At 39.6% G+C, this 72,089-nt stretch overlaps 2 protein-coding genes across 3 annotated transcripts; one reads left to right on the forward strand and one right to left on the reverse strand.

The window, feature by feature from the left end:
• The first annotated feature begins 27,279 nt into the window (after positions 1–27,279).
• On the forward strand, positions 27,280–31,773 carry LOC104084577 (peptidyl-prolyl cis-trans isomerase FKBP19, chloroplastic). 2 transcript variants are annotated; one of them, XR_683642.4, is made up of 10 exons: positions 27,280–27,419; positions 27,505–27,571; positions 27,661–27,780; positions 29,054–29,139; positions 29,232–29,282; positions 29,571–29,651; positions 29,736–29,780; positions 30,070–30,125; positions 31,146–31,226; positions 31,311–31,773. XR_683642.4 is itself a non-coding variant. In XM_009588476.4 (10 exons), exons 1-10 carry the CDS (start codon positions 27,339–27,341, stop codon positions 31,404–31,406), a joined length of 759 nt encoding a protein of 252 aa, XP_009586771.1. In that variant the 5' UTR covers positions 27,280–27,338; the 3' UTR covers positions 31,407–31,773. The 2 variants fall into 2 exon arrangements, 1 of the variants encoding a protein (XP_009586771.1); XM_009588476.4 differs by having other exon boundaries at positions 31,151–31,226.
• A 723-nt stretch (positions 31,774–32,496) lies between these two features.
• On the reverse strand, positions 32,497–36,493 carry LOC104084578 (cuscuta receptor 1-like). Its single transcript, XM_009588478.4, has 5 exons — positions 36,108–36,493; positions 35,533–35,688; positions 35,012–35,101; positions 34,828–34,905; positions 32,497–34,656 (listed from the first exon to the last, which is right to left on the reverse strand). The coding sequence occupies exons 1-5, from the start codon at positions 36,454–36,456 to the stop codon at positions 32,561–32,563; spliced, it is 2,769 nt and encodes a 922-aa protein (XP_009586773.1). The 5' UTR covers positions 36,457–36,493; the 3' UTR covers positions 32,497–32,560.
• Between the last annotated feature and the right edge of the window lie 35,596 nt (positions 36,494–72,089).

Genomic DNA, 72,089 nt, shown 5'->3' on the forward strand with positions numbered 1-72,089 from the left:
CTTCTTCCCTATACTGCATATTTACTTTGGGACTATGGAACGGTATTCCGGGAGATCCCCCTGTACTGCATATTTACTTTGGGACTACGGAACGGTATTCCGGGAGATCCCCCTGTCTTGCATATTTACTTTGGGACTGCGGAACAGTATTCCGGGAGATCCCCCTATCTTGCATATTTACTTTGGAACTGCGAAACGGTATTCCGGGAGATCCCCCTGCACATTTACTTTGGGACTACGGAACGGTATTCCGGGAGATCCCCCTGCTCATTTACGTTTGGGACTACGAGACAGTATCTCGGGAGATCCCCTGTTGTGTTTCTGTGTACTGAGCTGTTACCTTCTATGATTTTATTGTTGTTAAATTTCAGCCTTTATTTTATTACGGTATTACGCTCTATATTGTTTTATTATATATTTACCATTAGGGCCCTGACCCGACCTCGTCACTACTCGACTGTGGTTTGGCTTGGAACTTACTGGATACCGATTGTGGTGTACTTATGCTACTCTCTACACATGTTTTTCATGTGCAGATCCAGGTGCACCTTATCAGCCGCACTATCAGTGAGCCGGGACAGTTTTGGAGACTTCAAGGTATATCTGCCGCGTCCGCAGACCTCGAAGTCCCCTTACTCTTTCCCATGTCCATTATCTTCTGTATATTTCCTTGTTAGACTCTGATGTATAGAGAAACTAGATCTTTCCTTCTGTAGTTTGTGATTCACGATGTTTCGGGTTTTGGAATTTGTTGTGTATTTTTGAATAGTTGGTTAAATTTATATTTTTATTTCATATTTCCGCAAAATGTTAGGCTTATGTAGTTGTAGAGACTAGGTGCCGTCACGACGTCACACGGAGGGGAAATTGGGTCGTGACAGGTTCCCAAGAAATTTATTAAATAAAGATTCAACAAATTCTTATGTGAATTAGAGCGATCGTGGAGTACATGATTAGTTTTTGTGTCTAGTGCAATTGGTGCACTAATGTATCTTGCTAGAACTATGAATATAATAATATACTAGCAAGATATAGTTTTATTCCTATATGAAGATATTGGAATACTATTGGGATTATATTGCAAAAAGGAATCCTTGATATAGATTTGTTTATTCTATCAAATATTGCCAAAGTTTTATTGGTTATGCAAATGCATGCATTTTCTAAAGTTCGTTCTTCAAACAATCTATTTGTATGTGAGGGTACTACCATATTATTATTTCACAAGGCAATCAATTGTTGATATGTATTCAAGTCATGTCAATATACTAGCAACTGATAAATCAAGTCACTCAACACACAACCGATGTGTGACTTTTCTTTGAAGAGAAGACTCCAATAATAGTGAAGACGATGATGTTTGCTTATCTCAATTGAAAGAAGGATATATTGAAGGAGACAGAATAAATCATATATTTGAACAAAGTTCTTTATCAGACACAATCTTCACTGAACAGTGAAATAAATGTTCAATAAATTTGTTCGTTTGATAATTTGGTGATTCTATTCAACGAAGCATGATCAACCTCAACATTTGAGAAGTTGGTATACAGGATTAGAACACATCATCTCGGTGAAATAAATTGATATTTTCATAAGGGGAGGCAAATACGCGCTGTACTCTTTTTTCCTTAGCTACGGTTTTATCCCACTGGGTTTTCTTGGCAAGGTTTTTAATGAGGCAGCAAACAATACGTATTACAGGATATGTATACTCTTTTTCCTTCACTAGGATTATTTTCCCATAAGTTTTTTTCCTAACAAGGTTTTAATGAGGCACATTATCTATGGACATCCCAGGGGGAGTCTTATAAAATCTTGAATTATGGTGGATGTCCATAACCACCAAAGGAGTAATGCTCACTACTCTTCTCCATTATCTCCATATGTCATGACCCAAATCTCCCGCCGTAGGATGTCATGATGGTACCTGGTCTTAGGGACTAGGTAAGCCTAACATTTACTGAAATAATAACAATATTAAATAACAACTGACAAATACGAATTATAAATCTCTATAAAATACTTACAATTTCAAAATCGGTAGTACAAGTAATAAGGTCAACTGAGTTACTAGAAAGCCTATAAATACAACTTTTTTGAAATAGAGATAAAACAGTGCAAATACAATATCAGAAGGTGACTCCGAAGCCTGCGAGCGCAGCAACAGGTTTACCTTGAGTCTCCACAGCAAGATCCGTATTGCTAGCGATCGGTCAATTGACTCCACATTACCTGGCTCTACACAAACAATGTGCAGAAGTGTAGTATGAGTATACCACAGTCGGTACCCAGTAAGTATCAAGACTAACCTCAGTGTAGTAGTGAGGAGGTACAGTCAAGACACTCACTAGTCAAATAACCCGTGCCATACTAAAATAATCGAAAATAAATAGTAGTGATAGCAACAATAATCCACTACTGCTATAAACAGTAAGGCAACAAGAACACCACAATTATTACTTAGACGAATAAGAAATACAAGAACAACCAATTAAACAAGTCTTTCACATATAATCTCTTCAAATAAATACCCTCTAAATATATTTTTTCAAATAAGTATCCTTCGAATATAAAACTCTTCCAAATAAATATCTCATATCATAATCATAAAATACAGTTCTCGACCCCCTTTCATATTCTCACGACACCTCGTTCCCATATCTCTAATCACAACCGCACGAACAACACTTGTGCCAAATATTTCAATACATAAGATCCGCACGATTAATTTATTTTCAATAAAGTAAGGTTACAATTTTTAAACCAAGTAAGAATTCAACAAAGAAATGAGTTTATTTTAGAAATAGTTTGAGTAAAGAAAAATGATATTTCAATTTAAATAAAACATCAGATAATATATTGCTTCGGATGTAAAACTTATTAATTCAAAACATTATAGTAACTTCTTTTATTTAAAACAACTCAGTCATCGAAAATCGATAAAACCCAGGAATATAAATTTTCAGAGTCTCGTACTAAAAAGCCCAAGCCAACACAATTAAATAGAGCTTTAAAACTCAGTTGAGTTGACTTTGGTCAACATTTTGAGCAAACGGACTCGGATCAGTATTTTGACAGTTCTGGTAGGTCCATATAGTGATTTGAGACTTGGGCGTATGCCCGAAATCGAATTCCGAGGTCCTTAGCCCGAGATATGGAATTTTTATGAAAAATTAAAAGCTTGAAAGCTTAATGATTTTTAAGAAATTACCGATGTTGGACTTATTGATACCGCATTTCAGATAGGCTACTGGATGATTTCGGACATAGGAAATCTGGTTTTCTGCAGACTTTAGGCTTCTGGTGTGTTCTTCGCGAAGTAGCCCTCGCGTTCGCGAAGAGTAAAATTGGTCATCAGGAATTTCTGCTTCGCGAACGCGAGGCAATGATCGCGTTCGCGAAAGGTAACAGTTCCAGAAACAGAACTTACGTTTTGGAAAATGGGATTTGTCCCATTTTCAACCCTTTACCATTTTTGAGCTCGGGTAAGGCGATTTTCACGGGAAAACATTAGGGTAAGGGTTCCTTATCCTGTATTGATTATACTTCATGATTCTATACTCCTTTACATCATGAATCCGTGAATTTAGGGAAGAAAAATTAGATTTTTATAAAATCTTCCAAACACAAAAATTTAAGATTTGAAGGTCTATTTGATATCGGAATTGGATAATTTTTGTTTGGTTGGACTTGTATTGGAATGAGTGTTCGGATTTCGTAAGTTTTTTTGAGATTTGAGACGTGAGTCCCACTGTCGAATATTTAAATGAATTTTAGAATTTTATCTGTAAAATTAGTAAATTCATATGGAATTAATTCCTATGATTCGTATTGAGTATATTGAATTGTTTGTGAATAGATTTGAAGCTTTTGGAGACAAATTTAAAAGGAAAAGTTGTGGTCGAGTAATTGATTGGAATTTGCAAAGCGAGGTAAGTGTCGTGGTTAACCTTGACTTGAGGGAATAGAACCCTAAGACTATTTGTTATGTGAAATGCATGTGAACGACGTATAGGCGAGGTGACGAGTGTCTATACTTCGTCAAATTAATTGTTTGCATAATTACTTGAAAAATCATAAATCATTTTAAATCATGAATTAATTACTATAATAATTGTTTCTCTCCTATTCTTTGTCAAATATTAATCCTTGAATTCCTGCATTAATTGTTACATGCTATTTGAATTATGTGTCTTAATTGTTATTTGACATTTAGTATATTAAATATTAAACTGCCTATTTTCTCGCTGATTTCCATAATAATTTGCTATTTGTCATTGTTTGTTTCATAATTAAAGCATAATTATTGTATGCTTGTTGTCTTATAATTTTATATTAATTATTGCATTTATTGGGAAAATTTCTTCTATAAGAATTGGTAAATGAATATATTGGAGGAGCGGGTTGCACGCCGCAACATAATTGATTGAAATGGATATATTGGAGGATCGGGTTGCACGCCGCAACAGATTTATTAAAAGTCCATATTGGAGGATCGGGTTGCACGCCGCAACTGACTTATTAAAAGTCCATATTGGAGGATCGGGTTGCACGCCGCAACTGACTTATTAAAAGTCCATATTGGAGGATCGGGTTGCACTCCACAACAGACTTATTTAAAAGTCGATATATATATTGAGGGATCGGGTTGAACGCCATAACAGACTTGATTAAAATGAATATATTGGAGGAGCGGGTTGCACGTCACAATAGAATTGAATATGAAAATATTGTGAGAGCGGGTTGCACGCTGCAATGGAAATTGATGGAAATGATAACTGGTTATGACTGCTGAGTTGGCTTCAATTATTATAAATGAGTTACCTGATTTATTTCTATTATTTGTTGTTGTTACTAATATTGCGTACATGTTAATGTAAGTGACCCGCCTTAGCCTCGTTACTACTTGGTCGAGGTTAGGCTTAACACTTACCAGTACATGGGGTCGGTTGTACTGATACTACACTCTGCACTTTTTGTGCAGATTTCGGAGTTGTTCCGAGCAGCGTACCAAAGACTTGCTCGACCACCAGAGGAGACTTGAGGTATAACTGCACGATGTCCGCAGTTCTGAAGTCCCCGTCTACTTTACTTTAGTTGTGTGTATATTTCCAGACAGCTCTATTTTATTCAGACCCTTATTTGTATTATTCTAGAAGCTCGTGCACTTGTGACACCAATTATGGGATGGTATTTAGACACCGTTATTTTATGGATTATTTACTACATTCTTTTTTGTTTATTCACTACATTTCAGACTTTACTTCCGCATTTATTTCTTTGTTATTAATAAATTTAATTTTTTAAAAAAAATGGCTAATATTATTTTAACGTTGGCTTGCCTAGCAAGTGAAATGTTAGGCGCCATCACGGTCTGAAGGTGGGAATTTTGGGTTGTGACAGTTGGTATCAGAGCTCTAGGTTACATAGGTCTCACGAGTCACAAGCAAGCTTAGTAGAGTCTGAAGGATCGGTACTGAGACGTCTGTACTTATCTCTTAGAGGCTATGAAGTTTAGGAACAACATCACTTCTTTCTTATTCTATCGTGCGAATTTATTCTATCATCGATGATTGAACCATTCTACTCTTATTCTCTTGCAGATGGTGATAACACGTAATACATCTACCGATGGACAGGGACCAGAACCCCCGGTGGCAACTATGTACATGGGTATAGGTCGAGGCTGAGGTTGTGCTAGAGGCCGAGACAGGGGTCTAGGTAGAGCTCAGTCCAGAGATCGAGCAGCTGCACCTGTTGTAGGAACTCAGGTGGAACTTCAGGAGTAGATTCCAGTTCAGGATGTACCAGTTGGACCAGTTCTGGTCCTAGAAGGATTCATAGCTACTCCAGTGCTTCAGGACACTAGTCCGTTTGGTGAGTCTTATGGAGGGCGTGGCCCAGAATGATACATTTCCAATGGCACCAGCCATTTCACAGGCTGGGGGAGGAGCACAAACTCCCACTACTCCCGCTCCAGAGCAGATAGCTCCCCAGAATCAGGCTCCAGTAGCCCCGCCAGTTGGAGTAGTTCAGCCAGTTGTTGTGGCACAGACCAGTGATAGGCACGCCATGTATTTCGAGGCTTTATTGAGACTGGATAAGTTTACTAAACTCTTTCTAGTTCACTTCAGTGGCACACATTCTGAGGACCCACATGTTTATCTTGAACGCTGGCACGAGGTGCTGCAGAACATGGGTATAATTGAGATCAATGGGGTTGATTTTGCTATATTTTAGATGACGGGTTCCGCCAAGAGGTGGTGGAGAGATTATATATTGACCAGACCAGTTGGATTGCCTACACTTACCTGGGAGTAGTTCTCTCAGCTATTTCTGGAGAAGTTCCTCCCTATCACACTAAGAGAGGAATCCCGCAAGCAATTTGAGCGTCTACAGCAGGGCAGTATGCCTGTTACTTAGTATGAGTCCCGTTTTTTGGATTTGGCCCGTTATGCTCTCCTTTTACTACCTACGGAGGGAGAGAGAGTAAGGAGGTTTATTGAGGGACTCACTCACCTTATCAGGCTTCAGATGGCTAAAGAGACCGGAAGTGAGATTTCTTTTTAGGCAGCTGCTAATGTCGCGAGGAGGATCGAGATGGTTCTTGCACAGGAGTGAGGGTAGAGGTCTAATAAGAAGCCTTGTCAGTTTGGTGGTTTCAGTGGTGCCTCGTCTGGAGGAAGGGGTAATTTGTTAGGGGTCATCATCCTAGACCGTTTCATTTAGCACTTCATGCATCTCACGATGCTTCAGGGAGTCACGGTCCTATTATGCCTTACTATGGGTAGCCAACATTTAGTGCACATTCAGATCCAATCAGTGCACCGCCACTCTAGAGTTACTACAGCGGTTATCCGGCCCGTCTGGGTCAGCTTCAGCTTCAGCTTCAACAGCCACGACATCAAGATGGGTGTTATGAGTATGGGAACATTGGTCACATATGGAGGTATTGCCCTAGATTGGTGAGTAACAGATCTCGGCAGGATTCACGTGCCATCATACCGGCACCAGTTGCTTCACCGCTTGCTCAGCCAGCTAGAAGTGGAGGTCGGACTGTTAGAGGTGGAGACCATCCAGTTAGAGGCTGTCCTAGAGGCGCAATTCCGAGTGGTGGGGATCAACCTCAATTTTATGCTTTTCCAGCTAGGCCTGAGGCCGAGTCATCTGATGCTGTGATCACAGGTATTATTCCAGTTTGCCATAGAGATGCTTCAGTTCTATTTGATCTAGGATCTACTTATTCCTATGTGTCCTCCTATTTTGCTTCATATTTGGTTGTGCCTTGTGATTCTTTGTGTGCTTCTATGTGTGTATCTACACCGGTGGGAGATTCTATTATAGTAGATCATGTCTATCGTTCGTGTGTGGTTACTATTGGTAATCTTAAGACTAGCGTGGATCTTCTACTTCTTGATATGGTAGATTTTGATGTCATCTTGGGTATGGATTGGCTGTCCCCTTATCATGCTATATTGGATTGTCATGCCAAGGCAGTGACCCTATCTATGCCGGGGTTACCTCAGTTAGAGTGGAAAAGGACTATTGGCCACTCTGCCAGTAGGGTTATTTCTTATATGAAACCTCGGCGTATGATAGAGAAATGGTGTCTAGCCAATTTGGCTTATATTCGTGATCCCAGTGCGAATGTTCCTTCTATGGGCTCAGTACCAGTTGTTCGTAAATTTCCAGAAGTATTTCGTGCAGATTTGCCGGGGATGCCACCCGAAAGAGATATTGACTTTTGTATTGATTTGGCTCCGGGGACTCAGCCCATTTCTATTCCACCATACCGTATGGCCCCGCCGGAGTTGAAAGAATTGAAAGAGTAGTTACAAGACTTGCTTGATCAGGGATTCATTAGACCTAGTGTCTCGCCCTGGGATGCACCAGTATTATTTGTAAATAAGAAAGATGGTTCAATGCGAATGTGTATATATTATCGGCAGTTGAATAAGGCCACTATCAAAAACAAATATCCATTGCCAAGAATTGATGACTTATTTGATCAGCTCCAAGGTGCCAAGGTATTTTCAAAGATCGATTTGAGGTCTGGTTACCATCAGTTGAATATTAGGGCATCTGATGTCCCTAAAACAGCTTTGCGGACTCGGTATGTGCATTACGAATTCCTAGTGATGTCATTTGGGTTGACAAATGCCCCAGCAACATTTATGGATTTGATGAATCAGGTGTTCAAGCCCTATTTGGATTCTTTTATGGTTGTATTCATTGATGATATCTTGATTTACTCCAGCAGTCGAGAGGAGAATGAACAACATTTTCAGAGTGTGCTTCATACTTTGAAGAATAATAAGTTATATGCCAAATTTGAAAATGTGAGTTTTGGTTAGACTTAGTTGCCTTTTTGGGGCATGTTGTATCGGCAGACGGCATAAAGGTAGATCCTAAGAAGATTGAGGTTGTTCAGAATTGGCCTAGACCTACTTCAGTTACAGAGATCCGAAGTTTTCTGGGTTTGGCAGGTTATTATCATCGGTTCATGGAAGGGTTTTCATCTATATCAAGCTCATTGACCAAAATAACCCATAAAGGTGTCCCATTCAGATGGTCAGATGAGTGTGAGTTGATCTTTTAGAAGCCCAAGACTGCTTTGACTACGACACCAGTGTTGGTACTACCCACAGGTTCAGGATCGTATACGGTAAATTGTGACGCATATCACATTGGGCTTGGTATAGTATTAATGCAAGATGGCAAGGTGATTGCATATGCGTCGCGGTAGTTGAAAGTTCACGAGAAGAATTATCCTGTTCATGACTTAGAATTGGCAGCCATTGTTCATGCGCTGAAGTGGTCCAAGGTAAAGTGGAAGCGAAGAAGGCAACATACCTAAAATTAGTAGGGAGCAAAAGTGAGGAGGATAGGAGAGCGTGCATGGAGTGGTATAAGGTATCTAGGAAGGAAGCTAAGATGGTGGTCATAGAGGCTAAGACTACAGCTATGACCGTATGTATAAGGAACTGGGGGAAAAAGACGGAGAAAAAAAGTTATTTCGGTTGGCGAAGACGAGAGAGAGAGAGGAAGGCCCGGGATTCGGACCAAGTGAGATGAATCAAGGACGACAATGGTAGAGTATTGACGGAAGATGCACAGATTAAGAGAAGATGGCAGACTTACTTTCTTGAACTTCTGAATGAAAAAAGGGATCGGGATATTGTGTTAGGTGAACTGGAGCACCCTGAGAGTCAACGTGACTTTGGGGACTGCAGGCGCATCGAGGTTGAGGAGGTAGTGGGAGTTATGTGTAAGATGAGTAGGGGCTGAGCGACCGGACCAAACAAAATTCCGATTTAATTTTGGAAGTGTGTGGGCCGAGCAGGCTTGGAGTGGCTGACTGGGTTGTTTAATGTTATTTTTAGGACGAAGAGGATGCCAGAAGAATGGAGGTGGAGTACGCTGGTTCCATTGTATAAGAACAAAGGCAATATCTAGAGTTGTAACAATTATAGGGGTATCAAATTACTGAGTCATACCATGAAAGTATGGGAGAGGGTGGTTGAAGCGAGAATGAGGAGGACAATGTCTATATCCGACAACCAGTTTAGGTTCATGCCGGGTCGTTCTACTACGGAAGATATACACCTTATTAGGAGGTTATTGGAACAGTACAGGGAGAGGAAAAAGGACCTGTACATAGTGTTTATTGACTTAGAGAAGGAGTACGACAAGGTTCCTAGAGAAGTTCTCTAGAGATGCTTAGAGGTGAAAGGCGGGTCGGCTGCATGGTGTGCTTAGTGTGGTAAGCAGCATGTCAGGCAGTGCCTTGTAGGGTTGGGTGTTTGTTATACTTGTGGTTATCCAGGCAACATTATGAGAGATTGTCCGGTGAGAGGAGGTGCAGGTATAGTTCAGCCAGCGGGATCTGTAGCTGGTTCATCATCATTAGTACGCCCCCCTGGGCAAGGATCATATGCACCAGCTGGTCATGGTAGAGGCAGAAGTGGAGCATCTAGCTCAAGCGATCCTCAGAACCATATCTATGCCTTAGCGGGTCGACAAGGATCATGAGTCATCACCTGATGTATTTACAGGTATATTATCAGTCTTCTCATATGATGTATATGCATTGATTGATCCAGGTTCCACCTTATCGTATGTCACTCCGTTGGTTGCTAGCAAGATTGGGATAGAACCTGAGTTGAATAAACCTTTTGAGGTGTCTACACTTGTTGGGGATCCAGTGATAGTTAGACGGGTATATAGAGATTGTATAGTAGTAGTTCTTAGTCGTTCTACAGTAGCAGACCTGATTGAGCTAGATATGATAGAATTTGATGTTATAATGGGTATGGATTGGTTGGCTTCTTGTTATGCTAACGTTGATTGTAGATCAAAGATGGTTCAGTTCCAGTTTCCAGGGGAGCCAGTTCTAGAGTGGAAAGGTAATACTGCATCGCTGAGAGGTAGGTTTATTTCCTATCTCAAGGCAAGGAAGATGATCGTAAAGGGCTATATTTATCACTTAGTTCGGGTACATGATGTGAAAGCAGAGTCACCGACCCTTCAATCTATCCTGGTGGTTAATAAGTTTCCCGATGAGCTTCCAGGCCTTCCGCCAGAGCGGGAGATTGAGTTTTCTATTGACACATTACCAGATACTCAGCCGATATCTATTCCTCCTTATAGAATGACACCTGCAGAGCTGAGAGAGTTAAAAGAACAACTGAGGGAGTTGCTTGAAAAAGGCTTTATCAGACCTAGTACATCACCGTAGGGAGCACTTGTGTTATTTATGATAAAGAAAGATGGTTCCTTGCGGATGTGTATTGATTACAAATAATTAAATAATGCGACGATCAAGAATAAGTACCCGCTCTCGAGGATTGATGATTTATTTGATTAGTTGCACGGTGCCAGGTGTTTTTCAAAGATAGACTTGAGGTCGGGGTACCATCAGGTAAGGGTTAGAGAGAAGGATATTCTGAAGACATTATTTAGGACCAGATACGGGCACTTTGAGTTCATGTTATGTCGTACGGTTTGACCAATTCCCAGTGGTATTCATGGACTTGATAAACCGTGTGTTCAGACCCTTTCTAGATCTGTCCATGATTGTATTTATAGATGATATTTTGGTTTATTCTCGTTCAGAGGGTGAGCATGCAGATAATTTGCGTACTGTGCTCAGAGATCTACAAGAAAGGAAGTTGTATGCAAAATTCTCTAAATGTGAATTCTGGTTGAATTCTGTAGCTTTCCTTGGTCATATTATTTCGGGTGAGGGTATCCGGGTCGATACACAAAAGATTGAGGTAGTGAAGACTTGGCCTAGACCCACGACACCGACAGAGGTTCGTAGCTTCCTGGGTTTGGCAGGTTATTACAGGAGATTTGTAGAGGGGTTTTCTTCCCTCTCAGCACCATTGACAAAGTTGACCCATAAGGGAACTAAGTTTCAGTGGACTGATGCTTGTGAGAGAGTTTCCAAGCATTGAAGGACAGATTGACGTCAGCACCGATTCTGACACTTCCAGAAGGGACCGATGGTTATGCTATCTATTGTGACGCTTCGGGCGTTGGATTGGGTTGTGTATTGATGTAACATGGTAATGTTATCATTTATGCTTCTAGACAACTAAGAAACCACGAGAAGAACTACCCGACCCACGATTTAGAGTTAGACGCCGTGATTCATACACTAAAGATATGGAGGCACTATTTGTATGACATTCATGTTGATATATATACCGACCATCAAAGCCTTCAGTATATATTCAAGCAAAAGGAATTGAATTTACGTCAGAGGCGATGGTTGGAGCTACTAAAAGACTATGATGTTGATATTTTATACCATCCAGGAAAGGCGAATGTAGTAGCTGATGCCCTCAATCGTAGATCTATGGGTAGCTTATCATATTTACAGCCAGAGAAGAGTGAGATAGCTCGTGAGATTCATCAGCTAGCTAATCTTGGAGTTCGATTACTAGATTCAGGTGGTACCGGAGTTACTATTCAGGATACGGCAACATCCTCTCTAGTAACTGAAGTGAAAGAACGCCAGTATGAAGATCCTGTGCTAGCTCACTACAGAGATACTACCCCTCAAAAGGAGAAGACACCATTTGAGATTACAGGAGATGGAGTCCTCAGATATCGAGGTCGATTATATGCTCCTAATGTGGTAGGGTTGTGCCAGCAGGTTATGGGAGATGCTAACTATTCTCGTTATTCTATTCATCCAGAAGCGACTATAATGTATCATGATATCAGGGGAATATACTGGTGGGACGGAATGAAGAAGGATATAGTAGAGTTTGTTGCTCAGTGCCCAAATTGTCAGCAGGTTAAGATTGAGCATCAGAAACCCGATGGATTATTGCAGGCTATAGAGATTCCGACTTGGAAATGGGAAGTGATTAACATGGATTTCATCATAGGCTTACCTCATACCCAGTGTAAGTTCGATTCTATATGGGTTATTATTGATAGACTTCATGGTGTCCCTATATCTATTATCTCAGATAGAGGTGCTCAGTTTACAACTAATTTCTGGAGGTCCTTCCAAAATGGATTGGGGACTCAGTGTCACGACCCCAAATCCTAACCTGTCGTGATGGCGCCTATTTCAATACTAGGCAGGCCAAAAATCTCAATGATATACAATTTCTTTTAAGTTTGAAAATGTAATATTTTAAATACAATACATAATCCCACAAATACCGATACGAACACTTCCCAAAATACCTGGTGTCACTGAGTACATGAGCATCTAATATGAATACAAGTCTGGAAAAATATGGTCTATAATAGTCTGAGACCAAATACAGTAAATAAAAAGATAGAGAAGGAGAGACAAGGTCTGCGAAATACGACAGCTACCTCAAAATCTCCTGTAAATCAACCGCGCGAAAGGATCAACACCTGCTATGTCCGGGAACACCTGGATCAGCACACGAAGTGTAGGGTGTAGTATGAGTACAACCAACTCAGCAAGTAACGCTAATAAATAGGGAACTGGAGATAGTAACAATCTACACAGTTATGGTTCATTTTCAGTAATTCTAGCAAAGAATAGACATGCTATCAAATCTGGCAGTTTAATGTCAAATCAATTTTTATACAGTTCCTGTTCATGTAATCCATATATAAAAATCTTTCAGATATTTCACAACAATGATAGATAGCAACTAAGTGCAACAACAAGTGGAAATCAAGAACAACCTCTGAGGACAACAATCACTCACTGGGCTCCCAGCCCTCATCACTCACTCTCAATGGGTACCCGCGCTCACTGGGGGTGTACAGACTCCGGAGGGACTCCTACAGCCCAAGCGCTATAATCTGCACGGATAACTCACGTGTTGCACGGACAACTCACGTGCCATAATATAACTATCTGGATCCGCACGGCCAACTCACATGCTACACAGCCAACTCATGTGCTATAGTATAATATAAGGATCCACATGGCCAACTCATGTGTTGCACGGCCAACTTACATGCTATAGTATAATATAAGAATTTGCACGGCCAACTTACGTGTTGTACGGACAACTCACGTACTATAGTATCAATATCTCACAATCAGACCCTCGGCCTCACTCAGTCATAAATATCTCCAGTCTCTCGGGATCTTAATAATTATGAAATCAGCCCAAACAATAATGATATGATGTATTAATAATAATAACAGAGACTGAGATAAAATGTGTAAGTAAAAGCTGAGACTCAGTACATATAGCATTTAGCAGGCAATTCAACAAGTACGCGACCTCTATGGGTCCCAACAGTACTATCACATAGCCAAAGCATAATTAATAACATGATTTATAGTTAAATTTTATCAACACATAGAGAGCATAGAGCTAACAACAAATTATTCAACTTTACATTTTCTCGGGACGGACCAAGTCACAATCCCCTCGGTGCACGCCCACAAGCCTGTTACCTAGCATGTGCATCACCTCCAAAATAATCACATCGCGTACTTGCTGCACGGACAACTCACGTGCCATAATATAACTATATGGATCCGCACGGCCAACTCACGTGCTACACGGCCAACTCACGTGCTATAATATAATATAAGGATCCACACGGCCAACTCACGTGCTGCACGGCAAACTCACATCGATAGTATAATACAAGAATCCGCACGGCCAACTCACGTGATGCACGGACAACTCACGTACTATAGTATCAATATCTCACAATCAGGCCCTCGGCCTCACTCGGTCGTAAATCTCTCCAGTCTCTCGGGCTCTTAATAATCATGAAATCAGCCCAAACAACAATGATATGATGTATCAATAATAATAACAGAGACTGAGATAAAATGTGTAAGTAAAAGCAAAGACTTAGTACATATAGAATTTAGTAGGCAATTCAACAAGTACGCGACCTCTATGGGTCCCAACAGTACTATCACATAGCCAAAGCATAATTAATAACATGATTTACAGTTAAATTTTATCAACACATAGAGAGCATAGAGCTAACAATAAATTATTCAACTTTACATTTTCCCGGGACGGACCAAGTCACAATCCCCTCGGTGCATGCCCACAAGCGTGTTACCTAGCATGTGTGTCACCTCCAAAATAATCACATCGCGTACTTGCTGTACAGACAACTCACATGCCATAATATAACTATCTGGATCCGCACGGCCAACTCACGTGCTACACGGCCAACTCACGTGCTATAGTATAATATAAGGATCCACACGGCCAACTCATGTGCTGCACGACCAACTCATGTGCTATAGTATAATATAAGGATCCGCACGGCCAACTCACGTGCTATAGTATCAATATCTCACAATCAGGCCCTCGGCCTCACTCAGTCATAAATCTCTCCAGTCTCTCGGGCTCTTAATAATCATGAAATCAGCCCAAACAACAATGATATGATGTATCAATAATAATAACAGAGACTGAGATAAAATGTGTAAGTAAAAGCTGAGACTCAGTACATATAGCATTTAGCAGGCAATTCAACAAGTACGCGACCTTTGTGGGTCCCAATTGTACTATCACATAGCCAAAGCATGATTTCTAACATGATTTACGGTTAAATTTTATCAACACATAGAGAGCATAGAGCTAACAACAAATTATTCAACTTTACATTTTCCCGGGACGGACCAAGTGACAATCCCCTAGGTGCAAGCCCACAAGCGTGTTACTTAGCATGTACGTCACCTCCAAAATAATCACATCGCGTACTTGCTACACGGACAACTCACGTGCTACACGCCCAACTCACGTGCTATAGTATAATATAAGGATCCACACGGCCAACTCACGTGCTGCGCGACCAACGCACATGCTATAGTATAATATAAGGATCCGCACGGCCAACTCACGTACTGGACGGATAACTCATGTGCTATAGTATCAATATCTCACAATTAGGCCCTCGGCCTCACTCAATCGTAAATCTCTCCAGTCTCTCGGGCTCTTAATAATCATGAAATCAGCCCAAACACCAATGATATGATGTATCAATAATAATAACAGAGACTGAGATAAAATATGTAAGTAAAAGCTGAGACTCAGTACGTATAGCATTTAGCAAGCAATTCAACAAGTACGCGACCTTTGTGGGTCCTAACAGTACTATCACATAGCCAAAGCATGATTTCTAACATGATTTACAGTTAAATTGTATCAACACATATAGAGCATAGAGCTAACAACAAATTATTCAACTTTACATTTTTCCGGGACGGACCAAGTCGCAATCCCCTCGGTGCACGCCCACAAGCGTGTTACTTAGCATGTTGCGTCACCTCTAAAATAATCACATCGCGTTCTTGCTGCACGGACAACTCACGTGCCATAATATAACTATCTGGATCCGCACGGCCAACTCACGTGCTACACGGCCAACTCACGTGCTATAGTATAATATAAGGATCCACAAGGCCAACTCACGTTCTGCACGGCCAACTCATGTGCTATAGTATAATATAAGGATCCGCACGGCCAACTCACGTGATGCACGGATAACTCACGTGCTATAGTATCAATATCTCACAATCAGGCCCTCGGCCTCACTCAGTCATAAATCTATCCAGTCTCTCGGGCTCTTAATAATCATGAAATCAGCCCAAACAACAATGATTTGATGTATCAATAATAATAACAGAGACTGAGATAAAATGTATAAGTAAAAGCTGAGACTCAATACATATAGCATTTAGCAGGCAATTCAACAAGTACGCGACCTTTGTGGGTCCCAATTGTACTATCACATAGCCAAAGCATGATTTCTAACATGATTTATGGTTAAATTTTATCAACACATAGAGAGCATAGAGCTAACAACAAATTATTCAACTTTACATTTTCCCGGGACGGACCAAATCACAATCCCCTCGGTGCAAGCCCACAAGCGTGCTATATAGCATGTGCGTCACCTCCAAAATAATCACATCGCATACTTGCTACATGGACAACTCACGTGCCATAATATAACTATCTGAATCCGCACGGCCAACTCACGTGCTACACGGCCAACTCACGTGCTATAGTATAATATAAGGATCCACACGGCCAACTCACGTGCTGCACGACCAAATCATATGCTATCGTATAATAGAAGGATCCGCATGGCCAACTCACGTGCTGCTCGGACAACTCTCGTGCTATAGTATCAATATCTCACAATCAGGCCCTCGGCCTCACTCAGTCATAAATCTCTCCAGTCTCTCGGGCTCTTAATAATCATGAAATCAGCCCAAACAACAATGATATGATGTATCAATAATAATAACAGAGATTAAGATAAAATGTGTAAGTAAAAGCTGAGACTCAATACATATAGCATTTAGCAGGCAATTCAACAAGTACGCGACCTCTGTGGGTCCCAATAGTACTATCACATAGCCAAAGCATGATTTCTAACATGATTTACAGTTAAATTTTATCAACACATAGAGAGCATAGAGCTAACAACAAATTATTCAACTTTACATTTTCCCGGGACGGACCAAGTCACAATCTCGTCGGTGCAAGACCACAAGCCCGTTACCTAGCATGTGCGTCACCTCCAAAATAATCACATCGCGTACTTGCTGCACGGACAACTCACGTGCCATAATATAACTATCTGGATCCGCACGGCCAACTCACGTGCTACACGGCCAACTCACGTGCTATAGTATAATATAAGGATCCACACGGCCAACTCACGTGCTGCACGGCCAACTCACATGCTATCGTATAATATAAGGATCCGCATGGCCAACTCACGTGCTGCTCGGACAACTCACGTGCTATAGTATCAATATCTCACAATCAGGCCCTCAGCCTCACTCAGTCATAAATCTCTCCAGTCTCTCGGGCTCTTGATAATCATTAAATCATCCCAAACAACAATGATATGATGTATCAATAATAATAACAGAGACTGAGATAAAATGTGTAAGTAAAAGCTGAGACTCAGTACGTATAGCATTTAGCAAGCAATTCAACAAGTACGCGACCTTTGTGGGTCCCAACAGTACTATCACATAGCCAAAGCATGATTTCTAACATGATTTACAGTTAAATTTTATCAACACATAGAGAGCATAGAGCTAGCAACAAATTATTCAACTTTACATTTTTCCGGGACGACCAAGTCACAATCCCCTCAGGACCAGATTTAAAACTGTTACTTACCTCAAGCCGTGAAATTCTTATTCTACAATGTCCTTTCCTTGTGAATTGGTCTCCAAACGCCTCGAATCTAGCCATAAATACTTCGTTTCAGTCAAATTAATTTATTGGAATTAATTCCATAAGAAAATGCTAGTTTTTCATAAAAATCCGAATTTTAGCTCAAAAATTGTCCGTGGGGCCCACATCTGGGAATTTGACAAAAGTTATAAAATCCGAAAGCCCATTCAATCACGAGTCTACCCATACCAATTTTACCAAATTCTGACCTCAACTCAACCCTCAAATCTACAAATCTTATTTTCAAATTTCTACGTTCCAATCTCCGATTTACACCTCAAAATCATGTAATCTAGTCGGATTATTCGATGATAATTCAATATTATGGACTACAAATGATCACAAAGGACTTACCTCAAGTTTTCCTTGAAAATATATCAAAAATCGCCTCTCCTCAAGCTCCAATTTGTCAAAAATGGCGAATGAGACGAAGTCCCTATTTTTATAATTCTGCCCAAACAACCTCAGTTCTGCCTCGATCTTGGCCTTCGATCAAGGTACTCGATCCTAGTCCTAGATCCTAGTCCTTGATCCTGGCCCTCGATCCTGGTCCTCGATCCTAAGCCTCGATCCTGGCTTCGATCCCGATCCTCGATCATGGCCCTCGACCCTGGCCTTCGATCATGTCTTCGACCCTGCCTTCGACCGTGACCCTCGACCCAGGGATCGATCATGGATTCGATCGTGGCCCTCGACCCTGGGTTCGATCTAGGCTCATATCTGGGCTCAATTTCTGGCAGAAGAAATTTCCAACAGAAGGAAATTGCAGCAGCTATTGTAGTTTAATTTTTGATCCATTAACCATCCGAAACTCACCCGATGCCCTCGGGACCTCAACCAAATATACCAACAAGTCCTAAAACATCATACGAACTTATTCGTATCCTCAAATCACCTCAAACAATGCTAAAACCATGAATTACGCCGAAACCTATCAAATCACGTCTAATTGACCTCAAAATTTGCACACAAGTCATAAATTACATAACATTCCTATTAAAATTTTCAGAATCGGATTTCGACCCCGATATCAAAAAGTCAATCCCTCGGTCAAACTTCCAAAAAATTCTCGGCATTTCAAGTCTAATTCCTCTACGGACCTCCAAAAATTCTTTCGGACACGCTCCTAAGTCCTAAATCACCATATGTAGCTATTGGAATTATCAAAATTTGAATCCGATGTCTTTTACACATAGGTCCATATCCGGTCTACTTTTCTAACTTAATTTGTTTTTCAATTATGAGACTAAGTGTCTCATTTCACTCCGAATTCCTTCCGGACCCGAACCACCTAACCCGATAAGTCATAAATCAATATCAAGGCATAAATTGATCAGTAAATGGGGGAATGGGGTTATAATATTCAAAACGACCGGTCGGCTCGTTACACTCAGGTGAGTCTTAGTACAACATTTCATCCCCAGACAGACGGTCAGGCTGAGTATACTATTCAGACACTGGAAGATATGCTACGAGCTTGTGTGATGGACTTAAGGGGTAAGTGGGATGATCATCTTCCACTTATTGAGTTCGCTTATAATAATAGTTATCATTCCATCATTCAGATGGCTCCATACGAAGCTCTTTACGGACGGAAGTGCAGGTCTCCTATGGAATGGTTCGAGGTTGGAGAAACTAAGTTAGTAGGACCAGAGTTGGTAGAACAGGAAGTTGGGAAGATTAAACTTATACGGGAAAGGCTATTGGCAACTCAGAGTCGTCAGAAGTCATATGCAGATAATCGACAACGAGACTTGGAGTTTCAGGTAGATGACTGGGTATTCCTAAAGGTATCACTGATGAAAGGCTTTATGAGATTCGGTAAGAAAGGAAAGATTATCCCTTTCTACATTGGACCTTATAAGATCATACGCAGAGTAGGTCAGGTAGCATATGCGTCAGACTTTCCTTACAACTTGGAGTCAGTACATCCAGTTTTTCACGTGTCTATGCTCCGCAAGTGTATTGGAGTTATTTCTAGAGTCGTTCCAATTGACTATGTTCAGGTCACAGAGCATCTATCATATGAGGAAGCTCCTATTGCTATACTAGATAAATAGGTTCGGAGATTGAGAACTAAAGACGTATCTTCGGTTAAAGTACTTTGGAGGAACAATAATGTGGAAGAGATGACTTGGGAAGATGAAGAAGACATGAAGTCTAGGTATCCTTACTTGTTTCTGCTTTCGGAGGAGGATCGTACTGAGACATCACAACCTTAGGTACGTATATGGTATTGATTCTTATATTAGTTATTGTCATTGGTCGTGTGAGACTATTAGTGTTATTGATGATTGTGGCTCTGTGTGGCTTTGTATTGCTGGGTATTCTGTCTGACAGGTTGGTAGTGGTACAATTACAGAGGAGACTCTGCAAAACTTTTTATAAATCTCTGGGAGTTTAACATTCGAGAACGAATGTTTCTGGGGGGAAGATTGTTACACCCTGTGCGTCCCAAGGTGACGTATAATGAATATGAGACTTGTTAATCATGATTTAAATGAGTTTAAAGTCATAATATGACTATATATGATGTTTGGATAAAACATATAAAATTTGGGAAAATCTGATTAAAGTTGCGAAAAAACCAACTAAGGATTTTCCCTGTAACAAAGCTTTTTGAGAAATATATTTCGTGTGCTATATGAGGTATTTTGGGACGTATTATATACCAAATTGAAGGTCTTGGAATGTAGTTTCCAACGCTCTTAACCGTTCGTTCATACAACATCCGGATAAAAAGATATAAGTGTCGGAAGATGGGAAAAGAGAGGGTGCCAAGCTAGCACCTCTTTGACTTTTCAAAAGTTGATATATATGTTTTAACTCGTCTCTCTCTCTCTCTCTCTCTCTCTCTCTCTCTCTCTCTCTCTCTCTCTTAATTTTTACAAAAAATACGACCAGAGGACACCATAAAAATGGTCCTTGAGCTCTCTAATAGTGCTTCAAACAATACTAACATCTCGGGTACGAAATCGAGAAGCGATAACATTAGAACGATCCCTACGACGTAAGTATCGCTATATCGCCTCTCTTTTTCTTTGTAGTTTGAGTTTTGGAACATATTTAATAGATAATAAAATTCCTAATTTATGTATTTAAGCTTTAAAATATCAAGAAAAGTTGATAAATTCGTTTCCTAATAGTTAGACCCCACGGGACGGTGATCAGAAGCCGTGAGTTCGAGTTATTTGACTTGTAGTGGACTGTTTTATGGGTTGTTTCATGTTGCTTTTGGGATGTCTATTGTGCTGCTGATTTATGGAGTTTGGAAGGATAAAAAGGGCGTGGAGAAACGCCTGATCGCTCGTCGTTGTAGTTACAGGCTAATTGATAACTTATTGAAGGTCCCGAATTATAATTAGGTTGGTTTTGAGTTGCTGATTGTATTATGTTTGTATCGCGCCTATAGTAGGCTTGAGGGAGCAGTAAAATCAGGGGAAATGCTGCCCGTTTTATTTTAGAATCGAGGTATCATTTGAGATACGTAATATACTACCACCATCTAAATTGTACATATATTTCTTTGTTATAGGGTTGGCGCGCTAGTTGTCATAAGCTTGTTGTTGAGTTGCATTGGTGACTTGAGGTATGTTAAGGCTATCCCTTCTTTCTTTTTGGCATGATCCAAATGATACAAACGAAACGAGCAAAATATGCAACTTTCATAAATGACTCTATTCATAGAAATACTAGGGGTGTCTATATTTTTAATTCCCCATGTGAATTATTATTATATCTTATGTTCATGGGTCTCAGAAAAATACGTATTTGATAAAGTTTGTCCGAAAGGCATATTGATTTTATGATATTCGAGAAATCTTATTAACGTATTTCTTATGCATTTCATTTATTTATACATGTACATTGACTCATGACCAGATGGCATTATATACGTGTATATTATATGTATATGGGATATGAGAAAAAATTACGGCATTATATACGCACCACCACCTGATCAGTTGGTATATGTTGATGATTTTACTCACAGTGGCCGAGATGATATGGTGGGATGTCCTCAGAGGCTTGATGATGTTATGTACACCTATACCTATGCATGATACGACATTTACACGCATGTGCATGACATTATAAATGTTTTAGGATTCACAAAGTTATTTAGACTCACAGGTGGAATTCTTTACCCCATGTTTCATTTTTGTCTTTTATGTACTGATTTTCATGCCTTACATACTTAGTACATTATTCGTACTAACGTCCCTTTTGCCCGGGGACGCTGCGTTTCATGCCCGTAGGTATAGGTAGACAGGTTGATGGTCCCCCTTCTTAGGATCCTTGATCAGTGAGAGTTGGTGAGCTCCATTTGATCCGAAGCTGCTTTGAGTTTTGGTATGATGTGTTTGCATCCTGTCCTTTATATAGTTGTACACTCTAATAGAGGTCTGTAGACAGTCATATATAGTTATATAGTATGTGGCCTTGTCGGCTCGCCCTACCGTATTCCGTATATATATATATATATATATATATATATATATATATATATATATATATATATATATATATATATATATATATATATATATATATATATATATATATATATATATATATATATATATGTCTTTTGGGCTTCCCACGTAGGTTGTTCATATGAATTAGTAGTTTATTTCCAGACGTTATGCATGACCTGCACTTATTTCATGTTTATATCTTAGACGAATGCTTAGGGGTGTTCGATAGGTAGAACTCGGGCGCTCCTCACGGCCCATCGGTTTGGGTCGTGACAAAATAGCAGTGATAGCAACAATAATCCACTAGTGCTATAAACAGTAAGGTAACAAGAATACCATAATTATAACTCAGACGAATAAGAACACATGAACAACTAATTAAACAAGTCTTTCACATATAATCTCTTCAAATAAATACCCTCCAAATATATTTTTTCAAATAAGTATCCTTCGAATATAAAACACTTCCAAATAAATATCTCATATCATAATCATAAAATACGGTTCTCGACCCCTTTCATATCCTCACGGCACCTCGTGCCTATATCTCTAATCACAACCGCACGAACAACTCTTGTGCCAAATATTTCAATACATAAGATCCACACGATTAATTTATTTTCAATAAAGTAAGGTTATAATTTTTAAACCAAGTAAGAATTCAACAAAGAAATGAGTTTATTTTAGAAATAGTTTGAGTAAAGAAAAATGACATTTCAATTTAAATAAAACATCAGATAATCTATTGCTTCGGATGTAAAACTTATTAATTCAAAACATAATAGTAACTTCTTTTATTTAAAGCAACTCAGTCATCGAAAATCGGTAAAAACCAGGAATATAAATCTTCAGAGTCTCGTACTAAAAAGCCCAAGCCAACACAATACAACAAGGAATACAAACACAGTAAAAATCAAATAATACATCACGACATATCACAAGGATTTACCTATCACGGAAATACAAAATAACCAAAGTCAAGTGCAACCATAGAGAGATGTCAACAAAAGGGCACTCCCGAGATACCGTCTCGTAGTCCCAAAAGTAAATGCTCAACAAGGAATCTCCCGAGGTACCGCCTCGTAGTCCCAAAAGTAAATATGTAAGACAAGGGGATCTCCCGAGGTACCGCCTCGTAATCCCAAAGTAAAAATGCAATAACAACAATTCCCCCAGGCTATCACAAGTCATCGCAATTCAATTCCCGACATAGCCCACCTTGTCTTGCCACGCACAATAATAATGTAAATGCCCGCTTTGCCTCGCCACATGCGCAAACCCATATATATATATATATATATATATATATATAGAGCCCGCCTTGTCACGCCGCATGTGCATAAATCAATAGTAGTAATAGCATGGCAGAAACCTTGTGCAAACACCCGAATAAACCTCCCCACAATATAACGTGCCAATATCACATTTCATAAATTGCACCTCAAGTGCTCAAATATTACAACATATCACAGATTGCATATCAAGTGCTCAAATATTACAACTTATCACAGATTGCACATCAAGTGCTCGAATATTACAACTTGCCACTAAGAAGCCTATGGCTCGACCATAATGTGAACAAAAAATCTTAACAAAATATACGGGAGTGAACAACTCAACAAAATAATATAAATTTTTAAGTCGACGTTTTATTATTCGAAATTATTTTCGATGAATTTTAATGAAGTTATAAAATTAATTTATATAGATTTGAGCAGTCGGAGGTCAATTCAAGTAAGAAGACCATTTTGAAATATCGGCATAACTTCAAAAAGGTAAGTATCTTGCCTAACCTTGAGTGGGGGAAATTCACCTTAGGCATTGAGTCTTATGTGCAATTTGTGTAATTAAAAACCATGTACGCGAGGTGACAAGTATGTACTTGGTTTATATGTTCAAATTACATTGGCTAAAATCCGTAGACGCCCTTATGTATTAAATTAAAAATTATTGACAATTATTAAATCCTCTATTTGTCATGCCTAGATCCTTGTTTGTTGAAATTATTTTTATACGATGATTTGGTGTGATTGTCACCTAAAAAGTCAACAAAAGTCAACGCGAGGCTTGCCTCTCGGAACCCGATATAATTTTCACGAAATCCGAATACCCATTCCGATATGAGTTCAACCATATTTTCATTATCAAATCTGATACCTATCCGTCCCTCAAATCATGATTTTTCCATTTTTCTCAACTCAAAACATAAATTAAATGATAAAAATAAAGATAAAATCATGGAATATAATAAATTCTAAGTGAAGAACACTTACCCAATCGATTTTCTTGAAAAACCTATAAAGAATGGCTCAAAACCGAGCTCTAGAACTCCAAAATAGTGAAAATGGCAAACCCTCGGAATATAGTACTATTTATTCTCCCCAGGTGTTAAAGCATCGTGAACGCGGAAGACTACTCGCGTTCACGAAGAAGGAAAAATGAAGGCTGCCCAGATATGCTTCGCGAACGCGGAGAGGAAATTTGATGGTCAAATGACTGGGCTACGCGAATGCGTGAAGGGGTGCGCGAACGCGAAGGATGGGGTGGCATGCCTTCGCGAAAGCGGGAAGAGAGACGGGATCGCGAAGAGGAAAAAAGCAGACCTTCGCGAACGCGAGAGCATGAATGCACACGAAGAGGAAATATGAGGCGGGTCAGCAAAACACTACGCGAACGCGAAAGGCACTTCGCGATCGCGAAAAAAAACAACAGATGACAAAAAACAGTAGTTCAAAATAGGAGGAAATGACACGTGGCCCATCCGAAACACACTCGAGGCCCCCGGGACACCCGTCTAAACATAACAAGAAGTTTCATAACCTAAAACGGACTCACTCGAGGTCTCAAATTCATTCAAACAATACCGAAATTACGAATCACGCATCGAATCGAATTATGAATTTTTAAATCTTCCAACTTCTATATTTTGCGCCGAAACGTATCAAATCAATCCGGAATGACTTTAAATTTTGCACACAAGTCATATATGATGTAATAGAACTATTCAATTTTTTGGAATCGAAATCCGACCTCTTTATCAAAAATTCAACCTTCGATCGGACTTTCCAAAAATCTTCTATTTTCCAACTTTCGCCAAAATGCGTCGAATTGTCCTATGGACTTTCAAATCCGAATCCGAATATACACCTAAGTCCGAAATCATCATACGAAGTTATTACCATCATTGAAATTCCATTCTGGGATCGTTTGCTTAAAAGTCAGCTCTCCGATCAACTCTTTCCGTTTAAGCTTCTAAATAAGAATTGTCCATTTAATTAAATTCTAAATCGCCCGAAAATCAAACTCGACCATACTCGCGGGTCATAATACATATTGTGAAACTTTTCGAGACCTTTAGTCGCTGAACGAGGCGTAAATTATTAAAACGACAAGCCGGGCCGTTACACCATATCCTCCCCATGATCTTTCTTTCAAATGTTTAATAACAAATTCAATGGCATATTTATGTAGTGACTATTCCACTCAATAGTGGCAATTCCACTAAATAGTGGCCATTCCACTCACTATTGTACAATAGTGATTTTTTACTTTTCATGCCTATATAAATGTCTTGTAATAGATAGGCAGGTCGGCCCGATGGTAAGGCAACTCAAGCAACTGCTTGAGGCCCCATATCTATAGAGCCCCCAAAAATTTCTAATATTAAATAGCTGCATATGATAATTTTTAAAAAACAATATCTAATATATCAAAGAAAAAGTGGATTTTTCATGAAAAAGGAAATAAGAGATAATTTGGTAATAGGAATAGTTACCTTTGGGATTTTTTTTATCCTCCCTCCAAGAGCTCCCCACGTTGTTCTGGGTGACTCGAACTCACAACCTATTGATTGAAAGTGGAGGGTGCTCACCACTTGAGCAACACACTCTTGTATATTTTTGGGATTCACACCTAAACTTTACGTGTGAATATGTTTCTTGCCTCCTTTATACACTATCGTCATTATCACAGGACCATATTACTTTGATTACTTTCTCTTTCCTTACTTACAAGTCCACTATCTCATAAAATATTCCGTCAAGTAAGCTAGCAAAAAGCAATTGCAACCCTTTTTTTGTCAAGATTTTCCGGCATTGCACCAAAAATATTGAAGCAACAAAAGTAATATCAAGTTATCTATGATTGTTTGTTAAACCAGGTTCAATTATTCCGTACTTTTCTTATTACTTTGTATCTAGAATTTGTTATTTTTTGATATATTTTGTTTGTAAATATATGTATCATCTTTTTATTTATTTATTAGAATTTTAATATGTCAACAAGAAAATATGAATCCGCGTATTAAAAATACCAAAAAATAGATGAATTGAAACTTTAATACAATCCCAAAAAGGAGCGCTTGATAATATTTTAGCGAACAATAAAAATGTTAGATAAAAAATTAGGGAAAAATTTATGGTAGATGAACAATCACTAATATAGTTGAGCTAGACGATAATGGAATCCAAGAAGAAGAAGAAGAAGAAATTGGTGAGTCATAGATTTTTTTGGAAAATTAGAAAATCCTAAAAGAATTGAATAATAATCCTAGAAAGTAGAAACATATATAATCCTAGTCAAGAAATAGATTATAAATAATTATTAATAATTTTACATCTCAAAAAACTAGAAAAATAAACTTTAAATAAAATTTTACTAAATGAGTTTTTAAATACCGAAAAACTTAGGGTCCCTCATTAAAGTTTGGTTTTAGGCCCCAAACACCGTTGAGCCGCCCCTGTAGATAGGAAATATAACACAATTAAAGAAAAAATAAAAATATCTCTTCTTTTTCTCTCTATATCTTTGAAATTATTTTTTCTAATTTTATATTGTTACTTTGAATTATATTTCATAACAATTCCGACCAGTACCTATACATTCTTACAAATATCTAATACTTAAAATTTTCATCAAACACTCGGATTTTCTATATATAATATTTTTTTCCTTCGAAAATTATTTCACTCCCCAATCAATTTTTTTTTTTTGTTTCTTACCTTGAAAAGTGACTTCTTCACATTAGAAGGGTAAGATGGTCAAATGAACGGCATAAGAAGAAGAAAATCTGAGGCCGTTAATTCCTTCCCGCGAAGCTTCTCTCTCCTTCAACTATCAATCCATATCCGATAGCATCAGCTGTTAGTTTTGAGCTGATTCTACTAAAATGGCGACGGCGTCTTTTTCATCTCTGGGATCATTCCCAAATTCATTAATCTTTACCAAGATTTCTTCTTCTACTTCTACGGTAACACTTTGACTAACTACTATCTCACTTTTCAATTTCTTCTTCTTTTACTTAAATTGTACTACTAATTTATTGGTTTTATTAGTTTGGGCAACGGCAAATTGTATGTACAACATTTAGGGAACCAATTATTGACTTATCCAGTTGCTCTGGTTGGTAATATTTTCAGTTTCTTCATAGTTTATTTTCTTCCTATTATTGTGAAATTTTAATTAATTCAATTCTTTTTAATTGGCCTCAGATGGTAATGAAAGCTCGGATTGTAGAACTGTAGTCGATCGAAGGGGAGTGTTGTTGTCATCAGTGGGATTTTTAGCACCAACCATTTGTAATGCTGGGAAGGCAGCTGAATTTGCTGACAGTAATATCCTCTCCTATATATCTACATTTTATTTTTTTTCTATTTTTTCTTATTATCAGAGGCGGAGCAAGATTTAAACTCGATAGCTTTAACCTTTAATATTTTTAGGATCGAACTAATTATATGTAGGAATTGTCGCCGCGTGACCAGGAGGTCACGGGTTCAAGCCTCGGAAAGAACCTCTTACAGAAATACAAGCTAAGGCAGCGGAACATAAAATAGACTCAATGTCGTCCAACCCTTCCCGGACCCCTCTCATAGAGGGAGCTTAGTGCACTGAAGCCCTTTTTTCACACACACACACACATGCTCCAACATTGAAAATGCTCGTTCAGATGAACCCATTTCCCAAAGGCAGTACTCGACTCCACATATTACCAATAGAGTTCCTATGGACCTACCCGCAAGCCTTTTTTATCTATTGGCAGAGAAATGTGTCGTTAGTAATCAATCTTTCAATCTACTGAGACTCAATACCAAGCTAGTTGAGTTTGGTTATATGAATCCATTCCCCTCTATTTGGGATGATTTTATTTTAATATTAAATAATTTATCTTTCTTTTGGCCTTGGGACGTGGCGACTCGGAGGCGGATGGAGCCTATTTTAATGGGTTCAACTGAGCAAATATTTTTGAAACTCAGTATAGATGCATATGTGAAAACACACTAAAATGTCAACAAATATTAAATTCTAAACCCATACTTTCAAAAGTACATCAAGTTTAGTGCTAAGAACCTTAAAAGTCAAACACATCAGGTTTAAATCTTGGATTATTTGAGTGGCATCAATAAGTGCAGATGAATTTGAAGTTGAATATAAGCTGTTGAGAAAGATTTCTATGTTTTTCTTCTTTCCTTTTCCAATTGTACATCTGGCTATTGGAGACGAAGAAACTCGGCTTTGCAGATATTTACAACAGCTCCTGATTTAAGATGCTCTAAAGATGTTTTTCATTTTCCTTTTTTTCCCTCTTCACCTCACAACTTCTTTGTCTAGAGGATTGTCCAATACTAACTTGATATAGTTTTGTACTGTAGATCTAGAATGCTAGTCCTTTTGAGGTTGCCATTACATTGATTGTAGTCATTAGTTTGTTGTTAATCGGCGAGTAGCTTGACCTTCTATGGTTGTCTTAAGGAAGAGCTGGGACATTTTGGCTCTAAATTTAGGGGGGACATTGCTCCAAGAACTTTTTTTTATTTCTTTCATAATATAAAATGCCTACATTGAGAGGAAACGACTGTAATTCATTGATTATTTTTGAACATACAGTGCCTGCATTGAGAGGAAAGGACTACGGGAAGACAAAAATGCGGTATCCTGACTATAATGAAACTCAATCAGGTCTCCAGTATAAGGTTACTAATACGATAGCATACATAACGAGCTCTATCGTGTTTTTCATGTATAGGTTGCACTGGATTTTGACTGAGTCTGACAAAACATGCAGGATTTGAGAGTTGGAAGTGGGCCCACACCAAAGATTGGAGAGACAGTGGTGGTAAGCCTGTGATGGCTCACTCTAATTTATCTCTCGCTCCAAATTCGTTGTTTTAGTGGCCGGTTTTTAGCGAGAATAATTGCAGAGAAAATATAAGGTTTATTAATCAATTGACTTGGATTTACCTTTATAGAAGCAATTTAGAGAACTGCGGTTCCAAGCTTACATTAATCTGATTATTATTGTTTGGAATCGATACATTTTCGTTTATCTACTTTTTTGTTTTGTCAACCATCTTTGTTATCTATTTGATGCTTTAGTTTATGTATCTTTAACAACTGAATTTAGGTTGACTGGGATGGTTACACGATAGGTTATTATGGTCGCATATTTGAAGCTCGTAACAAGACAAAAGGTGGTTCTTTTGAGGTACTAATATGGATTGAACAGTTTTAGGAACAATATTTGCAGTATTTTGTGTTACAATGTTTTTCATGGTTCATTATGCTGCAGGGAGATGATAAGGACTTCTTCAAATTCAGAGTAGGATCTCAAGAGGTGAGTTTCTTCAACAAACATCCGATGCTCTCCAGACAAGAGTGATGTAATACTTTAATAGTAATGCTATATGCCTAAGTTTTCTCTGGTGTAAAAACCATGTTTTGAAATTGCATTATGTTTCAAATAGTGTTATTTCATTATTCATGCAGTTATTATGTCGTAAATGGGGATAACCAAATTATACTGATTCTACCGCACTTTGTTAGTTATGCTTGATCTTTTTCCTAGAACTTTTTAAAGCTGTGAGAAAGGTTTTCATCAGCATTGCTGTTTATCAAATGTTCAGGTAATACCGGCATTCGAGGAAGCTATTACTGGCATGGCAATTGGTGGTATCAGAAGGTAACATAGGTGTATTTAACTGAGAACAAATCCATTTACCTTTAGTTTACTGATCATTGTATCCTTAAATAAAAGATTTGGACTCTTGTAACGTCAAGTTTTGCTAAATTTTGGATTTTTTGCACTTGTAAGACCAAGAGTGTCGAATGCAAAAGAGAAAATCCACCTCTCGCCACTTCAAACTAGGATATGACTGGTGGGATTAGACATAAATAGTCTGACTTGAATGATTCTGTATTCTCATTAATATGGGCTCGACTTGAATACAGTTACCTGATGAGAAGCAGTGCGTCAGAGGACGGTAATTGAGTCTTCACTGGTTATGTTGATCTCCTATTTATATGGTCAATGTGGTTGTAGTCGGCCGCCCAAAATGCCTCTGTTCTTTACTAAAATACTCTTTTGGTTGAATTGGTTCTTTTTTATATGCTGGATTTGATCTTAGTCAACTGAGACCTTATTTAGGCAGGGGCGGATGTAGCCTTACGGCTTCGGGTTCATATGAACTCATAACTTTCCATACAGAATATAGATATACATTCAGACCTCTCTATAACAGCATCCCTATATAACAACACTTCTCTATAAAAGCCAAGCTTTTTCCGGAACCAATTTTCATGTTATGTTATAATATATGTTCTCTATAACAGCACTTCTCTATAACATCCAAAAATATTCGGAACAAACGAGGCTGTTATAGAGAGGTTTGACTGTATATGTAAAAACCTACTAAAATACCTAAATATTAGATTTGAACCCATAAATTTTAATACTATAATGAGTTAAATACCGAAAATCCTAAAAGTTGAATTCATTTCATTTAAATCCTGGATCCGCCTCTATATTTAGGGGTTTTTCAAAAATTAGCTATATTTTATCCACCTGTTCCTAGGAACGGCACCTGACAACAATGTTGCATCTCATTGTCACTTCAACTACATAGCTTCTTTATTACTATCTTTGCAATGACTAGTGAGGACGATATCATGTATTTTCGGTTTCATTTTCTCCTCGCAATAGTGCAGAATCATAGTTCCTCCTGAGCTGGGATACCCTGATAATGACTACAACAAGAAAGGTCCAAGACCAACGACATTTTCGGTAATCTCAATTCCTTATAAAGCTGTGTTCTATGGCACACACATCCATTTTCTCTAAAAAAGTTCCATTTTTTATATTTTACAGGGACAAAGAGCTTTGGATTTTGTGCTGAGGAACCAAGGATTGATTGATAAGACTCTCCTGTTTGATATTGAGCTCCTCAAAATCGTATCAAAATGAAGTTGCTTGTTCAACTTTTACTACGACGCCCTGTTTAGCTGCATCAGCAAGTTTAACTTCCACTTGGACAAAAGGAATATCAGCCTAATGAACGACTGATTCATCCCTTATAGAGACTTATAGTCTTGTTTGAACACATCAAATTGTTAAAAGCTTAATTTTGAAAATCAATATAAACAATGATGGGTCTAGGTACTGTTGTTGTAACGATGTAACGACATCTCTTATGTTCATAAATTTGACTATTTCTTGTGAAAGTGATATTTCAGGAGAGCATTGGTTTGTGAATAAGATTGTTGATTACCGTGTATTTTGGAGACTAGTTGTTTGAATTTTTATGTTGATATTGGACTAGTAGTTGTTTGAATTTTTATGTTTGATATTGGACTAGTAGTTGTTTGAAATGTTACTGTTGCAGACTTGAAAATTTCCAATCAAGACTCAGTATGATTGCAAGAGCACTGATTACTTATTAGCTAGCAAGTCACTGATTAAAAAAAAACTTATTATCAGATGTTATCTCTTCAGTCAACGGAGAGCTTTCGGTGCTTGACCGTTGGCTTTGCTTTTGACACCAACAACCATGACATTCCAGTCAATTTCTGGAAAGGGAGAGATCAATTCCAACCATAGCTCCATATTGCTTTTATCTGCAGATATGCAAATGGTTCCTCTAAGCAACTAGGTTGCATATTTATGGCTGATATGCGAACAAAGTGAAAATAGCATGGACTAGTCAGTTTTCGGATTGGTAATCGAAAAATAGTCAGCATTTGCATAGTCATTGAAAATAGCCATTGTTTTAGCTGAAACACGAAAAGTTCCAGCATAATATACTGGATTATGGACCCGCGAGCAAACCAAGCTTTAGTGTCTGAATCATTTGTGGTAGACCACAGTGGAACCTCATTAATATGCTATTAATTGACTACATAGCAAATGTATTAGCCTGGAGTAACATTGAGGAAGTAGTTATTCCTGTATTCATGGTAGAATCTCCGAACTGTTTTTTTTTAATATAAAAAAACTCATTATTTAATTGGAATCCGATGCGATTTCTGGTTCTTTGAACCAAAAAAAGCGCTGTAAATTTGTTCAGAAGACTCACTCCACAAGTATATTTATTTTTGCAATTTCTTGGATATACATAATAGTCAAGATGTTACCTTACTACAAATATTAGTAACTCTGTCTACCAGAAAATAGTAACATGAGAATACAAGGTTCTCTACAAAGTGAAACCATCGATATCGCCAACTGCTATTTACACAAAGAGTTGTGATGACCCCAATGAAAAAAACTGGAAAAGCCACTGAAAAGCTTATGTAGAATATCTCCATATCTATGAATCCATCTTCTCCTTCTTCTTCGTTTCCATCATTTGATTGAATCGGATGTTTCAATTGAGCATTGGTGCAATTGATATGCAATGGTGGTCCGCAAAGAAAAGGATTGCCCTCATAGCTGGTTTCGTCAAATGTACTGAACTGGCCTTTAAGCTCTGGGACAGAACCTGATAAATTGTTGTGTGCTACGCTGAAGACTGCCAATGAATGTAGCTCTAGTAACTCATGAGGAATTCTTCCACTCAACTTGTTGTAGGAGAGATCTATGCATCCTATTTCGTGCAAATTGGAGAATGTCTTTGGAATTGATCCAACGAGATTGTTATGCGAAAAGTTTAGTACTTGTATCTCACTTAAGTTACCAAGCTCAATAGGAACTTCACCACTTAAGCGGTTTGAAGAAAGATCAATTCCAGACATGTAAAGTAAGGGGCCGCCTTCATAATTAAGGGAAGAGCTCTTTGTTGTAAACTCTACCTTCATTCTTACCGCATCAAACATAGTATATACACTCGTAAATGCTACACTTTGAAAAGCAAAACTTTTAAGTGCTGGTAAGCGAAATGTTTGTTGAGAATTCACCTCCTGACTTATGTTACTCAAGCAGCTAGGAATTGATTCCGTGAGCTGATTATGAGACAAGTCGAGCATTCTCAATCTTTGTAGATGACATAGGTGGTTTGGAATTTCACCTTCAAATTTGTTGTTTTTAAGAAGAAGAATGTTGAGTGCAGAAAGGTTGCCAATCCATTGTGGAATGCTTCCTACAATATTATTATCACTGAGATCCAAAGTGAGCAAAGCAGAGTTGTTAGTCGATCCATGGGTAAGGTTTCCACTCAGGTGATTCTTGTTGAGAAAAAGGTGTTCCAAGTGGCTGAAACAAGATGGAATCAATCCGGAGAACTGGTTCTCTGACAAGTCTAAGAACCTGAGACGATCAAGATTGCACAATTCCACGGGAATAGGACCTCGAAGATGATTATGAGACATGGCAAGTAGGACCAATCCTGACATCTGACCCATCCACTCCGGAATCATGCCAGACAAACTATTGTTGCTGATTTCGAGCACCGCCAAATTAGTGGAAGAAAGTGATTTCGGAATTTCACCTGTGAAGTTGTTTCCATTCAAATGCAAATATTGCAATGACGGTGGAATAACAACTTCTGTTGGTAATTCTCCTGAAAAGTGGTTGTTTGCCAAATCTAGTGCTTCAAGACGTTTCATTTGCCAAACGCTAGCAGGTATTTGTCCCTCGAGACAATTTCCGCTCATTTTCAAAAGTACAAGATTTGGAAACACTGAACTTATATTTGCTTGAAGTTGCCCACTTAATCGATTCTCTGATATACCGATATACTTGACACTAGGTTGGGCAAGTAAAGGAAGGCTGAAGGATCCAATGAAAGCATTACCACCCAGAGACAATCCTATCAGCTGCGTGTTATTTTGGAATAGCCAATTCGGGAAACTTCCTCTTAAATGGTTCAGTGAAAAATCAAGGAATGTCAACCGATTTTGGTAGTGAAGAAATCTAGGCAGCGTTTGAAGGTGAGTGCAATTCGACATGGAAAAGATTTCCAGTTGGAACATTGGAACCCAAGCACGACTTTCAGTTTCCGGAACACCGATATTTCCATCAGTATATACCTCTATAAGGCTAGAATGGTTAGCAAAGGCCTCAAAGGAAACTGGGACTTCCAAGTTGTTATTCAAAATGTTTAGAGATACGAGAGATGTGAGTTTAGAAAGTGGAGAAGATGCAATATTTCCAGTGAACCGATTGTTAGAGATATCGAGACTTAGAAGAAATGTTAAGTTTGCAAGACAAGAGGGAAGCATTCCATCAAAGTTATTACTACCGACTCTGAGCTCTTGGAGGTTTTTAAAATGGCACCAATCTGCAGAAGAGCAATCGATGAATATAAATCAAAGAAATATGAAATCAGACTACTTAAATTAATGCAGAGAACCATAATCAAGTGCGGGATTTTCTCTTGCAAATTTTATTAGTGAAATATCCAAATAGAAGAGTAAAGCTTAGATGATGAGAAAACTTGAAACCAACATACCGTAATCAAATGATCCAAAAGTATGTAAATGATTCCCGGATATATCCAGATACTTCAATCTGGTGAAATCATTTAAATCTGCTTAAATGAACAACGATGTCACTATATATTAACAACTCCATTTGTACTTTACATAGCACAAAACATATATATAATTGTTTCAGATGAAGATCGAGAAGCTCACTTAAGATTGATTGCAGATCGCTGTGATTTGTGAGAGTAGAGCCTAAGTCAAGGACTTCCAAGTTGCTCAAATTTGTGAGTTTCTCAAAGCCTGTAATGTAATTAGCTTTGAGAAGCATACAAAGATGCATTCAACAACATCAAAAAAATATGGACTTATAGATATATTCAACCAAAAAAAAAAAAAAATAGTCTGGTGCATTAAACTCTCGCTATGCGTGGGATTCGGGAAGGTCAGGACCATAAGGATCTATTTTACACAACTTTACCCTGTATTTCTGCAAGAAGCTATTTCACGGCTCGAACCCGTGACCTTCTGGTTACATGGCAGCAACTTTACCGGTTATGACAACTTTGTCGGTGCATGCTATGCGTGGCGTCCGGAAAAAGGGGCGGACCACATGGGTATATATATATATATATATATTCAACAACTTTCGGGAAAACAAACTACTATAACTCTCAAGCACTTAAATTAAAGTAATCAAGAATAGTGAATTGATAAAGAAATTAGGTACATACTAGGTTTAGTAGGCACACTGTCCAGAGGATTGCCGCTGAGAATCAAAGACTTGAGAGATGAAAGCTGACTGAGAGACGAGAGAACACTAAGATTGAACTTATTACCACTTAAATCAAGAACCTTCAAATTCCTTAACTCAGACAACTTATCAAAACCTGTCAAATAATCTCAACATGTGAGTTAATTTGAAATTCACTAAAATAAGTACTCCACTAAAAAAAGACAGCTCGTACACAGTACACTAAATTTTAGCTATGCGCGGGATTCCGGAAGGGCTGGACCAGAAAGGTCTCATGTACGTGGCCTTATCCTGTATTTCTGCAAGAAACTGTTTTCACAACTCGAACCCGTGACTTCTTGGTCACATGGCAGCCCAGTGCACTAAGCGCTCGCTATGCACGGGGTTCGGAACGGAAAAGGGCCAGACCACAAGGGTCTATTGTAAGCCTTATCCTGCATTTCTGCAAGAGGCTATTTCCACAGCTCGAACCCGTGACCTTCCGGTCACTACTGCCAAGATCCTCCAAAATAAGTACTCCACTAGTATTCTCAAATACAATCAGAAAATCCATACCTTCATTTTTAAACCAACCTACTAAGTAGCTGTTAGGCAAGTTTAGAACCACAAGACTTTGAAATGGCAGAAACATAGACGCATTGAAATATCTAGTATTCGGTTTTGGGTCTGTCCCATTGACAGAGAGTTCAATTACTGGCATGGTAGTACTGTTACTACATTTTACACCTTCCCATTTACAGCAGTCACTTTTCTTATTATCTACCCAAGTGGAATAATGAGTACTTTTAAAGGTTGCTTTGATATGCAACAGAGCAATTCTCTCTTCTTCTAAACAGGCTGAATTACCATATACCAAACCAACCAAAACAATTCCCCAAAACCATAATAAAGTACTGATCTCCATTTTTCTGAACAGTCAGGATTTTGTGGTATAGAATCTCTTAAATAAGAATTGGGTGAGTACATATTTTCTACTCTTTGAGTCATTTTCAAAGTAGTAGTGTTACATTGTCAGACATAGGTCAAATAATTAATTCCACTTGACTAATTAAATGTATTTTCTACACTTACGTCATTATCTGATGATAAATGGAGACTAGTCAAGACTCCATAAATTCAACAGCGTGCGTTGAAAAATGGAACACGTATAATTAGATGGTGAAGATTTTTTATGTGGGAATTAAAAGAGAAAATGAAACTGTAGCCGCTCTTAAATTAATGAGAAAATATATTGTATATGCGCTTTCAAAATAATAGGCGAAAAAATATATATATTTTTTTATATACACATACATTCTGTGTGTTATATACAAAAATTTTATAAGTTTTATATACTTTTTTGGCTACCGAATGTAAATAGTTTCTGGCGCAGGTAAAAAGTAACAAAAGCTCCCAAATAATAGCCGAAAAATGTATATATATATATATATATATATATATATATATATATATATATATATATATATATATTTCGTATGTCATATATAAAAATTATACAAATTTTATACACTTTTCGGCTGTTGAATATAAATAATTGTTGGCGTAGGCCGAAAAAAACCTTGAATTAAAATAAGTATTAAATCGGGTAGTACACATTAAATTATTTATTACATACGACAAATATATAGGGAAGTTAAATTAGTTTGTTCGTTTTCACTCAATGCAGACTAATTTTATATTCAGCTGATATGACTTAATGAATATTTTAGTGGGTTCGGTTGGTGAAATAGAGTCAGTCTTCCATCTACATGTGGATTGGAATTAATTTACTACAACAAATTTCATCTTTAACGCGTGATTATTAGCTACGATGAAAACGTTTGTCCCTAATTATTCATTTTTGTGATAAAAATTATTCCATCCAGTTCACTTTAATTGATTTTTTTTTATCTTTTTTTGTTGTCTACAATGTTTGATTTGTTGAGTATTGGAGTTTTAATGATTAACAAAGTTTATCGAGAGGAAATACTCTAAGAACCATATACTCAAGATAGCTAATGAAATACTCTAAAAATTAGGTATTCAAGGTTGCTGTTGAAGGTTCTTACAAGGCAAGGTATCGAATTCGAGTTTGTTGGAAGAAGGCTGCTAACGTAATAAAGGTCGTTGTCCAATAAGATATGCTTACATAAGTGATAGACAAGAGTACAAGATATGTGAGTCTTTGAAACTGTAGGAGTCCTATCAAATAAGAAGTTGACTATATATGCTGCATAGGACTTCTAAAAGATCTGTGATCCAAGTAAACTTAAATACTATCTTGTTGGATTGGACTATCCTTTTGCACATCAACCGTGAAACTATATTTTCAACACTCAAGTCGATTACTATACTTTTAACAACTGAATTTAGGTTGACTGGGATGGTTACACGATAGGATGCTCTCCAGACTAGGGCGATTAATAGTAATGCTATATGCCTAAAATTTCTCTGGCGTAAAAACCATGTTCTGAAATTACATTATTATCAGTAACATAAACAAATTATATTAATTCTACCATACTTTGTCGGTTATGCTTGATCTTTTTCCTGGAACTTTTTAAATCTACTAGTTAAGGGGTATGCTTACGCGTGTATCCCATATTATTTTTATAAAATACAGATAAACTATAAAATAAATTAAACCTACATATTTTAAGTGGCCAAATCTCAAATTCAAAATGATTGAATAACCTTCTCTATACGAAAGATGAACAACTTCATTAACTGAGTTATTATTATTTGTAATCACATTATCTTTAGTTTACGAGGCAAAATATGTCACTTGATTTTCAAGATATTCTCTGTTTCTTTTGCGGCTGTAGTTGGGGGGTAAAAAGTTAGTATAAGGTTATGTTATTATCTCTCCAAAAACTAAAAGTAATATAAGAAAAACAAGAGCCTCGATATAATGATGCACGTAGGAAGAAATAAGAAATGGAAACTCAAATCTTGTTGGTGTATTGAAAACGAACTAATAGTCTTTCCTTTTATAGACAAAAAAAGCCTTGGCCTCCAAGTTGTAAAAGAAAAGATACAACTTTTATAAATGATATCCACCATACAATGCAATACTTTGGGCCCTAAGAATATTACCCTCAAAGTCTACTTGCAAATAGATTGAGATTGACTCCACTAGCCAAATTGGCCATATTACATTTGTTAATATAAATGGCCTTATCTATAGATCTGCAATAATGTTATTAGGGTTGTCTTAGAGGAACATCCATAGATCTGCAATAATGTTGTTACTTGTTTACCCGAAAAACGGATAGAGTTAAATTTGTACGTAGTTCTAAGGATATGTGGTATAACTTAATACAAATCGTAAGGATAAATAGAAATATCAAATATGGATTGCAAAGAATACAAAATAAACAAGGTTGGAAAGAAGATGATTTTTAGGACTAAGCAAGATGAATCAATTTATGAAGCTTAAAAGAATAACTCTTGAATATAGGAGAATATGGTGCTTGAATTATAATGTAAGCAAAGAACTGTCCTTTACAAAAGCGTAGCCATCCTCTTTATAGTGGAGGATCCTACTTTTAGATTAAAAATACATAGTGGGAGACCCATGACAAATTATTTTTTTCATAATTCCTGCCAGGATTCTCTCCTCTAGTGGGATTGCAACGACTCTTGTATGTGAGCTCGATATTGACTCGAGTTTTTGGTCTTGACTCGAGCTCTCGATCTTGACTCGAGCTCGATTCTGACTCGGATCCTTGTATTGATTCGGGGTCAGTGTTGGTCGGTCTCTGAATCATAAGCTCGATAACTTTACTTTGCATCATAGTTCAACTTGGATTCGAGCTTGATAATAACATCGAGCTCGATATTGATCGGTCCTTCAGGCTCGAAGTTTGGTGACCAGACTTCGGACCTCAACCTGATACTATGAAGATGCTTCTCCGATCCAATGTATTACCATTTAAACCAGTTCGTACTAAGGGCTAACCGGTTTTTACCGTATAGAGATAGTCCCCTCGTTTCTCGAGAAGGATGTAGCGAGAAACGACATGATTTCACAATGGCTCGATTAGATATAAGCTGACGTTCACATTGTGCTCGATCATGATGCACGTGATAGTTGTCCCGTCGGTTTAGTTTTTCAACGCATTTAATGCATGTCAGATGGTGGTCGGCCACCGCTGATATTGAACCGACATTACTTTAATCTATAAATAACCCTTCTTTTTGCCATTTATCACTTTTACATCTTCAATCGTCCAAATTTTTCAAGTTCCTTTTCGTACCCTCTGAGTTTATTCGCAAATCTGTGATTCCTCTCTGCAAAAGTCCTTCTTCAAAACTACCAAATCTTTGTCACTTTCTTATATTCTCAACCTTTAAATTCGAAAATGGCGAAAACATCACAAACCATTCCTCAGAAAGAGAAGGCTTCATCTTCACAGTCTGCCGCCGATGAAACACTGGTAGAGCCACGGCCTGAGGAGTGCATTCCTGGGGCGTTTGTTCTCTTTAAGGTCGATAAAGGCTCATCGATTTCCGGCCGATGTGAGCCAGTATTGAGGTACATGTGTTCGATAACCGAGAGGCACCTCAAACAGCTAAAGAAAGACTGCAATTGGGAGAATAAAGAAATAATAATCCCTTCTTCTGACAAAGATATCACCACTTAAATGAAAGGGTTTTTAAGTGTGTATACTTACCCTTTCACGTTAGGTCCCCCCGACTCTGTTCTTATTGACTTCTGCCGTCAATACCAAATAACCCTAGGCCAGGTCCATCCTTCTTTTTGGCGGATCATTATTTTGATCCGATACATTGTGAATAAAATCGAGGGGATGCCGTTTACCCTCGACCATCTCATCCGTTTGTACCGTCCTCACTTTTTTCGAGGAGGGTTAATAAAACTTCAGCGTCGGGCTACCAAGGCTCTGTTCTCGAGCATAGACGAGGACACAGAACGAGGCTGGATGGGCAGGTTTGATTGAGTGCTCATGGCGTGATTTGTCAAAGGGCCGATAGGACGCCAAAAATCACGGTAAGCCCCTCTCTAGTATTTTTGGGTAGTTCAAACGAGATTCTTTCCATATACTTCAATAAATTTTCCCGTATGTAGGTGTGGGAAAAGATGCAGTTTTGAGGCCCTCGTCCGTCGATGAAGAGGCTTCGGCCTCTGTTCCAAAGCCGGTGAAGGATAATAAGAAGAAAAGGGCCTCCGTTCCCGAAGATCCAAAATTGAAGAAGAGGACGACTCGTAAACCGAAGAAGAATACCATTGCTTTGACCGTAGAATCAGTTCTGTGTCTAAGGGATGAAGACGACGACGAAGAAGAAGATAACGGGTCCGTGCTGGCAGCCCGAATGAAGAAAATCAGTGATGCCCCAAAGGCAGCTGAATCGACGGTGATTCATAAGACTCTGCCTCGAACCGGGGAGATATCGGAGGAAGGTTCAGGAAAAGTCCCCGAGTCATTAAATATCGAGGATGCTTCCTACCGAAGTCAACAAACAGTGGGTACATCGGAAGGGGCTGGCCCTAAAGCTCTCTGAACTAAGGAGAACGCCCCAAGCGAGTCACCTGGGGCAATAGTAATCGGAGATTCGCCCACTCTCCCTGCCTTTTCCGAAGGGGCTATTCGAGAAGCCCAAGCTTTGGGGGCCCTCGAGATGAGCCAGTCTCATAAAGGGAAGGACCCTTTCCGTAATCTGTTTATCGGGGTCGAGGATGCTACTGGCCCTAGTGACGTGCCGGGCCTTCTCTGTGAAGTGCAGCTAGCTCTGAATCGGGTAATCTCTTAACTCTCTTTGTTGATATTATTTTTCATGTTTTGCTATTATTTCCTAACTTCTTTTCTTCCTTCTTCGCAGGCCGATGCGGTTCATCGAGAAGCATGTTCTCGGTCTCGAGCTGAGCTGCATCGGTTCGAGACCTATCTTCAACGGGTGATGGAGGAGAGGAACTCCCTTAAACTCATCTTAGGGCAAAGGGGAGAGGAAATCAAAGACCTCCGAGCTGAGTTGGCCAAGGCTCACCAAGATCAGACCGATCTGTCTGAGCATGTAATGATACTTTTAAAAGCCTATGGGCTCGATACCGGAATGATGGCTAAGTTTTCGGTCTCACAGCTGCAGCAGAAAATTGAGATGATCGGGAAACTCCGTGAGGAGGTTGATGTGATAAAAGCGGAGTCCTTGAAGTGGAAAGAAGGTATGGACCGCTTTGCTGCAGAGAAAGAGGCTGCTTGAGCCCAATTGTCATCGGCCGAAAACCAGCTTCAAAGTATGAAGGAGAAAAGCTCGGTTCAAGTAAGAAGAATAGAGGAGCTCGAGGCTCAGTTGGCCTCTGAACTCGCCAAGGCCGAATCCGCAAAGGCTAATGCGGATGCATTCGTGGCCGTTTACTAGGACGATGCTGAAGCTGCTCAGGTACAAGCAAGAGAGGAAGCCGAGACCGCCAACACTCGAGCACATTAGGTTTCTGAGCTTGCTAAGTGCCGATCTCGGAGGGAGACCCTCGAGGAGATCCACGCTTGAGGTTTCGACCTCACTGAAGAGATAAAAAGGGCTAAGGAGCTCGAAGCCGATGCTGAAACCTTGACTTCCGATGATGTCGATGATGATGATGATGATGATGATGATGATGGTGGGAGCAAGAGCAGTCCGAGAGCAGGGAGGAGACCGATGGAGAAGATACTGCCCCCGGGGATAACCAAGAAACTTAGTCCCTTAGTTTCTATTTCGGATGTTGCAAACAATCATGTAAACAATCCTGTAAATATATACAGATATCGTTTCTTTTCCCGTATTGCGTCTGTTTTATTTTGTCTTGTGAAGATTTCGTTTTATTCATGCCTTATGAATATTTTCATAAGGCTTTAGGCAATTTGATCGAATTCGGACTTTGTAGCCTTTATATCCGAGTGAGCGTTTTCGAACTCGAAGTGATGTAGCCCATAGGCTTAGTGTTTCGAAATTGAAGTATTGTAGCCCGTAGGCTTAGTAGTTAAGTGAGTGATTTCGAACTCGAATTTATTGTAGCCCGTAGGCTTAATAGTCGAGTGAGCGATTTCGAACTCGAAGTAATATAGCCCGTAGGCTTAATAGTCGAGTGAGTGATTATGAACTCGAAGTAATGTAGCCCGTAGGCTTAATAGTCGAGTGAGTGATTTTGAACTCGAAGTAATGTAGCGAAAATTTTCTTTGCAAGTTATTATACATGTGTCCATATTTTGTGTCAGGGCCCGGGACAACTACATGAGCATGGTTCATTTTGACCATTTGGCTCTTGCAATTTTTCCTATCAGAACCCTGTTATTATGAAGTAACTTTCTTGCATCGAACTTGATATATTTGAGGGGCTAATGCCCCCAGTATTCGAGGTCAATTGTAAAGAGGCCTCAGATACTGTCGAATTGTTTCTAAGTTAGCACGATCAATGGTTGCCTCATTAAAAACCTTGCCGAAAAATCCATTTGGGATAAAACAATTCTAAGGGAAAAAAAGTGCAACGCGCGCTTTCATACCTAGGGCTTCGTATTGAAAGATCCATCCTAGCTCCTGATCGGACTCCTGCAGGGGTTAGTTTCGAAATATAAACGAATATGGGAGGGTCGTACCTTAGCAGTAGTATCGTTTTAGGTGCGACACATTCCAATTGCTTGATAGGTTTTTGCCGTTTATAATACCGTGCTTGTATGATCCTTTTTCGACGTTTTCGAGAACCTGATACGGTCCTTCCCAGTTCGGTCCTAGTTTTCCTTCATTTGGATTTCGGGTACTAAGGGTGACTTTCCTTAGTACTAAGTCCCCGAGTTTAAAATGGCGAAGCTTGGTTCTTTGATTAGAGTATCTTTCGATTCACTGCTTTTGGGCGGCCAATTGGACGAGAGCAGCTTCTCGTTTTTCATCCGATAATTCGAGGCTTGTGTTCATAGCCTCGTTATTTGTCTCTTCTGTTGTATATCGAAACCTGGCACTGGGTTCCCCGACTTCGACTGGAATCAAGGCTTCAGATCTATATACTAAGGAGAACGGGGTTGCCCCTGTACTAGATTTTGATGTTGTTCGATATGCCCAAAGAACTTCGGGTATGATTTCTCTCCATTTTCCCTTAGCGTCATTCAACCTCTTCTTTAGGTTTTGAATGATAGTTTTGTTTGTTGATTCGACCTATCCGTTCCCACTGGGGTGATACGGTGTTGATAATATCCTTTTTATTTTGTGGTCTTCGAGGAATTTTGTCACTTTGCTGCTGACAAACTGTTTCCCATTGTCACACACTATTTTGGCGGGTATCCCAAATCGATATACGATATGATCCCAGATAAAGTCTATAACCTCTTTCTCTCTTACTTTCACGAATGCATGTGCTTCAACCCATTTAGAGAAATAGTCAGTCATAAATAAAATGAAGTTAGCTTTACCTGGGGCCGATGGCAGAGGGCCGACGATATCCATTCCCCATTTCATGAATGGCCATGGGGATAGGACTGAGTGAAGTTGCTCTCCGGGCTGATGGATCATTGGTGCAAACCTTTGACATTTATCACATTTTCGAACAAACTCCTTTGAATCTTTGTCCATATCGATCCAATAATACCCTGCCCTGATTATCTTTCGGACTAATGAATCGGCACCAGAGTGATTTCCACAAGTGCCCTCGTGCACCTCACGTAGGACGTAGTCGGTGTCTCCTGGACCTAAGCATACTGCCAATGGTCCATCGAATGTCCTTCGGTATAACGTCCCATCTGCAGTTATTGTGAATCGAGAAACTTTAGTTCGTAGGGCCCTCGAATTTTTAGGGTCCGATGGGAGCTTTCCATTCTTTAAGTAGTCAATATACTTATTCCTCCAATCCCAGGTTAAGCTTTTAGAATTTATCTCGGCATGACCTTCTTCGCTCACGGATCTCGAGAGTTGAACGACAATCCCCGAGCTTATCTTTCCTTCCTCGATCAATGATAACAAATTTGCAAGTGTATTAGCCTCACTATTTTGTTCTCGTGGAACATGCTGTAAAGTCCATTCTTTGAAATGGTGCAAAGTGACCTACAATTTGTCCAAATACCTTTGCATTCTATCTTCTCGAACTTCGAAGGTTTTTTTTACTTGATTTACCACCAGCAAAGAGTCACACTTGGCTTCAATGACTTCTGTTCCCAAGCTTTTAGCTAGCTCGAGACCTGCAATCATGGCCTCATACTCGGCCTCATTGTTAGTCAACCTAGTATGAAGGAGAAAAACTCGGTTCAAGTAAGAAGAATAGAGGAGCTCGAGGCTCGGTTGGCCTATGAACTCGCTGAGGCCGAATCCGACGCCGAAAAGGCAAAGGCTAATATTGATGCATTCGTGGCCGTTTATCAGGCCGATGATGAAGCTTCTCAGGTACAAGCAAGAGAGGCAGCCGAGACCGCCAACACTCGAGCACATTGGATTTTTGAGCTTGCTAAGTGCCGATCTCGGAGGGCGACCCTCGGGAGATCCACACTCGAGGTTTCGACCTCACTTAAGAGATAAAATGGGCTAAGGAGCTCGAAGCCAATGCTGAAGCCTTGGCTTCCGATGATGACGATGATGATGATAATGATGATGATGGGAGTAAGAGCGGGGAGGAGCCCGATGGAGAAGATACCGCCCCCAGGGATAACCAAGAAACTTAGTCCCTTAGTTTCTATTTCGGATGTTGCAAACAATCATGTAAACAATCATGTAAATATATACAAATATCTTTTCTTTTCCCGTCTTGCCTCTATTTTATTTTCTGTCTTGTGAAGATTTCGTTTTATTCATGCCTTATGAATGTTTTTATAAGGCATTCAGACTTTGTAGCTTTTATATCCGAGTGAGCGTTTTCGAACTCGAAGTGATGTAGGCCATAGGCTTAGTGATTTCGAACTTGAAGTATTGTAGCCCGTAGGCTTAGTAGTCGAGTGAGTAATTTCGAACTCGAAGTAATTGTAGCCCGTAGGCTTAATAGTCGAGTGAGTGATTTCGAACTCGAAGTAATATAGCCTGTAGGTTTAATAGTCGAGTGAGTGATTACAAACTCGAAGTAATTGTAGCTCGTACGCTTAATAGCTGAGTGAGTGATTTCGAACTCGAAGTAATGTAGCCCGTAGGCTTAATAGTCGAGTGAGTGATTTCGAACTCGAAGTAATTGTAGCCCGTAGACTTAATAGTCGAGTGAGTTATTTCGAACTCGAAGTAATGTGGCATGTAGGCTTAATAGTCGAATAAGTGATTTTGAACTCGAAGTAATGTAGCACGTAGGCTTAATAGTCGAGTGAGTGATTTCAAACTCGAAGTAATTGTAGCCCGTAGGCTTAATAGTCAAGTAAGTGATTTCAAACTCGAAGTAATGTAGCCCGTAGGCTTAATAGTCGAGTGAGTAATTTCGAACTCGAAGTAATATAGCCTGTAGGTTTAATAGTCAAGTGAGTGATTACGAACTCGAAGTAATTGTAGCCCGTACACTTAATAGCTGGGTGAGTGATTTCGAACTCGAAGTAATGTAGCCCGTAGGCTTAATAGTCGAGTGAGTGATTTTGAACTCGAAGTAATGTAGCCCGTAGACTTAATAGTCGAGTGAGTTATTTCGAACTCGAAGTAATGTGGCATGTAGGCTTAATAGTCGAATGAGTGATTTTGAACTCGAAGTAATATAGCCCGTAGGCTTAATAGTCGAGTGAGTGATTTCAAACTCGAAGTAATTGTAGCCCGTAGGCTTAATAGTCGAGTAAGTGATTTCAAACTCGAAGTAATGTAGCCCGTAGGCTTAATAGTCAAGTGAGTCATTTCAAACTCGAAGTAATTGTAGCCAGTAGGCTTAATAGTCGAGTGAGTGATTTCGAACTCGAAGTTATATAGCCCGTAGGTTTAATAGTCGAGTGAGTGATTTCGAACTCGAAGTAATGTAGCCCGTAGGCTTAATAGTAGAGTGAGTGATTTCGAACTTGAAGTAATGTAGCCTATAGGCTTAATAGTCGAGAGAGTGACTTCGAACTCGAAGTAATGTAGCCCGTAGGCTTAATAGTCGAGTGAGTGATTTCGAACTCGAAATAATATAGCACGTAGGCTTAATAGTCGAGTGAGTGATTTCGAACTAGAAGTAATGTAGCCCGTAGGCTTAATAGTCAAGTGAGTGATTTCGAACTCGATGTGATGTAGCCCATAGGCTTAATAGTCGAGTGAGTGATTTCGAACTCGAAGTAATGTAGCCCGTAGGCTTAATAGTCGAGTGAGTGATTTCGAACTCGATGTGATGTAGCCCATAGGCTTAATAGTCGAGTGAGTGATTTCGAACTCGAAGTAATGTAGCCCGTAGGCTTAATAGTCGAGTTAGTGATTTCAAACTCGTTGATTTACCTTAAGCCTGTTTGCATAATAAATCTCGAAACATGGGAATCTTTCTTGGATATAAGATATCGGTAAAGAAGAAATTTTTCTTTGCAAGTCATTACACATGTGTCCATGTTTTGTGTCAGGGCTCGGGCCAACTACATGACCATGGTTCGTTTTGACCATTTGGCTCTTACGATTTTTCCTATCGGAACCCTGTTATTATGAAGTAACTTTCTTGCATCGAACTTGATATATTTGAGGGGCTAATGCCCCCCAGTATTCGACGTCAATTGTAAAGAGGCCTCAGATACTGTCGAATTGTTTCTAAGTTAGCACGATCAATGGTTTCCTCATTAAAAACCTTACCGAAAAACCCATTTGGGATAAAACCAGTCTAAGGAAAAAAGAGTGCAACGCGCGCTTTCATACCTAGGGCTTCGTATTAAAGGATCCATTCTAGCTCCTGATTGGACTCCTGTAGGGGTTAGTTTCGAAATATAAACGAATATGGGAGGGTCGTACCTTAGCAATAGTATCGTTTTAGGTGCAACACATTCCAATTGTTTGATAGTTGTTTGTCGTTTATAATATCGAGCTTGTATGCTCCTTTTTCGACGTTTTCGAGAACCTGATACAGTCCTTCCCAGTTCGGTCCTAGTTTTCCTTCATTTGGATTTCGTGTACTGAGGGTGACTTTCCTTAACACTAAGTCCCCGAGTTTAAAATGGTGAAGCTTGGTTCTTCGATTATAGTATCTTTCGATTCGCTGCTTTTGGGCGACCAATTAGATGAGAGCAGCTTCTCGTTTTTCATCCGATAATTCGAGGCTTATGTTCATAGCCTCGATATTTGACTCTTCTGTTGTATATCGAAACATAGCACTGGGTTCCCCGATTTCGACTGGAATCAAGGCTTCAGATCTATATACTAAGGAGAATGGGGTTGCCCCCGTACTAGATTTTGATGTTGTTCGATATGCCAAAAGAACTTTGGGTAGGATTTCTCTCCATTTCCCCTTAGCGTCGTTCAACCTCTTCTTTAGGTTTTGAACAATAGTTTTGTTTGTTGATTCGGCCTATCCGTTCCCACTGGGGTGATACGGTGTTAATAATATCCTTATTATTTTATGGTCTTCGAGGAATTTCGTCACTTTGCTGCCGACAAACTATTTTCCATTGTCACACACTATTTCGGCGGGTATCCCGAATCGACATACGATATGATCCCATATAAAGTCTATAACCTCTTTCTCTCTTACTTTCACGAACGCCTGTGCTTCAACCCATTTAGAGAAATAGTCAGCCATAAATAAAATGAACTTAGCTTTACCTAGGGCCGATGGCAGAGGGCCGACGATATCCATTCCCCATTTCATGAATGGCCATGGGGATAGAACTGAGTGAAGTTGTTCTCCGGGCTGATGGATCATTGGTGCAAAACTTTGACATTTATCACATTTTCGAACAAACGCCTTTGCATATTTGTCCATATCGATCCAATAATACCTTGCCCTGATTATCTTTCGGACTAATGAATAGGTACCAGAGTGATTTCCACAAGTGCCCTCGTGCACCTCACGTAGGACATAGTCGGTGTCTCCTGGATCTAAGCATACTGCTAATGGTCCATCGAATGTCCTTCGGTATAACATCCCATCTGCAGTTAATGTGAATCGAGCAGCTTTGGTTCGTAGGGTCCTCGAATTCTTAGGGTCCGATGAGAGCTTTCCATTCTTTAAGTATTCAATATACTTATTCCTCCAATCCCAGGTTAAGCTTTTAGAATTTATCTCGACATGACCATCTTCGATCACGGATCTCGAGAGTTGAACGACAGTCCCCGAGCTTATCTCTCTTTGCTCGACCGATGATCCTAAATTTGCAAGTGCATCAGCCTCACTATTTTATTCTCGTGGAACATGCTGTAAAGTCCCTTCTTTGAAATGGTGCAAAGTGACCTGCAGTTTGTCCAAATACCTTTGCATTCTATCTTCTCGAACTTCGAAGGTTTTGTTTATTTGATTTACCACCAGCAAAGAGTCACACTTGGCTTCAATGACTTCTGCTCCCAAGATTTTAGCTAACTCTAGACTTGCAATTATGGCCTTATACTCGTCCTCGTTGTTAGTCAACCTAGTAGTTTTGATAGATTTCCTAATAGTGTTACCCGTGGGTGGCTTTAAAATGATGCCTAGCCCGGACCCCTTCACATTCGAAGCCCCGTGTGTAAAAAGGGTCCATACCCCCGATAACGTACCCAATTTTAATAAGATTTCTTTTTCAACTTCAGGTACGAGGGTCGGCGTGAAATCGGCCACGAAGTCCGCTAAAATTTGAGACTTGATTGCCGTGCGGGGTTGATATTCGATATCGTACCCACTGAGTTTGACGACCCATTTGGCCAATCGGCCTGATAGTTCGGGCTTATGCAAAATATTACGGAGTGGGTAAGTGGTCAATACGCATATGGGGTGACATTGAAAGTACGGTCTTAACTTTCTAGATGCGCTTATCAGTGCAAGTGCCAATTTTTCTAAGTGTGGATATCTAGTTTCTACTCATAAGGTTCAACTTACATAATAAACGGGAAATTGCGTACCTTACTCTTCTCGAAGTAGGACACCACTTACCGCGATTTTCGATACTGCCAAGTACAAGCAAGGTTTTCGTCTGTTTTTGGAGTATGAAGTAGTGGTGGGCTAGATAGATATCGTTTTAATTCCTCTAGTGCATGTTGGAATTCTGGGGTCCAAGCGAAATCGTTCTTCTTTTTGAGTAGAGAGAAAAATTTGTGACTTCGATATGACGATCTTGAAATGAATCGGCCTAAGGCAGCAATCCGTCCCGTTAGCCTATGCACGGCTTTTACGTTGTCCACGATGGCGATGTCTTCGATGGCCTTGATTTTATCGGGGTTAATCTCGATCCCCCGATTTGATACTATGAAGCCGAGGAACTTTCCCGAACCGACCCCGAAAGCACATTTCTCGGGGTTGAGCTTCATGTTGTATTTCCTTAAAATCTCGAATATTTCCTGCAAATGAGACAAATGGTCCTCTGTGCGCAGGGACTTAACTAGCATGTAATAAATATAAACTTTCATTGATTTACCTATTTATTCCTCGAACATTTTATTTACTAAGCATTGGTAAGTAGCTCCTGTATTTTTTAGCCCGAAGGGCATCACATTATAACAATATCTTCCATACTTGGTGATAAATGAAGTCTTTTCCTGGTCTTCCAGGTTCATTTGGATTTGATTATACCCGGAATAGGCATCGAGAAAAGTAAGGATCTCGTGGTTGGCCGTGGCATCGATCATGCGATTGATGCTAGGCAGTGAAAAAGAATCTTTGGGGCATGCCCTGTTTAAATCCTTATAATCATCACACATTCTAAGTTTGTTCTCTTTTTTAGGGACTACAACTACATTTGCTAACCATTCGGGATATTTCACCTCCCGAATGGACCCTATTCTAAGAAGTTTAGTTACCTCGTCCTTTATAAATGCGTGCTTTACCTCGGATTGAGGCTTTCTCTTTTGCTTTATCGGTTGGAACCTAGGGTCCAGGCTTAGCCGATGCATCGTTATATCCGGTGGGATCCCTGTTATATCTAAATGGGACAAAGCAAAACAATCCATGTTATCGATAAGAAATTGAATAAGCCTTTTCCTGAGTTCGGGGGTTAATCCTGTTCCCAGGTATACCTTTCGTTCGGGCAAATGCTCGATTAGTATGATTTGCTCCAACTCTTCAATCGTTGATTGGGTAGCGTCGGATTCATCGGGAAGCACGAAGGATCGATGGATCCTTTTATCATCATCTTCATCGATCTTCTAATTTTCTAGTTGGGTTAAAGATGATGTCTGTGATTGCTATTTGGCATCTTGTTCCCCTTTTGAGCATTATCCCTTTATTGGCGAAGGTGAGGATATCAGATTCGCTTCCTCGACAGCAAACATTTCTCTTGCGGTTGGTTGTTCTCCGTACACTGTTTTGATTCCCCTTGATGTTGGGAATTTAAGAACCTGGTGTAGGGTCGAAGGTACAACTCCCATGTTGTGGATCCATGGCCTTCCAAAAAGGGCGTTGTACCTCATGTCACCTTTGATTACGTGGAATTTCGTTTCCTGGATGGTCCCGGCCACGTTTATTGGCAGAATTATCTCGCCTTTGGTGGTTGCACATGCCATACTGAAACCATTTAGAATCAGGGTTGCGGGTACGACCTGGTCCTATAGACCGAGCTGTTATACAACCTTCAATCTAATGATGTTGGCCAAGCTACCTGGATCAACTAACACACGCTTAACTTTAGTTTTATTCATAAGTATAGATATTACCAGTGCATCGTTATGAGGTTGTATGACTCCTTCTGCATCTTCATCATTGAAGGACAAAGTTCCTACGGGTGCGTAATCCTGAGTTCAAGATCGTTTTTCCCTCACAATCGATGTCTTAGTGCGTTTAAGCACCGACCCTTGAGGGGTATCGACACCGCCGATGATCATGTCGATGACATGCTGTGGTTCTTCTTGTTCATTTTGTTTGCCGAAATCCCTATTTTTGAAATGGTTCTTCGCCCTGTCGCTTAAACATTCTCGAAGGTGACCTTTATTGAATAACCAGACTACCTCCTCTCTTAGTTGCCTGCAATCTTTCATTCTATGGCCATGGGTGCCATGATATGCACACATTTGATTGGGATTCCTCTGGGCAGGATCAGTCTACATGGGTCGAGGCCATTTAGTGTCTTTGATGCGTTCGATAGCCGACACAATAGCGGATGCATCAATGCTGAAGTTATACTCCGATAACCGAGATGCTTCCTTAGATCCGGTAGTCCTGTCGAACCCACTTCTGTTCATCAACCCCCGAGACCCTTGATCTCGATCACTTCTTTTGTTGCTTTGTCCGAGGTTACGTGTGATGACCCAAAATATCATCTTTAAATTTAATAATTAATTCTATGTTATAAGACCTCAAAAAGCACTTTTGTCATTCCTCGACTTGCGTGCGCAATCCGTAAAATTTTTCGGAAAGTTTTTATGTGAAAAATGGATTAAAATGTGAATTAGAGCTTTAAAACGCAACTAAGTTGACTTTGGTCAACCTTTTGAGTAAACAGACTCAGATTAGTGTTTTGGCAGTTTCGATAGGTCCGTATCGTGATTTGGGATTTGGGAGAATGCCCGGAATCAAATTTCGAGGTCCCTAGCCCAAGATATGGATTTTTGATGAAAAATTAAAAGTTTAAGTTCAAATAGTGACCGGATGTTGAATTATGTGCAAACGACCCCGAAATAAAATTTTGATGGTTCCAACAGCTCCGTATGGTGATTTTGGACTTAGGAGCGTGATCAAAATTTTATATGGAAGTCTGTAGTGAAATTAGGCTTGAAATGGCTAAAACAAGAATTTAAGTTTGGAAGTTTGATCGGAGAGTTGACTTTTTGATACTGGAGTCGGTTAACGGATCAAAAGTTGGACTTAAAAAGCTGCTGCAATTTTTCCTCTTCTGTTGGACATTCTGGGCTGTGATCGATCCCAGGTATCGAGCCCAAGGTTGACGAGGCTCAAGCTCGAGCTTGTATATCGAAGCTATGATCGAAAGTCCAGCTCGAGGGCTATGATTGAAAGTCCAGCTCGAGGGCCATGATCGAAGGTCCAGCTCGAGGGACATGATCGAAGGTCCAGCTCGAGGGCCATGATCGAAGGTCCAGATCGAGGGCCATGATCGAAGGCAATGCTCGAGGGCCATGATCAAAGGCAATGCTCGAGGGCCATGATCGAAGGCAATGCTCGAGGTCCAGGATCGAGACCCAAGATCGAGGGTCACAATCGAAGGCTCATGCTCGATGCCATGATCAAGGCTATGATCGAAGGACCAGGCTCGATGCCATAATCGAGGCCATGACCGAGGTCCAGGCTCGAGCCTATGATCGAAGCCACGATCGAGGCCTAGGATCGAGGGCCATGATTATCGAGGCCCAGTTCCGAAGGCTGTCTGGGCAGTTTTATAAAAAGTGGGCATTCGTCTCATTCGTCATTTTTAACAAATTGGAGCGTCAGTAGAGGCAATTTTGGATAGATTTGAAAGGAAAGACATTGGGGTGAGTGATTCTAACTCGGATTTGGTCTATATACACAAATATATCATTGTTTTCACCGTTTAATTAGTGCTTTGACATTGAAATTTGGAAAATTTATAGAAACGAATTTTTGAGATTTCGGTATCGATTGAGAGTCGGATTTGAGTGAAACTGGTATGGTTGGACTCGTAATTGAATGGGTTGTCGGATTTCGTAACTTTCTCTGGATTTCAAGATGTGGGCCCTACAAATGAAAGTTTAATTAATTTCGGGATTTTTATTCAAAATGTAGTATTTCCTTATAGAATTGATTCCTATAAATTTTAGTGATTGTATCGAATTATTTTTGGTTAGATTCGAGTCAATCGAAGTTGGATAATTGAGGAAAAGGCCTACTAGTAGATTAAATTGGAGTAAGACGAGGTAAGTCTCTTGTCTAATCTTGTGAGGGGGAAATTACCTCATAGGTGATTAAATTGAATAATTGTTGCTAATTGTGGGGGCTACGTACGCACGAGGTATTGAGAGTCTGTGCGTAGCTACTATTAATGCTAAAGTCCGGGTAGTTTAGGATTCAAAAGCATGAATTACTTGTGTAAATGGTAGTCTTTACTTAAATAAATTATTTGATATATTTATATATATGTTGTGAATTGTTAGATAAAAATATTAAAGGATGGAAATCTCATATGCTTGAATTTCTGTTTAAATTGATTAATTGTTAAGAGAAATTGTTCTTCCTCCTGAATTTATCTTATAATAAATATACTCTCATTCCGGAGGTACATAAGAAAATGTCCTCCTTTCTTGTGGAGCAGGCCGAATGCCTCGGCAGGATAGATGCATCTATGGATCGTGCCTCACGTCCCTCGACAGTGTACACGAAACTCTGGATCGGACCGTACGACCTTGGCAGAAATCATGCTTAATAATAATAATAATTACACGATACTTGGACAGTTTATTGCAGCTTGTAAAACTATTTGATAAATTGGAAATTTATTAAAATTGAATTGGAGCTTGTAAAGCTATTTGATAAATTGGAATTCTTATTGAAATTTAAGGATTTAATTAATAGATTGGAAATTGTTGTATTTGAAGGATTTTTATTATTTCTACTAATTGAATAAAATTATTTTTAACTCTATGAATCATGCTGATTTGAATAATTATAATTTATTCCATTTATTATTATTGACCCTTAGTGAGTGTCAAAGTCGGTCATCTCGTCTCTACCACTTCGAGATTAGGCTTGATACTTACTGGGTACACGTTGTTTACGTACTCATGCTACACTTGTTGCACTTTTCGTGCAGGATCTGAGACAGATTCTAGTGGAGGACGTATCATTGCACATCCTCGTTATCCAGGGGCGTAGTGGTGAGTTGCTTTTCTGAGCCGTCCTGTAGCTACCAATGCCTTTTCTTGTATTCTTAATTCTGTCTATTTTCTTTTCAGACAGTATTTGGAATTTTGTATAATCTACTAGATGCTTATACACTTGTGACACAAGGTCTTAGCACACATATTGGTAGAATTTGGTGTCTTATTATTTTTCTTGGATTTAAATATTATCGATATATGTTTAATGTATTAGATGGCTTGCCTAGCTGTAGTGTTGGGCGCCATCATGACCTATAGGTGAAATTGGGTTGTGACAACATGGTATCAGAGCACTAGGTTCATGTAGATCTCACAAGTTATGATCAGACCTAATAGAGTCTTGCGGATCGGTACGGAGACGTTTGTACTTATCTTCGAGAGGCTATGGGGAGTTAGGAAACTACCTTTCTTCATATTCCATCGTGCAGTTAATGTAGTACTAAATATCCTTCTCATATTGTCTCACAGATGGTGAGAACATGCTCTAATAAGGTTCCAAACCAGGGAAGAGCTACTCCCTAGTTGCTAGAGGTCGAGGCAGATCCAAGGGAGGGCTCCAGCCCGTGGTAGAGGGCGAAGACGTCCCAGGACTGTTCCAGTTATGCCGCTAGTGGGTCCAACAGAGAATCCCATTATTGAGGAGCAGGGTGAGGTGCCTGTGGCATAGCCAGCTCCGGTGGATTTCACATCTGCACCAGGATTTCAGGATGTCATGGGTCGTATGTTGCGGTTCATGGATAATATGACTCAGGCCGGTTTATTTCCAGCAAACCCAGCCATATCTCAGGCGGGCAGGGGAGCACAGACCCCTACCGTGCAGGCTTATGGACAGGCAATTGCTGTATATCAGACCCAGCGTGCACTACCCGTGGGTGGAGCCCAGCCAGTGGCAACAGCTACACCTGAGCCCAGGCCAGCTGTAGCCGCCGATCCTCAGAAACTATTGGACAGATAGACTAGACTACATCCTCCTATTTTTGGGGGTGAGCGACATGAGGATCCCCAGGATTTCATTGATCGGTGCAAGGATAGACTGTACAATCTGAGGATAATGGAGTCTCATGGGGTAGACTTTGCTACTTCTCAGCTAGAGGGCAGAGCTCGTAGATGGTGGCAGTCTTATGTTCTTGGCAGACCATCAGATTCTCTTCCCATAACTTGGGACAGGTTCACCCGTATCTTCCTGGACAGGTATATTCCACCCTCCCAGAGGGAAGAGTTGAGGTTTCAGTTTGAGCAGCTCCAGCAGGGTCAGATGTCAGTGACCGATTATGAGGCAAGCTTTTCTGAGTTATCTCACCATGCACTTATGATACTCCCTACTGAGGCGGAGAGAGTGCAGAGGTTTGTTGCAGGTTTACATACTGGCATTCAGGCCACTATGGCTCGAGAGGTTGAGATGGGTACTTCTTATGAGTTAGCCATGGAGATAGCCTGCAGGATTGAGGGTGTACGTCAGCAAAGCCGAGAGCAGGTTACAAGAGATAAGCGGTTCAGGTATTCTAGAGAGTTCAGAAGTGCTCCTTCTGGAGGCAAAGGTCAGTTCGTGAGAGGGCAGTCCAGCAGGCCCCCATATCCAGCACCACCGCCTCCTCGAGGTGCTCCAGTGTGACCCTATCTCAGTGCTATACCAGAGAGTTCTTATCTCCCACCAGCTATTCAGGGTTCTTCTAGTGGGTATTCAGGTCACCAGGGCCAGACTTCTAGTCAGCAACTTATCGCACCGAAAAGTTGTTACGAGTGCGGGGACCCACTCACATGCGGAGATTCTGTCGCAAACTGCGGGGTAGACTAGTGCAGCAGGGTCAGCAGCCTATGATTACCACACCAGTTGCTCCACCAGTAGTCCGACCACCAAGAGGTGGAGGACAGATGGGTAGGGGTCATCCTAAAGGTGGAGGTCATCCAGGAGGAGGCTAGCCAGTTGGCGCTCCAGCTCGATTCTATGCTTTTGCAGCTAGACCAGATGTTGAGGCCTCAGATTCCATGATTACACATATTATTTCTGTTTGCGGCAAAGATGCCTCACTATTATTTGATCCAGGATCTACGTATTCATATGTGTCATCTCTATTTGCTCCATTCCTGGGTGTTTCTCGTGAGTCCTTGAGTACTCTTGTTTATGTGTCCACTCCTGTGGGCCAATCTGTGGTTGTGAATCGGATCTACCGGTGCTGTATTATTACATTCTGTGGTTATGATACTAGAGAAGATCTCCTATTGCTTGAGATGACCAATTTCGAAATTATTCTGGGCATGGACTGGTTATCTCCATATCATTCTATTCTAGATTGTCATCCCAAGACTGTTACCTTGGCTATTCCAGCATTGCCTAAGCTGGAGTGGAAGGGTTCTTCTGTTAGTTCATTTAATCGAGTTATTTCTTTTATAAAGGCTCAACACATGGTTGAGAAGGGTTATTTGGCTTATCTAGCCTATGTTCGGGATACTACTGCAGAGACTCTGACTATTGATTCAGTGCCTGTAGTTCGGGAGTTCTCCGATGTATTTCCTTCAGATCTTCCAGGTATGCCACCTGATCGTGATATTGATTTCTGTATTGACTTGGCTTCAGATACCCAGCCTATATCTATTCTACCGTATCATATGGCTCCGAAAGAATTGAAAGAACAGCTTGAGGAGTTACTAGTTAAAGGGTTTGTCAGACCGAGTGTATCGCCTTGGGGTGCACCGGTATTATTTGTGAAGAAGAAGTATGGAACAATGCAGATGTGTATTGATTATCGTCAACTGAACAAAGTCACTATTAAGAACAAGTACCCGTTGCCACGTATTGATGATCTATTTGACCAGTTGCAGGGTGCTAGGGTATTCTCTAAGATCAACTTGAGGTCGGGGTACCATCAGTTGAAGATTCGGGATTCAGATGTTTCGAAGACTACTTTTCGGACTAGATATGGTCATTATGAGTTTCTGGTGATGTCCTTCGATTTAACTAACGCCCCGACAATGTTTATGGATCTGATGAACAGGGTATTCAGGCCATATATTGATTCGTTTGTCATTGTCTTTATTGATGACATTTTGATCTACTCGCACAGTAAGGATGAGCATGAGCAGCATATGAGAGTAGTGCTTTAGACATTGCGGGAACAAAAACTATATGCTAAGTTCTCTAAATATGAGTTTTGGCTAGAGTCTGTAGCATTTTTGGGGCATATTGTATCGGGTGATGGTATTAAGGTTGATCCCAAAAAGATTGAGGCAGTTCAGAATTGGCATCGTCCCACTTCGGGGACTGAGATCAGGAGTTTTCTAGGATTAACAGGTTATTATCGTCGGTTCGTGGAAGGTTTTTTCATCTATTGCAACACCTTTGACAAAATTAACCCAGAAGGGTGTTCCGTTCCGATGGTCCGATGATTATGAGGAGAGATTTTCAGAAGCTCAAGACATCGTTGACTACAATACTAGTATTAGTATTGCCTTCCGGTTCGGGGATGTATATAGTGTATTGTGACGCTTCATGCATTGGTTTGGGTTGTGTATTGATGCAGGAAAGGCGAGTTATTGCATATGCTTCACGTCAGCTGAAGCCCTACAAGAAGAATTATCCAATACATGATTTGGAGTTAGCTGTGATTGTTCACGCTCTTAAGATTTGGAAGCATTATCTTTTTGGAGTATCTTATGAAGTTTACACTGATCATCGTAGTTTGCAATATTTGTTCAAGTAGAGGGACCTAAATCTGAGATAGCGCAGATGGCTTGAGTTACTAAAAGATTATGATATTACTATTCCGTATCATCCGAGCAAAGCAAATGTGGTTGCAGACGCCTTAAGTAGAAATGCGGAGAGTATAGGTATCTTGTCTTCCATTTCACCAGAGGAGAGGCCATTAGCTTTGGATATTTAATCCTTGGCTAACCAACTTGTGAGGTTGGACATTTCAGAGCCCTGCCGAGTTCTTGCATGTGTTTTAGCTCAGTCTTCACTATTTGAGAAGATCAAGTCTCGCCAGTATGATGATCCACACTTAATGGTTCTTCGAGAAACTGTACTAAGGGTAGTGCCAAAGAAGTTACTATTGGAGTGGATGGTGTTCTGCGACTCCAGGATCGTCTATGTGTTCCTAATGTGGATGGACCGAGGAAAAAGATCCTAGAGGAGGCACACAGTTCTCGGTTTTCTATTCATCCAGGTGGTACGAAGATGTATCGTGACCTGAGGCAGCATTATTGGTGGCGACGAATGAAAAAGGACATAGTTGAGTATGTAGCTAGGTGTCTAAATTGCCAGCAAGTTAAATATGAGCAATAGAGGCCAGGTGGCCTGCTTCAGCAGATGACTATACCATAGTGGAAATGGGAACGCATCACTATAGACTTTGTAGTTGGATTGCTGCGGACCTTGCGGAATTTTGATGCAGTTTGGGTCATTGTTGATAGGTTGACCAAGTCGGCACATTTTATTCTTATTGTGACTACGTATACTTCAGAGAGGTTGCCCTAGATTTATATTCAGGAGATAGTTCGGTTGCACGGTATGCCAATTTCTATCATATCAGATAGAGGCCCTCAGTTTACTTCACATTTTTGGAGAGCAGTACAAAGTGAGTTGGGGACCCGTGTAGAGCTCAACACTGCCTTTCATCCGTAGACCAACGGTCAATCAGAGCGGATAATTCAGATTTTGGAGGATATGCTCAGGGCATGTGTGATTGACTTTGGAGGTCAGTGGGATCATTTCTTGCCTTTGGCCGAGTTCGCTTATAATAACAGTTACCAATCCAGCATCGAGATGGCTCCATTTGAGGCTTTATATAGTCGGCGATGTCGTTCGCCCATCGGATGGTTTGAGCCCGGTGAGGCAAAATTATATGGTACTGATTTGGTGAAAGATGCCTTGGAAAAGGTAAAGTTGATTCAGGAGCGACTTCGTACAACACAGTCCAGACAGAAGAGTTACGTAGATCTGAAAGCGCGAGATTTATCATTTATGATGGGTGAAAGAGTTCTCTTGAAGGTTTCGCCGATGAAGGGAATCATGAGATTCGGGAAGAAGGGCAAGTTGAGCCCAAGGTTTATAGGCCCATTTGAGGTGTTGAGACGAGTTGGGGAGGTTGCTTATGAGCTTGCATTGCCTCCCAGCCTATCGAGAGTTCATCCGATTTTCCATATATCTATGCTCCGGAAGTATCATACCGACCTATCACATGTGTTAGACTTCAGCACATTTCAGCTAAATAATAGCTTAGGTTATGAAGAGGAGCCAATTTCCATTATTGATAAACAGGTTCGACAGTTGAGGTCCAAGAGGATTTCTGCAGTAAAAGTCCAGTGGAGGGGACAACCAGTCGAGGAAGCGACTTGGGAGGCCGAGGAAAACATGCGGAGAAGATATCCACACTTATTCAGCACTTCAGGTATAATTCTAAACCCGTTAGAGGACGAACGTTTGTTTTAGAGGTGGAGAATGTGATGACCCAAAATGTCATCTTTAAATTTAATAATTAATTTTGTGTTCTAAGATCTCGAAAAGCACTTTTATCATTCCTCGACTTGAATGGATTAAAATGTGAATTAGAGCTTTAAAACACAACTGAGTTGACTTTGGTCAATATTTTGAGCAAACAGACTCGGATCAGTATTTTGACAGTTCCGGTAGGTCCGTATCGTGATTTCGGACTTGGGCGTATGCCCGGAATCAAATTCCGAGGTCCTTAACCCGAGATATGGAATTTTAATGAAAAATTAAAAGTTTAAGTTCAAATAGTGAACGGATATCGAATTATGTGCAAATAACCCCGGAATAGAATTTTGATGATTCCAACAACTCCGTATGGTGATTTTGGACTTAGGAGCGTGATCGGAATTTTATATGGAAGTCTGTAGTGAAATTAGGCTTGAAATGGCCAAAACAAGAATTTAAGTTTGGAAGTTTGACCGGAGAGTTGACTTTTTGATACTGGAGTCGGAATCCAGTTCCGAAAATTTTCATATCTCCGTTATGTCATTTATGACTTATGTGCAAAATTTGAGGTCAATCGGAGTTGATTTGATAGGTTTCGACATCGAATATAGAAGTTGGAAATTTTAAGTTTCATTAAGCTTGAATGGGAGCATGATTCATGATTTTAACGTCGTTTTATGTGATTTGAGGCTTCAAATAAGTTCGTATGATGTTTTAGGACTTGTTTGTATATTTGGTTGAGGTCCTGAGGACCTCGGGTGAGTTTCAGATGGTTAACGGATTAAAAGTTGGACTTAAAAAGCTGCTGCAATTTTTCCTCTTCTGTTGGACATTCTAGGCTGTGATCGAGCCCATGTATCGAGCCCAGGGTTGACGAGGCTCAGGCACGAGCTTGTGTATCGAAGCCATGATTGAAGGTCCAGCTCGAGGGCTATGATTGAAGGTCCAGCTCGAGGGCCATGATTGAAGGTCCAGCTCGAGGGCCATGATCGAAGGTCCAGCTCGAGGGCCATGATCGAAGGCAATGCTCGAGGGCCATGATCGAAGGCAATGCTCGAGGGCCAGGATCGAGACCCAAGATCGAGGGTCACAATCGAAGGCTTATGCTCGATGCCATTATCAAGGCTATGATCGAAGAACCAAGCTCGATGTCATAATCGAGGCCATGACCGAGGTCCACGGGATTTTACTCTGGGGAAGCTCATTCCTTGGATGGATCATAACTTATACAAAGGATAGTCTCTGTAAGAAGGACCAAAGCGCACTGAAAGAACCTACCAATTCTTGCCAGTCATAACAACCAGAACGGGTTAGCCTTCGTTTGCCATATTTATCCTTTGAATTACTCATATATATCCTATGAATTTCATTTTGCACCGGAAACTATTCTAGGAGAAGTTCGAATCCGTTCCGTTCAGATATTGATTGGTCTTGGTTTGACATGGTTTACGCGTTACTGGTTCCCGGAAGAGTTAATATCTCCATTAGATAAACCCTTTCTTACCCTGCCTTTGGATTCGTATTTTGTTTGTACACAATCAATCATTAGAAAGGCAGGTATTTTATTTTTTATTTAGGATCTTTCTTATTTACCTTTAAGGCATCCTATTCCCCGTTTTGACTTTCTTTTGGAATCGTCTTCTTTTAAATAAGATCTTCTCCCTTGTTCTTCCCTCTTCCTATGATGAAGACCTGCTAAGTGATTTCCGAAAGCTCCCACTATGACTAAAAAGCTCCCAATAGGCCACGTAGCAGCTTTTTTATTTTCTTGGATCTTATCGATCTATGCCCTTTTGGTCTATGGGGTATCCCTCTTTCCCATGACGACTAAGAAAAGGCAAATAAAAAATTTCACTTCGAATTTCGGACCTCAACATCCTGCTGCTCATGGTGTTTCACGATCAGTATTGGAAATGAAAGCTCCTTCTCTTATAGGAGAGGCGCTATTGAATGAAAAAGAAAGTCTTTAAGAAGTGAGAGAAGAAATCATAAAAGAAATAACTTTTGACTAAAGACGCAGACGATGAGCAAAAGGATCGAAGCCACGATCGAGGCCCAGTTCGAGGCCCAGTTCCGAAGGTTGTCTGGGCAGTTTTATAAAAAGAGGGCATTCATCCCATTCGCCATTTTTAACAAATTGGACCTTGAGCAGAGACGATTTTAGATAGATTTTCAAGGAAAGATATTGGGGTAAGTGATTCTAACTCGGATTTGGTCTATATGCACAAATATATCATTGTTTTCACCGTTTAATAAGTGCTTTGAGATTGAAATTTGGAAAATTTTTAGAAACGAAGTTTTGAGATTTCGGTATCGATTTGGAGTCGGATTTTAGTGAAACTGGTATGGCTGGACTCGTAATTGAATGGGTTGTCGGATTTCGTAACTTTCACCAGATTTCGAGATGTGGGCCCCACAGACGAATTTTTAATTAATTTCGGAATTTTTATTGAAAATATAGTATTTCCTTATAGAATTGATTCCTTGATTTTAGTGATTGTATCGAATTATTTTTGGTTAGATTCGAGCCAATCGAAGTTGGATAATCGAGGAAAAGGCCTACTAGTGGATTAAATTGGAGTAAGACGAGGTAAGTCTCTTGTCTAATCTTGTGAGGGGGAAATTACCTCATAGGTGATTAAATTGAATAATTGTTGCTAATTGTGGGGGCTACGTATACACGAGGTAACGAGAGTCCGTGCGTAGCTACTATTAATGCTAAAGTCCGGGTAGTTTAGGACTCAAAAGCATGAATTACTTGTGTAAATGGTAGTCTTTACTTAATTAAATTATTTGATATATTTATATATATGTTGTGAATTGTTAGATAAAAATATTAAAGGATGGAAATCTCATATGCTTGAATTTCTGTTTAAATTGATTAATTCTTAAGAGAAATTGTTCTTCCTCCGGAATTTATCTTATAATAAATATACTCTCATTCCGGAGGTACATAAAAAAATGTCCTCCTTTCTTATGGAGCGGGCCGAACGCCTCGGCAGGATAAATGCATCTATGGATCGTGCCGCACATCCCTCGGCAGTGTACACGAAACTCTGGATCGGGCCGTACGACCTTGACAGAAATTGTGCTTAATAATAATAATAATTGCACGATACTTGGACAGTTTATTGCAGCTTGTAAAGCGATTTGATAAATTGAAAATTTATTAAAATTGAATTGCAGCTTGTAAAGCTATTTAATAAATTAGAATTCTTATTGAAATTGAAGGATTTAATTAATAGATTGGAAATTGTTGTATTTGAAGAATTTTTATTATTTCTGCTAATTGAATAAAATTATTGTTAACTCTTTGAATCATGCTGATTTGTATAATTATAATTTATTCCATTTATTATCGTTGACCCTTAGTGAGTGTCAAAGTCGGTCATCTCGTTTCTACCACTTTGAGATTAGACTTGATACTTACTGGGTACACGTTGTTTACGTACTCATGCTACACTTGCTGCACTTTTCGTATAGGATCTGAGACAGATACTAGTGGAGGACCTATCATCGCACATCCTTGTTATCCAAAGGCATAGTGGTGAGCTGCCTTTCTGAGCCGTCCTGCAGCTACCAATGCCTCTTCTTGTATTCTTAATTCTGTCTATTTTCATTTCAGACAGTATTTGTAGTTTTGTATAATCTACTAGATGCTCATACACTTGTGACACCAGTTCTTTGCACACACATTGGTAGAATTTGGTGTCTTATTATATTTCTTGGATTTAAATTTTATCGATATATATTTAATTTATTAGTTGGCTTGCCTAGCTGTAGTGTTCTTACGCCTCGATTCATTGATTCTGTGGTTTTCGTTATACGTATCGATCCCTGATCGGACCTTGTTCTCGATTGATATCCCTTCGAACAGTGGGTTCAGACCCCAACTAATCATCTTCGACTCTAATTTGTGATTGGTACCGATTGTGCACATCGGCCCAAGTGATAGCCGGGTACTCGATCAGGTTATGCTTCAACCGCTGTGAATCGTCGAACTTCGTTCGTTCAAACCTTGAGTGAAAGCCTGAACAGCCCAATCGTCTGTGACTGGGGGTAGATCCATTCGCTCCATTTGAAAACAAGACACAAACTCCCTTAGCATCTCGTTATCCTTTTGTCTTACCTTAAAGAGGTCTGACTTCCTGGTCTCGACTTTTATGGCCCCAGCGTATGCTTTTACGAAGGAATCCGCAAGCATAACAAAAGAATCGATAGAATTAGATGAAAAATTATGATACTATATCATTGCTCCCTTTGACAGGGTTTCACCGAATTTCTTCAAAAATACGGATTCGATCTCATCACTCTCTAGATCGTTCCCTTTGATGGCACATGTGTATGAGGTGACATGTTCGTTGGGGTCGGTAGTTTCATTATATTTGGGAATCTCGGGCATGCGAAATTTCTTTGGGATTGGTTTAGGAACCACGCTTGGGGGGAAAGGCTTTTGTATGAATTTTTTGGAATCTAAGCCCTTCAATATTAGTGGTACCCCCAGGATCTGATCAACCCTGGAGTTGTATGTTTCCATTTTTTTATAGTTTGCTTCGATCCTCCGTTCTCCCGATTCTATTAGTTTGGTCAGTTCTTCGAACATCTTAGAAATTTCGGGATTAGTCCCCGGCTCCTGCTTATTTGATTTCACTATAGCTGGTTCCGTTGTATGGGCGATTTCTCAGGGTTAACTGGGCTCCGCTCTACTCGGTATCTGGATTTGACTCTACAACTGAGCTATTGCTGCCTATTGAGCTTGCAACATTTCGAAAATCATACGCAAACTGACGCCGTTTTCCTCGACGTTATGGGTATCTCGAGCTGCAGACTGAGTGCCACCATGAATGCTATTTTCAGGTTCAGAATGTAGGTTCGCCTCAATGGCCACATGCGAATTGATATTTAACGGCACTTCGATTCGGACTCCAACGATGTTGACAAGTAGTGTTTCGGTACTGGGTATCAAGTTGTTGTTCTCATCTTGAAGACCAGCTTCGTTGTCGATAGGTAAGTCCATTTGATTGATAGTTGGTCGTTACTAATCCGAAATCCAAGATACTTTCGGAAACAAGCGCAAAACGGTGTGTTTTTGCAGATTCGTATCAAATAACCACTGTTATCCTTAGCCCCACGGTGGGTGCCAAACTGTTTACCCGAAAAATGGATAGAGTTGAATTTGTGCGTAGTTCTAAGGATATGTGGTATAGCTTAATACAAATCGTAAGGATAAATAATAATATCAAATATGGATTGCAAAGAATGCAAAATAAACAAGGTTGGAAAGAAGATGATTTTTAGGACTAAACAAGATGAATCAATTTATGAAGCTTAAAAGAATAACTCTTGAATATAGGAGAATATGGTGCTTGAATTACAATGTATAAGCAAAGAATTGTCCTTTACAGAAATGTAGCCATCCTCTTTATAGTGGATGATCCTATTTTTAGATTAAAAATACATAGTGCGAGACCCATGACAAATTAGCTTTTCCATAATTCTTGCCAGGATGCCAGAATTCTCTCCTCTAATGAGATTGCAATGGCTCTTGTCTGTGAGCTCGATATTGACTAGAGTTTTTGGTCTTGACTCGAGCTCTCGATCTTAACTCGAGCTCGATTATGACTCGGATTCCTGTATTGATTCGGGTCAGTGTTGGTCGGTCTCTAAATCATAAGTTCGATAACTTTACTTTACATCATAGTTCGACTTGGATTCGAGCTTGATAATAACATCGAGCTCGACGTTGATCGGTCCTTCGGGCTCGAAGTTTGGTGACCAGACTTCGGACCTCAACCTGATACTATGAAGATGCTTCTCCGATCCAATGTATTACCATTTAAACCAATTCATACGAAGGACTAACCGGTTTTACCGTATACATTACTACCAGAATATAATAGCAAATGTTTAGTGACAAATGATCACTTTTTCTCTACCAACGTGTTTGTTCCCATTTAGAATTAGCATCTTAAGTTTAGAATAGTGCACCTAAGTAGTCAACAATAACGACTAATGAAACATAAAATTGCAAAATAGGCATATATGACTTTAGAATTAGCATGTTAAGTTTTTTCATATATCCATCTTTTGAGTATTTACCCGAATAGCTAAGAATTGGTCATTAACAACATATAGTACAAATCTGAATAGAAGTCATCATTAAGGAAAGTTTCTTTGTTTGAAAATATTTATGGAGTCTACTAAGAAAATCTCGTTGTGTGTCACTACCTCCCACCTATCTTACACATTCAATTAGGACAGCAGCACTGTACTGACTTCTAATGAAATATGTGGTTCACAAATCAAGATGACATTTTTGGGGTTCTGTTAGCTCCTTTTCATTCAGAGCTTGGTGGGCAACTTAAAATTTATTATTATTATATAACACTTAATTGATCCTTCAGTATAAATAGCTCTACTTATATCACAATTTCATCTAAAATGAGACAGTAAATCCACAGACAATCTCACTCACAAAGAGAAAGTATGAAAAATAAACACTTAAAAATCTTATCGCAAACTTAATATTGAAGTTTCTCTTATGGATGGTTTAGTTCAATTCGTACCCGTTGAACTGTAAGCAAAGGCAATTGTTAGTATTTCCTCCTAGGTTTCCCCAACTATGCCGCAACTGAAGCTAGCAGTGTTGCGAGATGATGCCGAATTATCATGGGAACAAAAAAAAGAGTCAAAACATTCGTACTATTTCAGATGTATCTTCGAGAGACAAAATGAGAATATCTCAAGTCCTAGAAGTAGGTACTATTTGCAAGGTTGTTTCAATTAAACTGATTAAAAAAAAATGAACATCAAATGGTGGAAGTCAATATCCGATCTAACAGATCCCTTTACTAATGGATACATAATGAATAAAGTTACTTGCTAATAACATTAACTGCAGTAATAAAATTCACGTCTAACTATACAACAACGCCGAATTGTCCATTTGCCAGTAGGAGTTGCTGGATGACACATTCTTCAGCAAGCGGAATTGCTGAGCCAATTCCGCGAGGTTCTGTTCTCAATCTACTTCACCAAGCCTTGGCTGGTAGGAGCTACCTGGATCTACACATAAATATGTGCAAAAGCATAACATGAGTAAACTATAACGGTACCCAGTACATGTCAAGCCTAACCTCAGTAGAATAGTGACGACGTTAGGTCAAAGCCCTACTGGAATAAATAAGAGGACTGTACAAGAGTATGGCAGTATAGTAATCACTACTAGAAATCCGGTAAAAACCGATCAAAAAAACCGACCAACGTTGGTCGGTAATGGCCAAAAACCGACCAAAATATGACCATTTACATGTGGACGGCATTTTTGTGGTCGGAAAGGCATACCGACCAAAGTTGGTCGGAAATTACCGACTAAAGTTGGTCGAAAATTACCGACCAACTTTGGTCGGTCAATTAAATTCAAAAAAAAAAATATTACAAAAAAAACCGACCAAAGTTGGTCGGTATTTTAATTATGTAATAAAAAGATTCACCATCTGGGAATCGAACCAGGATCTGTACTGTGGCAGGATACTATTCTACCACTAGACCATTGGTACATTTTATTTTAAGACTGTCTTTTATTTGATTTATACTCTTTAATTGTATTTTCGCACGAAAATAACCGACCAAAGTTGGTCGATTTTATTAAAAAGTAAAATTACCGACTAAAGTTGGTCGGTTTTTTAAATGACCGGCCGAATTAACCGACCAATTTTGGTCTTTTTTTAATATTAATTTTTATTTATTTTAATTAAAAAACCGACCAAAGTTGGTCGGTTTCTTGAAACATAAATTTCGCGGGACTCAAAAATAGTTTTTCGCATTTTTGCGCCAAAGAAAACCGACCAAAGTTGGTCGGTTTCGTAAAATAAAATTAAAAAAAAATATTTTGAAAAATCGACCAACTTTGGTGGGTTTTTTGGTCGGTTTTTTTATCAACCAAAGTTGGTCGGTCGACCTTGGTCTGTTTTTGCCGAATTTCTAGTAGTGAATGATAGTAATAAAATTTAAACAACAAATAGCATATAAAGGTTAGCTACACAGAACTAAAGCAAATAGAGCAACACAGAGGAAACAAGAAATAATATGTTAAGGAAACAAACAACCAAAGACAAGTTCAACAATAGAGAAATATCGACAAGAGTCACTACCGAGGTACCGGCTCGTAGTCTCAAAACACAAAAATAACCCACAATCTTTCCTTATATCACTACGGGGGCCTTGTATTTTAGTTTTAAAAAATCATTATCCCGAAATAGCATCCCGCGTTTTAGCCCACCTTATCACACCACATGACTTCTAGTAGTTCCCCTACTAGCTACGCGTATCAAGCCCAAATTATCTCACCACATGTGTTTCAACCTCAAAATCTTATACCACCGCATACGTATCAATATCACAACGTATCACAAATCGTACCTCAAGTGCCCAATATTACAACTTGCCAAAGAAATCAAGAATAAGAGTATTTTCACAATAGGGAGCTCGCGGCTCAACTACAATGTACACAAAGTCTCGACAAAATAACCATAAGTGAATAACTCAATAAAATAGTATCTCACAACTTAACACTTTGACTCAGTGGGAATCACAACCTTTATAACTCAACGCCAATTTCAACAACAAAATATTCCAAATGACAACTTCAAGTAAAGAGTTCGACAGTTAAATAATGAATACGAGATAAAGGAAACAAGAACTGCAACTAAACATGTAGAGAAATTAGCAAGTAAGAGATAAAACAAGTAGAGCATGTGAAAGTATACTAATGATGATGAAGATACTATGTTAAGATAACTTAATTAAGGCATGAAAGGAATCTACGTAGCTAAAACCGACAAATTTCCATATTTTGCCAGTGTACACACTCGTTACCTTGCATACACAGCTTTCACACATCACAATAATCACAAATAACATCAATCCTAAGGGGAATTTCCCACACACAAGGTTAGACAAGTCACTTACCTCAAATCACGCTAACGCAATCCACTAGTAGGACTTTTCCTCGATTATCCAACTCCGAATGGCTCAAATCTAGCCAAAACAATTTCATACTATAAATATAACCACATGAAACTAATGCGAACAATAAAATTTTTGATATTTGCAAAGAAATAAAAAGTCAACCTGAAAAGTCAACGCAGGGCCCACACCTCAAAATTCACAAACATTACGAAATCCGCTCACGCTCCTATGTCCAAAATCACCATATGGAGCTATTGGAACCGTCAAAACTATATTCTGGAGTCGTCTACACAAAAGTCAAATTACGGTCAATTCTAACAACTTAAGACTCCATCTTAAGGACTATGTGTCTCATTTCACTCCGGAACTCACCCGAAACCAAAACCAAACTGTCACGACCCAAAATCTGACTAGTCGTGATGACATCTAATCCACCCGCTAGGTAAGTCACTTAACCACTAACCAATTCCAATAATAATTAATAAAGCAATTTAAGTAAAGAATTATTTTAATCTTATACATTCCCCTAAAACTGGTAGTACAAATCATGAGCTTCTAAAAATAGAGTATATAACGCTGGTACGAAGTAAATACATCATTTATTTTAAAAGTACATAAACACAGTTTTATGAATCTAAGGCTACCATGAACAGGAGGCAGCTACAGCTGGAGCGCAGGTACATCTTCAGATCCAACTCCCAACGAATACAGCAATATCAACAGCCAACATCTGCACGCAAGGTGCAGAAGTGTAGTATGAGTACAACCGATCCCATGTACTCAATAAGTAACAAACCTAACCTTAGGTTGAAAGTAGTGACGAGCTTGTACCAAGGTCGGGTCCCAACTTCAATAACCAACAATAGTTCATAACATTATAAAACAAGTAATACCAGAAGTAACTCAACAATAAAATGCTCACCAAACACAAAACATGATTTCTGAAAATAGTTTTTCTTTTCAAGTACATCAATGAAAAACCCAAATTATTTACCGGAGTTGCCAAAAATATGAATAAGTTTGAAAACAATAATTTTCAAAAAAATCCTTTCAATAATAAATAAGATGTTTTATTTTCTTTCCAGATAACCAGTGTAATACAAATGCATCACTATGCCCATCTGCTAACATGTGTGAGAAATCATGAATGATGTGATACCGTACAACATGAGAAAAATACATCTCTATGCATGTATTCATGTGTGCATATCAATGCAATGTATCTCAGAGATGAATCATGTACTCACACTCTCAGAGTACTCAATCTCACTGTCTCACTTTCCACTCATTATGCTCAACCACTCGGTACTGTATATGGCCCATACAGCCCAGGGAAATCCATCCCGGAACATATACAACACTGACTATAAGTCACCCAGTACCGAGGAAAAAGGGCAATCCAACCCTGTGGAGAAATCCATCTCCAGGTAGTAAGTACTTCGGACAAATCCATGTCCAGGGAAATCCATCCCTCAATAGTATCATCCACGCTCACTGGGGGTGTAAAGACTCCGGAGGGGCTCCTTCAGCCCAAGCTCTATAAACTGCACGGACAACTCACGTGCTGCACGGACAACTTATGTGCTATAGTAAAGCCTATAAGGCCTGCTGCAGGCGGACATCCCCGATCCACATAATAATATCCTCACAGTCAGTCTCTCGGCCTCCCTCAATCATCAATATCTCCAGTCTCTCTCTCATGGGCTCACAATATCATGAAAATAGCACGAAAATGATGATATGATGTATCAATAAATAACAGACTCAGATATGATATGCAATGAAATGAATATGACTGAGTATGAAATTTCCTTTTAAACAAATAATTCACAACAATATGAGCTATGTGGGTCTCAATAATACTGGCACAGAGCCTCACATGATTTTTAATATGATTCTCAACTCAATTTCTTTAACACATAAAACTGCATAGAAAATGCCAAGATTATTTGACTATAAAATTTTACGGAACAATTACGTCACAATTTCTATGGTGTACGCCTACACGTCCGTCACCTAGCATGTGCGTCACCTCCAAACAATTCATATAATACGTATATTCAGGGTTCATACCCTCAGCTCCAAGATTAGAAGAGTTACTTACCTCGAACAAGACGAATCCAAAGTCGAGCAAGCTAAACAATGCTCCAGAATTCCCATTCTGCGTGTATCAACTTCTGAATGGCTCGAATCCAAATTTGTGTGGAAAAATCCCTCTCCAAAATCACCCAAACTGAGCTCCAAAACTCGAAAATGGTGAAAAATCACGAACCCTCGAACTTAAAGGGTTTTGTCCAGTCAATCCGCACCTGCGGGCAAGATGTCACATATGCGACCTTCGCTTCTGCGGGAAAATCTCGCTTCTACGAGAACAGCATGGCCAGCCATGATGGCTTCTGCGATGCCTAGGACCGCACCTGCGGTCGCGCTTCTGCACTCAATGGTCCGCACCTACGGATTTGCCTCTCGCTCAACTCCGCATCTGCGGAGCCTCGCTCGCACCCGCGGGCTCGCAGATGCGGTTAACTCCCTCGCACCTGCGTTTTGCCCAGCCCAGCCCAGCTCCGGTTTTGCATAAAACGAGCCGCATTTGCGGCACTGCAGTCTCTCTCTCATGGGCTCACAATGTTATGAAAATAGACCGAAAATGATGATATGATGTATCAATAAATAACAGAGACTGAGATATGATATGCAATAAAATGAATATGACTGAGTATGAAATTTCATTTTAAACAAATAATTCACAACAATATGAGCTATGTGGGTCTCAATAATACTGGCACAGAGCCTCACATGATTTTTAATATGACTCTCCGCTCAATTTCTTTAACACATAAAACTGCATGAAAAATGCCAAGATTATTTGACTACAAAATTCTACGGAACAATTACGTCACAATTTCTATGGTGCACGCCCACACGTCCGTCACCTAGCATGTGCGTCACCTCCAAACAATTCACATAATACGTATATTCAGGGTTCATACCCTTAGTTCCAAGATTAGAAGAGTTACTTACCTCGAACAAGACGAATCCAAAGTCGAGCAAGCTAAACAATGCTTCAGAATTCCCATTCTGCGTGTATCAACTTTTGAATGGCTCGAATCCAAAGTTGTGTGGAAAAATTCCTCTCCAAAATCACCCAAACCGAGCTCCAAAACTCGAAAATGGTGAAAAATCACGAACCCACGAACTTAAAGGGTTCTGTCCAGTCAATCCGCACCTGCGGGCAAGAGGTCGCATCTGCGACCTTTGCTTATGTGGGAAAATCTCGCTTCTACGAGAACAGTTTGGCCAGCCATGATGGCTTCTGCGATGCCTAGGACCGCACCTGCGGTCGCGCTTCTGCACTCAATGGT

Source organism: Nicotiana tomentosiformis, chromosome 4 (genome assembly GCF_000390325.3).
Source record: "Nicotiana tomentosiformis chromosome 4, ASM39032v3, whole genome shotgun sequence".
Classification (NCBI taxonomy): domain Eukaryota; kingdom Viridiplantae; phylum Streptophyta; class Magnoliopsida; order Solanales; family Solanaceae; genus Nicotiana; species Nicotiana tomentosiformis.

Excerpts from the sequence above, each read along its gene's own strand:
- LOC104084577 (XM_009588476.4), top strand. The coding sequence starts at position 27,339 with ATGGCGACGGCGTCTTTTTCATCTCTGGGATCATTCCCAAATTCATTA. Across the intron at positions 27,781-29,053 it reads GGCAGCTGAATTTGCTGACA|TGCCTGCATTGAGAGGAAAG; the intron begins GTAATATCCTCT and ends TTGAACATACAG. Across the intron at positions 29,781-30,069 it reads TCAGAGTAGGATCTCAAGAG|GTAATACCGGCATTCGAGGA; the intron begins GTGAGTTTCTTC and ends TCAAATGTTCAG.
- LOC104084578 (XM_009588478.4), bottom strand. The coding sequence starts at position 36,456 with ATGGAGATCAGTACTTTATTATGGTTTTGGGGAATTGTTTTGGTTGGT. Across the intron at positions 34,906-35,011 it reads CGATCTGCAATCAATCTTAA|ATTTAAATGATTTCACCAGA; the intron begins GTGAGCTTCTCG and ends TCATTTAAGCAG. Across the intron at positions 34,657-34,827 it reads TTTTGGATCATTTGATTACG|ATTGGTGCCATTTTAAAAAC; the intron begins GTATGTTGGTTT and ends GCTCTTCTGCAG.